We start from the raw sequence: 72,089 nt of genomic DNA on the forward strand, positions 1-72,089 counted from the left end.
GCTGCATGTAAAGAGCCAGTGCAAGGTTGCTAGGAGATTCCTCTGTCTGCAAGGAGCTGACAGTCACGGGAGGCACTGATGGGTGCAGGGTGCAGGGATAAGGTTCTCTCCTTCTGCATGTGTCACTTGGACATCTTCCTGCAGACTCCAGACTCTCAGGGCAAGAAGACTTTGGCTCAGTTTTGAAACTGATGGAGCTCAGGAACAGGGTGGGAAGGGGCTGCTGGCGAGGCCATGGAGCAGTGCCTGTAAGGAAAAGAAAGCAAACTGTGGGACAGCAGAGGCTTCAAAATCATATCCCACTCCAAAGTTAAAAAAAAATAAAATTAGCTCCCTGCTTTGATGTGAGGTGAATTGCTTTTATGGCAGGGAAAATGGCATTTCCTCCCCCAGGGCAGTATTATTTCAGCAAAATCTTTGTTCTGCATGACAGCAGATACTGCCCCTGACCCGAGGTGATGTCCCAAACAGCCAGGCCTGGTCCCAGAGCTGCACATCACAGCAGCAGGGCAGGATGGCCTCTGTCCCTGTCCCCCACGCTGCTGGCAGGCACTGGGATGTGGCACAGGTTAATTGCTCTTATTCATTAGGGCTGCTGCCACAGGCCTGGGGAACAGCAGGGAAATGAAAGCAGCTGCAGGAGTGTCAGGGTGGGAAGGGGAGAAAGCAAGGAGGGAATTCATCTGGGATTCAGGGAGCACTCCCTCCACTTCTACCTTTCACTAATAAAATTATGCTATACAAAAAGGATGGCAAAGGCTTGAGGCTTTGGCAAACCTGTTTGTTTTAATGAGGCTGGTTACACAAATTCTGTCCTTAAATGCAGCTGGTACCAGACACAGAAACCAAGGGAATGAGCAGGCTGTTAAAGCAAAGAAGGGGGTAAGGAACATTAAAATGAGCTCCTCAACAATCTGTGAGGCTCTGAAGCCTTGAGCACATGGTCACCCACAGCTCTCCCAGTTTCAGTGGCTCTTTTTGGGTTTCCTCAGGGACTGTGGAGATGTTGATTCAGCAGGCTCTTCCCAAGATGGGATGGGGTGCTGTGGTGCTCCAAGATCCTGCACTGACAGCTGTGGCAAAGGCAAACCAACTCCTAATTCATCACATCCTGCTGTACCAGGCACATCCAGCTTCCTCAGAGATCCCACCTGGGAGGGCAAAAAAAAATATATGTGCACACATCTATTTTTCAACGATGTCCCTCATTTCATGCACTATTTGGGTGGAGACATTTCAGCACTAATCCCAGGAGGAGGGGATGCAAAGCTCTGCCTTAACACCCTCTGGAAAGCTAAAACTGTTCCTTTGCCAGGAGAGCACAAGACCAAGCTGTTGAGAATCCCAGCAGCAGAGTAAGTGAGCCCAGGGGCCCTCAAGCATTTGGGGAGCTGTGCAGATCCCACTTTCTGCCCCAAACCTTTCTGCAAGGCAGAGGCTCCAGCTGCTGAGGAAGCAGGAATGTGCTGCTCACTGCCTTGCAGGATCTTGGCTCGTAAGAGCAATTGGCGCAGAGTCATCCTTATCAGCTAGCACATTAATCTTAATTAACAGATCGACAGCAACAGTTCCTCCCTGGAGCTCCCCTGAGCATTCCCAGCCTTTGCTGTGCTGCTGCTCCAGCATCACTGTCGTTCCCAACACGGGGAAAAAGACCAAATTCTGCACACAGATGGAGGGGCTCCACTGGCTCCAGCCCTCCTGGAGGTCCAGCTGAACCCAGCTGAGGGACCAGGAGCACATCCACCCACAGCTGGGACCAGGAGCATCCCCTCCACCCCACCCCACGGATCCTGGGCTGGGCTGTGATGGAGCACCCACAGTCCCTGGACTGTCCCACGTCCTTTGTCCAGGGACAGACCTGAGAGAGGAAGGGTTTCCCCATGTTTGCATGTCTCCTAAAAGGAGGATTTTTCACAAAGGAAAAAAAAAAAGCAAACCCAGACAGATTATCTATGAAAATGTGGCAAAATCAATCCAAACCCAACCCCAACAGCAGGGCCTCTCTCACCTTCTGCTCCCTGCTTCTGTCAGGGTTGGGAAATCAGCACTGACTGTCCCAGCATCAATTCCCACCCTGGTGCCTGGAGCTCATGTGCTCCTCATGCATGAGCAGCACTGGGACCCCACTGCTGGCATGGGAGCACAGCCCCCAGTCCTGTAACCCACGGGGGTCAGGGACACGTGTGCAGCCCACTGGGGTCATGGGAAGCACAGCTTCAAGTGAGCCTGAATCCAAAGAGGCAAAGGCTGTAACTGGGGGAAAAGGAGTGAAGAGAAGCAATGAAGTGGCTGAGGCTCCAGTGGAGAAGAGAGAAGTTACAACCCTGGGCTGCTGCAGTGTGAATTTAGGGCATGGTCATCCCCACCAGGTAATTAAAGGGCACAGGGGCAACATCCATCACACCTGGTCTAAGGACATCTCAGGTCAGATACAGAGCCAGGACAGCTCAGGCCTGGCAGAGATCAGAAAATAATGTCATTCTATTATAAAAAGAACCCAACAAACAAAACACAACAACAACACCACAAAAAAGCAATGCCTTTGTCCAGGTCAGCAAATCCCATTTTCTCTGCCCAGACTGGATCCTGGGGTGGAGCAGGCACTCATGGCACAGCAGCAGCCTTAGAGGACTGAAATGATGAGTGTAACAAGCAGCAGGCTGAGCACTCTGAATAAACCCTGGTGATTCACCGATGAAGGTGTCCCAGGATGGTGTGAGCCCCTCTATGCCCCTTGTCCCCCTCCCTTTGCAGATCTCCACACCCAACCAGTGGGTGCAGCACTGGCTGGGATTAGGGATTCCTGCTTCCCAAGGGCACCTGGGAGCCTGGAGCTCAGCTTCCCCACAGATGTTAGCAGCAGAGCAGCCTGGCTTGCAGAAGTTCCTTTCCAGGGGTGCTCAGCAATTGTGGGAGTCGGAGCACCACGTCAGGCAGAGAGGTCAGCTCCAGGCACTGACTGCTGAGCACACTAATCTAAGTGTTTTTCCAACAGAAGAGAGGGAAAAAATCCTCATCTCAGCTGAAATACCAAGGCTTTAAAAATTAGTTGCTGTTCATGTGCAGTAGCTCTTGTTATTGAAAACACCATAAAAGTTTTACTGTGCTGACTTAGGGTGCGCGTAAAGAACCTCGCTTGTCTTGACAGGCCATAAAGGAACTTTTATGACCTATTGGGTCAATGATTTGCAAAGAAGGATTTACACTGCTGTCCAGGGCTGGGATGAGCTGCTGGAGGAGGAACACACCAAAAATGGCACTGGGAGCTGAGGGGTGAACCTGCTGTGGGATAAACAGTGTGTCTATCCAGACTGGGAGTATCAGCATGCCTTGTTCTTACACAGACTGTGCTAACTCAGAAGGGCACAGGATTATGTGCTGAGTGTGTTTAACTGATTGACCTTTATTCTTTTGGGGTTATAAGCTGAGTTTTAGGAGGAAAAAACCTTACCCATGCATCAGTTCAGCTCTCCCCCGGGGATAAATCTTCAGAAGTCCAGGCTGAATCCCCAGTGTTGCAACCACTTTATCTTTTATCACAAAGTGTCAGCTCCACTGGTCCAAGGTTCCCTTTCAACACTCTCCTGGAGGAACTCAAGGGAGAAGAGGCCCTGGTTGAGTGAAATATCATCACCTTGGACTGATGTTGCCAGGTCTGCTCAGGACAGATGAAATGGTGTGAGGGAAAGCCCAGCAGTGCCAGCAGCCTCTCATCAGCGTCAGGGCTCCTTTACCTTCATAAAGCACTGGGCACACACAAGGGCACAGACTGCAGCGGCAAGCAAAGTTCCCAAAAATCCAAACACACCTCCTGCCTCAGGGGCTGGTGAGAGGGGCCCAGAACCATCTGCAAGTGATAAAAACTGCCCTGGAAAAGGGACTAAGCCCCCAGTGCCACTTTCCTCAGGCAGCACACCCACCTCACCGCCTCTGCTCTCCTTGGCTAGCACACCCTGTGTCACCCCTGTCCCTCCAGGCCAGGCTTGGCTGCCCAAATTCACTGCTGGTGTTGGAGCCATCCCCAGGGCTGGGCAGTGGTGGGGACCCAGAGCAGGCTCCTTTTTCTGGAGGGTGCCCAGGCTCCACAGGGGGAGCAGGATGGTGGAGCCAGGAAGGAGCAGGATGGTGGAGCCATGGGGAGCAGGATGGTGGAGCCATGGGGAGCAGGATGGTGGAGCCATGGGGAACAGGATGGTGGAGCCATGGGGAGCAGAATGGTGACAGCCATGGGGAGCAGGATGGTGGAGACATGGGGAGAGCAGGATGGTGGAGACATGGGGAGCAGGATGGTGGAGCCATGGGGAGCAGGATGGTGGAGCCATGGGGAGAGCAGGATGGTGGAGCCATGGGGAGCAGGATGGTGGAGCCATGGGGAGAGCAGGATGGTGCCAGCCATGGGGAGCAGGATGGTGGAGCCATGGGGAGCAGGATGGTGGAGCCAGGAAGGAGCAGGATGGTGGAGCCATGGGGAGCAGGATGGTGGAGCCATGGGGAGCAGGATGGTGGAGCCATGGGGAGAGCAGGATGGTGGAGCCATGGGGAGCAGGATGGTGGAGCCATGGGGAGAGCAGGATGGTGCCAGCCATGGGGAGCAGGATGGTGGAGCCATGGGGAGCAGAATGGTGGAGCCATGGGGAGCAGGATGGTGGAGCCATGGGGAGCAGGATGGTGGAGCCATGGGGAGAGCAGGATGGTGACAGCCAGGAAGGAGCAGGATGGTGCCTGGCAGACTCAGAACCCCAGGGAACTCTGCTCCCAAGCCCAGCGCCTGCAGGAGGGAAACAGCAGCCCAGAAAGATCAAACACTTCAAATGTTTCTCTCCTGAGTGCCAGTGTGAGCTGAAAGGAAAACCAGCGAAGTCTTAACGCCGGAGGGTGGAAGGATCTTCCAGCCAGGCACTCACAGCGGTGGAGCTGCGCCCTGGGGCGATGTCTGGAGGGTCTCTGGGGGGTGAGCCCTTCAGCCTCAGCTCACCCAGCTATCCCACACTCTGGGGATGCTCATGCAGGTCAAACCCTTGAAGTGGGACCCTTCCAGCCTCTCCAGGCAGCAGCACAACTCTGCCTCCTGCAGCTGCCAGCCCCATCCTCAGGGCCAGGGCCCATCACGGGTGGCTGGACTCTGCAGACTTCCCTCCCCAAAGCCCTTCTCCTTCATCCCTCGGCATCCAGATGGATTGAACCAGATTTGCTGCACACGTGGCAACCAAATGAAATGGTTTCTTTGGCAACAATAATGAAAGCTTAGAAAAAAATCTGCTTTCTGTCTCCTGCGACTCCAGCAGCCCAGGTAACACAGAGTGGGAAGCAGAGAACTGCAAGCATCTGCCTTGAATTACTGCCTCTGATAGGAATCAGACATGCACTCCAGCATGTCTGCTGCACGTTTATTTATTTATTTGGGGCCTGATTGATTTAAAGACTCCCTATTGCCTGAGCAGCAGCATGGCACAATAATTCACTTGATCTCTGATTTATATTTCATGTTCAAGTGAAGCAGGACTCTTCTGTCCAGCACAAGAGCTGTGTGTGCCAACATTGTGCACTGCAGCTTCAGAGAACCTGGGCATGTAGAGAAGCAAAAGCTGTGGCTGCAGAAATCAGAAGATAAAAGCCCTGTTACACATCCAGAACTGCGTGGCCAGGGTCACAAACTGAAATGGGGACTCACAAATCACTGTCCCTATTTGCCCCTTGCACAACACTCAGTCCCAGGCTGTGTTTTCCAGCCAGGATCCATCCTATCTTATCCCCTTCCCAAAGCCCTCCCCTCACCCCACAGCTCCAACAGCAATCCAGGGGTCAGTGATGGTCAGTCCTGAGCTCTCCAGCCTTTCCATGATGCTGGGAGACTTTGAGCCTTTTACAGCTCAGTGGGAGAGAGCACAAGGTCCAAGGTATCCCTCAAAACTCCTCCACTTTGGCTCTGGTGGGCCCTGGATTTCCTCTCGGACTTTGTGCCAAGGGCCTGGCTGCTCTGCAGTGGGTGAGGTAACTGCACCTAATTAAATCCCTCTGCTCTTCTGCCTCCCATATGGGAAAGGATCAAAGCTCTCCCACCACCCTCCAAAGGCGAGGGGGGCCCAGGAGGGGTGAGGCAGGAGAGGTGTCCTGGGCTGGGAGGAGGAGACATCCCCTTTTTCCCTGCCAGCATCACCCTCCCTGTGGCCCCTCCGAGACATCTCCAGGTACCTCTGGCTCCAAGAGAATCAGGAGCCTGTGAACCCCATGGGAGACAGGCCCAGCAGTGACCCCTTCACCCCATGTCCCACCACCCTCAGGGTGCCAAGGGCTGCAAACACCTCCAGGTGCTTTGCTACCACATTGGTGGTACCAAAAATAGATGCCAGCTATTTCAAACATCTCTCCCCGCTTTTTACAGAAATTGTTACACGGAGAAGAGTTAAGATCTGCTATTCTCTGCTCCTCTTCCCACTTGGAAATACCTTCTAGAAATTAAGGAGGATAAAAATAGTAGCATTCAATGGGAACAGGAGCGAGCTCTTCTCTTCAGAAGATGCTGCAATCACGCAGCGCCCGCGCCCGAGCCCAGAGCCACCGTGAATAGCGCTGCCAGTTCATCTCCTTCAAAGCATTGTTGAATGAGGTCTTAGCCTCATAATTTAAGGGGATGAAGTCCTTCCTAAAGCTGTGAAGATTTGGGCTTTCCAGATCTATTATTTTATATTAACTCCTCCTGGACAGCCTAATTAGACAAGGGAGAAAGGGCTGTTCCCTCTCCGCTCCGTTATCCAGGGCCCTTCCTCCTCCCGCAAGAGATTTTATTTGTGCTGCACAGAAGATTTATCAACCGTCTTTATAGCCCTCCCTACACTAAATCACACTCCTAATGGATAGCCTGAGGTAAGAGCACCACTGTTTATTTTATTATTTTTTTTTAATCCCAGGGATAGCAAGGATATATGCACACAGAGCTGCAGGCTGAGCTCTGCCTCCCCGGACAGCAGTTTTTAGACTCCTAAGTGGAATTACTTGCACTGGCCAAAATCCCAAGAGAGAGCTTGTGAAAGCCTCACAGGAGCATCTCAAGGTCCAAACACACATGACAAGCTAGGGATGACTGGAGCAGAGAGGCAGCTTTCCCTGCGCACCCTCTGCTTCTGTGTGTCACCAGATCTGTGACCAGATCCCCAGTCCCTGTTCCTGCAGGAACAGATTTGTTCCTTCAAAGTCCCTCCAGCTTTGCCAGCAATGTGGAAATAATCCAGATGCAGAGGCACGGTTAAAAAATCTCTATTTACCCTAGTCCAGATGCTGAGAGTTTTGTTAGTGCTAGATAAAGGTGAGGAAAGAGAAAGGCATCACTGGATTTCAGTGCTCTTTGAGATCCACTCCACCATCCCAGCTTTTGGGAATGCCAATGCCCTTCTGGTAAACCCAACATGAAGGAGAACTTGTTGAGCACCAGGAGAGTCATTAACCCACTACAAATAAACTGCTGATCCACTCTTGGGAAAAACATCTCCCAGTGTCCAGCAGGACGAGGCACAAAGTCCCTTCCTGCGTGGAGAGTCACTCCCAGCCATGTGTAAAATACAGCAACAGCTCAGCAGGAGTAACTGCAGTGGCTCAGGGCAGGCTCCTCCCCAGGAGCAGCCAGGATGGTGCTCTGCCTTCTGCTTTCAGCCAGGGCTTCTGAGAGCTTCACATCCTGCTCCATCCAGCTCCTGCTTCTCAGTGTATGGACATGGGGAGGAAAGGGACCACTCCAGTGGAATTCTTTAAGCAAAACCCTTTTCTCTGCTGGTTGAGCTCTCTGGCTGGCAGAGAGGGCAGAGTGAGCCCACAACTCCCAGCTCAGGGCAATCACCAGCTCTACAGGAGTGGTACTGGCTCATCACTGCTCTCAATGGACTCACCTCCCACTTGTTTTAACTCATTGCCTTTGACCTAATCTTTTGATTGATGAGGACTTTGGACATGTAAATCTGTGGGATTTATAACTTGGCACAGAAGGAAAATGACAATTGGCATCTCTGATACGACTTGCAGAGGATACAGGGGCTCGTGAGGACCCAAGAGCAGAGCTGGTCCTGTGTGGTAAAATAAACTGAGGCAGGGAGGGAGAGCAAGGGCTGCCAAAGCTGTGGGTGAGGGGTGTCCTGTGAGGCCATCCCCCCACGCCTGCTCCAGGATTGCTGGGGCAGCACAGCAGCGTGGAGAAACAGAATGCAACAGTTCTGCTGCAGTTCCTGCAGCCTGGCTCCTGCCAAGGCCAGGGGGTGGCAGGGGGGTGGCAGGGGGATGGCAGGGGGGTGGCAGGGGATGGCAGGGGGTGGCAGGGGGGTGGCAGGGGGTGGCAGGGGGGTGGCAGGGATGGCAGGGATGGCAGGGGATGGCAGGAGGTGGCAGGGGGTGGCAGGGGGTGGCAGGAGGTGGCAGGGGATGGCAGGGGATGGCAGGGGGTGGCAGGGGATGGCAGGGGATGGCAGGGGATGGCAGGGGATGGCAGGAGGTGGCAGGGGATGGCAGGGGGTGGCAGGGGATGGCAAGGTGTGGCAGGGGGTGGCAGGGGATGGCAGGGGGTGGCAGGGGGTGGCAGGGGATGGCAGGGGGTGGCAGGGTGGGTGGCAGGGGATGGCAGGAGGTGGCAGGGGATGGCAGGGGATGGCAGGGTGGGTGGCAGGGGATGGCAGGAGGTGGTAGGGGATGGCAGGGGGTGGCAGAGGGTGGCAGGAGGTGGCAGGGGGGGTGGCAGGGTGGGTGGCAGGGGGTGGCAGGGGGGGTGGCAGGGGATGGCAGGGGGGGTGGCAGGGTGGGTGGCAGACCTTCCTGGGGTGAGTGGGAAGGTGGAGGCAGCCAACACAGACAGCAGCCAGGGCTGAGTCAGAGACATCAGCCTGCACACAATTCCCCAAACCTGGCGCCCCTGTCAGGCTCTCCCGCCCCCCGGCAGGCTTTCTCCCGCTCTGAGTGTCATCACAATTCGGCAGCTCAGCAGTCAGGGGAGGTTCCCATCACTCATTCTCCCCGTGCCATTGTGGCACAGCCGCTCGCAGCTCGGTCCCTGGCGGAGGCTGTCACACCATCACATCCCGCAGCAATCCCGCCCCCAGCAATCCCCTATTCCTTTCCCAGGGAACGCTTCCTCATCTCCAGTCCACATTTTCCTTCCTTAACTTCACACCGACAGAACTTGGGTTGAATAAGGAGAACAATAGGAGTGGCTAAATCCATAATCCGAATTTCCATCCCCTGTCTGCTGGTGGCGAGCACAGGTCCTGGGCAGGCAGGGATGCTGCCAGGCTCCCGCAGGCTCTGCTGTCAACTCTGCTAAAGCCTGGATGCAGCCCGAGCTCTCAGCCAAAGCCTCAACCTCTCACAAAGGCTGAGCAGAGAGATTTTGAGATTCCAGAGGATTCTCCTTGCTGGGAATGAAGAAAAGGGACATGTGCATGTGAGAAAGGTTGAGAGGTACGAGTTGTTTGCTCCTGGGCAGAGGCACCCACAGGACTTCCCCTGGCTGTGGAGCAGCTTCTCCATCTGTGAAGCCTCTTCCAAAACCATTGGGAGGCTCAAGACTGATGGATGTCTCTTCAAACCTTTGAAAAAATCTGGATGTATAAATAAATTAACCCACCCAGAGAGTAGCATCAGCCTTGAGCCTAACCAGTTCATTCTGCTGCTCCATGATTTTGTCTTTCTTGGATCAGAAAGCAATTAATTTAATGGAAACCTACTTTTTTCCTGCCCTTTCTTCATCTTATTTTTACAAACCCCACAGGGAAGTAAAGCATATGAATAGGGACAGCCTACTTGCTGTGGAAGCCAATTTGCAGAGTAAGACTGTAACAACCACCCAGAAGGGGTGGGAGGGATTGTTGGCCCTATTTACTCTTGGCTTATGCTGGTGATTCCTCCAGAGAGTCAGAAAAAGAGTAAATCCCTGTCAGAGACAACTTTTGACAAGTTGTGCTTCTAAACTTCACTGCACCTTTAGCCTGTCCCGTAAAATATCTCTACAACCTATGTAAAAATACAACATCTATATTTAAGATTATAGCTTGTATGTATTATATAGGTATAAATACCTGGGTGAAGGCATAATTAAAATTTCAGTGGTTCAGCGGTTCGACTGTGAGCTTTAGTCCCTCCTAAAATACACACACAAACATGGAGAACTCCTGCTGCCAACTCCACACCACACCTCCTGGGCAACATGAATCAGACAGCACAGCATGAGAAGGAACAAAAATCAGCTTTATCCATTCCCATTCTACTTACCTGGGCCACTGTGTGCTCTTCCTACAGCATTCCAGCCTCCTCCTGCTCACAGGGATATTCTGTACCCAAATTCAGCTCCCAAACTTGTTTTTTTTTCTAACATTTGAGAGAAACTTAGCTTAAACACTTCAGATCCCCCCCTCAAACTGTCCAGCTCCAGTAGCTGTGGCAAATTAAAAAGCTTCCTAAAAACCTTTTGATGTGCTGTTATCAATGTGTATTACACTGGGAATTTCACAGTATTTAAGGGGATATCAGCTTTGGATGCCTCTGCCTCACCTGCGGGCAGGAGGAAGGGGAGGATTGCCAAGACAGGGATGTGGAGCAGCAGGGATTCTCACACTGGGACTCTCTAGTTGCCACTGTGCCATTTTCAGTCCTTCTCAGAATGGTTTTGGAGAAGGGGGGAAGTGGAACAGCCTCTTAAGGATGTCAGAACACTTTTGGCAACTAACGATGAAGGGAAAGAAGTTGGAAAAAATTAAGAATGTTAGAAAGCAATGAAATTCCAGTATCCTGGGAATAATAAATAGTCATGGTGGAGAGCAGTATCTCTCTATTTTCTTTTTCCTTTTTTTTTGTATGGAGACAGAGGAGAACAAGGGAGTATTTGTTTCTTGATTCCTCATCTAGGAAGCACAACTGGCTCGTGCCTTCCGTGCTTCCTGCTGGGGCTGCCAGATCAGTTCCTGCTGTGCAAAGAGTGATCCCTGTCTGAGCAGCAACAGGGGACTGCAGGCAATCCAGAGATGTGCAGCACTGGCTGCAGGAAAACAGCATTTTTACCTTTACTCTCAATACTAACTGCAGACCAGAGTCAGGCACAGAGTGCTCTTCACTGTCACAGCCTTCCGTGCTCTGCCATGGGGAAGTTCTGCAAGTGGGATAATTGCAGCGGTGTGAAGTGCTTTGATTAGGAAATTCTGAAACAGCTTTTGATGTTATTGGTGTTCTCTGCATGTAGGTTTTTCTCTGCTGAGAATAAGCAGTGAGAAAACAGGGCTGAAGTTTCCAGTGTCTTCCTATTAGATGGGTTCAGCTGGAATCAGCATCAGCCCCTGCCCTGTCTGGAAAAAGGCTCCATACAAATATCAAGCAATCCATCATTGTAAGGGAAAACAGCAAACAAGCCTCACTGTGTCTGCTGACAGCAGGAGCAACGGCAAGCAAGACTTGGGCACGTAAATATTCAAGGAACAGCAGAGAGAAAGGCAGGCAGAAAGATCCAACATTTTCCTCTCCTTGTTACAGCTACAAAAGCCATGAGGGCATCCAGGTGTTACAAAATGCAGCCAGTCTCCCTCTTCCTTCCAGATCCTGCTGGTTCTCCAGCTCACTTTGTTCTGGTTTTCTTTTAACCTGATCCGTTTGTGAATCACAAGCGAAGTTTCACAGCTCTGCTCTGTTTAAAGCAGTATAGACTCAGGTTTACCTTGAAAACAACCAAGTGGGGCTGTAGGAATCCATCCAGCTGCTGCCAGGCAAGCCACCAGCCTGGATCTGAACGTGTGCATCCTGGAGGAATCCACAAATCCCTGAGTGTGGCTCTGCATCATCTTCACCCAGTGACAGCCAGTGGTGGGGACAGCTGCAGCTCCAGCATTGCAGGTGGCCCTTGGCTCTCATGGCTCCAAGGCAAGGAATTTCCAGACCATGGAAATTCCTGAAATCCCAGCAGAGGGGTGGCTGGGCAGGTTCTGAGGGAGACAGCACTGCCATGATGTTTTTTGCTGGCTCCATTCAAGTATAAAGGTGATGAAGATGCCTCCTCCTCTCCCTGCAGCTCTTAGGCTTCTCCCCCATGGTGGCTCTGGTGCCTTTGGCCGGTCACAGGTTGAGGACAGGGACTGTAAACTCTTCAAGGCAAGGACTGTTCCTCTGCTCAGTCCTCAGCATGCCAAGCAAGCACTTTTCATGTCTGTAGAACAACCACTACCTTTCCTGTTTCTTCTCATTCTTGGCACAAAGGCACCTGAATCGCTTCCAACTGAGGTTAAAAGCATTCAAGCGTCTGTTTGCACATGGGGTTTTCTAAAGCGACCTCTATTTGTAACACACACTTCCCCCAGCATACCTAAAAGTATCCAAATGCTTTTTCATTTAGGAACTGCCCTCCTATTCCCAGGAAAAAGATTCTGTCCCCTTGGCATTTTATCCATTGCTTTGTTTTTGAATTTCAGCTTCATATTTGAACAGTTACATCACACATCTCCCATCTCGGGTGGTGGAGGGGAAACTCAAACTAGAAAGAGCACAGTAATTCACAGCACCTCGTTTCCTAGGCAGAGGACCAAAACACTGCTTGCAAAATATCAGTATTTTTATGCTACAAAAATACAATTAGACTCTCAATTACATTTTATTAAATTTACTCCTGGGACTTTGTTAACGAAGGAACTCCCAAGGGCTCTCACTAAATCCTCTGCACTAAGCTTTGTGCCTCCTGCAGCTACAGAAAGGGGAAAAATATTATTTCCAGGGACCAGAAACCCAAATTCTGCAGACACATCTGCCACAAAGCGTCCCCAAGTCCTGAGTCCCAGGGAACAAACTGGATTTACTCGCTTGCCTTAGGTTCTCAACCTGTGTTTGCAGAAGTGGGTGGTCGAGCAGTGGCTCAGGAACGAGCCGGACACACTGAGGAGCTGCTCCGACAACAGGACTCTCCACTTTTTCTGAATACTGGCATCTCCCAAAAAAGAGAGCTTTCAGATATAATTAAATTTTACTATTTTATTTGTGAAAAAACTACAAGCAGAATTCATAAATAGACATTTCTATTTAAAGCAGGAAAATGATAAAGTGGCTTCTAATAACAGTCGTGCACATGCCAGTAACAGGAATATATTAACATCTTTTATTTGCTAGACAAAGAGCAGTGTCCAATATAAATTTCCCAAAAACATTTAAGACCTGTGAATTTCTGACCAGTTCACAAAACCACCATTGACACTTTAGCATGAAGATTAAAACAAACCTAACAGGACTGTCAGCTCTAAAGACTTTACAGAGCGGAAAAACTTTCAGAAGCGTTATACAAGCTGTCTTTCTGGGCAAATGAAAAATAGAGCTCGTATAATACATTAACATAAAAATCCACAAGATAAGATTATGTTTTGACATACTTAAACAAGCATTCTATATTTGTCTCCAACAAACAAAGCTAAGGAAATAATGTAACCATCTTTACACAGTAAATTAAGGTTACAAGTCATACACAAGAACAGAACTGCTTGCGCATTAAAAACTGTTCAGCTCCATTGTCATACTCTAAATGTTGGCTCTTAAAACCATTCGGTTACATACAAGCAAAGGTTATTATATAGTCAGCAATTAATAAATTTTCAATAATTTAAGTTTATGGTAGAGCTTAAAAAAGTAGACTGAGAATGATCTTGGTAAGGCAGGTGAAAACATCTCAGTGGAAATAAACTCACAGAAGCTGCTGCCAAATTTTGGATCTGTCCAATTTGAAGCAAAGTTCCAATTGAAATAAATAGCCTGGTGGTGTAAAACGCTGTCACCTTTCCTTTGCAGAACTACGTCAACTGAGCGAGTCAGGCAAGCTGTGTCGGTGTCTGTGTGTGTGTCTGTGTAAGAGTCGAAACTTCGCCATCGTAACACTGTGCTTCACTTACCTGCGTTCTGTGCCACTGAACACCGTGAATCTGGTCCTTCCCTACCCTAGTGTTTGCTTGGTTTGCTTCTGGAACACTTTCCCCACCAAGGGCGGGCTGGCCCACGGCCACGGCGCGGAGGGAACCCCGCCTGCGGTGCCGCAGGAACATCAGCTTCCGAAATCGAGTGTGAAAGCAAACGCTGTCCTTCAAAGCCACAACACAACAGCTACGGGTGAGGCTGGGGGTTCAATGCTTAGCTAGCACTTCCTAACTGATTGCAGAGTTACAGGTCACTCGTTCCAAAGAAATTTTCCCATCTGTTTATAGCAAGCTACTTCATCAAGGAGGCACGCCAAAGGGACAGATGTTACCGACTTTACCATGAGTAGCTGGGTACGGCGTTAAAGCTTTTTAACTGATCTACAGGTCTAGTTTCACTTGAAAAAGAAGCAATTTCCTGGTACACACAATGCTATTTTTTTTTTTCCTTTTTTTTTTTTTTGCACAAATTCCCAGATCCAACGAAGAAGGTGAGCACGTGGTTTGACTTGAAGCACCAGAACGAGCCCTGCTGAGGCCAGCGGGACCTGCCACTCGCTCACGCTCTTGGCTGGATCGCGGCCGAGATGCACGCAAGCCTAATTGATAATGGATCATTTATAAAGCAGTGCAAAATATACAAGTTCAGGGGCATCTTCAAAAATTCTCTCTTAAAAAATTATTCCAATACATTTCAGTAAAATAAATAAATATGGCTGACCAGTTTACCCTCCCTGAGACCCTTAAAGGAATAGTAAAAACTGGAAAAGGAATGTCTTTGCAATATCCCACTAATGTTAAAATGTGGATTGAGATATTCATAGTATTTAAAACTATGTATAATAAATTGTCGTGATGCTCATAGGAAGCATCTGTTTTCCTTTGGTTCTTTAATACTTTTAAAAATGCTTACAAAAGACAGCCTATACTGTGAATATAAGCAGAATCAAGTTGGGGTGCCCGTGTTAACATATTCAGAACAAAACCACTGCTGCCAAGGCACTGCCACTGCACATGCCTTCAAGCAGGGGCTCTACCAGATCCCTTACTCACACATTTCTGTCGCCAGTGTGAAAGGAACCTACGTCTGCTACTCAAAACCACACAGATTTTAAAAGAAATCTTAAATCGGTTGCCTCCACAAAGAGAAATTTCTCTTGCCAAGCAAATAATTCACAATATAACAAGCAGGCACAAAGTTGTCAAAATGTGGCCCTCTTTCATCATGCCCAAAAGTTCTGCATTTGATGTCAGATGAAGCCACAGCCTCTGCGCCTGAAATTACTGCAAAGCACCCTGGGGCCACTAAATAAAGATGAAAAGCCAAAGAGGACTGGGGTATGTTTTGCTTTTCAAAAAAAAAGTTTGTTTCACCTCTTCAGCCGAGTGTTTTAGCAGGATAATGCATGGAAGGTAAACTGTAAAGCAACACTAACAGGCCAGGAAAAGAAATTATAGTCTGAATAGCTTTAGAGTAAGAAAGAAGGAGATGCTGGTCATGAGCATGAGCCACACGTCGCTCACTTGCCAGCATGAAAACTTTTCCCTATTTTTGCTCCCACAGCAGGAGACTCCAAAGTGTCCAAACGCTGACAAGCCCATCACCGGACAAAATACTGTTCAGAGACCACTCTAGGGATACAGATGGACTACAAGGACAAGAGCCACCCCAACAGCATGGATAGGACTGATGGAACAGGGCTGACAAGCACCGACCCACACGCAGCCAGAGCGAGCACCAGCTCGGTTCCTGAACTCGGGATTGCTCCCAGGCTCCCTGCTGCAACCCACAGCACCACTCCAGCTCTCGTTACCTCAGGCACTGAGGCTGCTGGAATTCATCAACAACACCAAGACGCGTGGGACTGGCTGTGCATGGCGCAGCCGTGCTCGCGGTACCAAGCGCACGGACCCGTGGGGTAACACCAGCAGTGTGGCTGGGAATGCTTCTGCTCCAGCTGGGCATGGACCTGCACATCAGCAACCTGAGCCACCCTAGGGAAACACCAGCTACCTGGAGCAACCCTCTCTATCTCAGATCCCAAGCTGTAACGATCAAACCCGTGTCCAGTACACTTTAGCCATTGCTTAGGGAAGAAACGGGGAAGGAACAATAGAGAGAACAGGTCCCATCCAGGTTTAAACCTTCAGGAACACTTTTCACCTAAGACCAGTTCCATTTCAGTTTCAGTACTTTCACAGAAGGGGACTGTCCCAGATCTTGAACTGTTCAATTATTTTGTTTTATCACTTCACAGTGTTTCAAGCACCAGCGTTTCCATGTATTGGTTTCAAATAACCCTTTATATATATTTATTTATATATATATTTATATATAATTTATATCAAAACTGATAGTACACAGTATAACTGGAAGAAGAACTGAACTTAAAAAGGATATGTTGAAAGAGGATGGAGTTTGTGAATGCAATAAATAAAGCCCCCTTCCCACCCCACCCGCTCCCTACCCCAAAACAAAAAGTTGTCATGTTCATGGAAAATTGTGCACAGCAGATATTATAAAAAAGTAGATTCAGGAGCACATCCAATTATAAATGATTGTTAGGAAAATCATATAAAACAATGGAATACATAAAAGTGTCAAGAGTAATCGCTAGGGTGAGAAATTCCTTGGTGGCCAGATGCCCACGGCAAGCAGAAATTATCCTGGTTGCATCAGTAAGAGGTCGATGTCCGAGAAAGTGTGTTCAAGCACAGAAGAGGCTCTCCAGGATTTGAACAGCGTGGGCAGGTGGAGTGTTTGAATTTCATACCCTGATTCATAGTTTCCACAACTCCATGTGCAATTTTTCAGAAAGATTCGTCGTTGACTGCCGACATGTCTCCCTTGGGTGTGGAGGAACGGGACGAGCCCTTGTCTGTGCTCTCAGAGCCCGAGCTGCTCTGATTCTGTTGTTCTGATCCTGCACTGGAGGTCACTGTAGAAGATGATGTGGATGAAGAGCGAGTCTTTTCTTTAAAGTCTGTGATAATTACTGTGACATTTCCCACTGTGACTGCCAGCTGCTGTGCGGTACTTCTGTCCACATTTTTCAGTCTGGGTCTAAAATGAATGAGAAGATATTTATTAAAAGGATAAAAATAAGGGAGAAAGGGAAAGTTCATTAGGAAAAGCATTTGAAAACAAACTCGGTGTGACTCGCATTCCCTCGCCTGTGCAGATGGCAGTGGCTGGGAGGAGAACCTGGGCAGGCAGAGCTGCAGAGCACAGGATGAAGGTGTGACCTGCTGCCTGTGCCAGGCAGGCTCCCTGTGCCTCTGAGGGCTGTGGAGCACACTCAGCCCCAGAGAACAGCCTGTCTCACAGAGCTCTGCACAGGGAGTCCCTTGCAGGCTTCTCCCTATCCAACCCTGCCAGAAAGGAGGACGGCACAGCAGAGCCAAGCGGACAGGAGCCAGACAGAGCGAAGGATCTACTCCCCAAGGGGCAGATGAAAGAGTTCTCTTATCTAAATTCACCATCTCATCATGTGCCCTGATGTTATGAGACAAGGCTGTGACTCTGCAATACAAAACCACATGAAAGCATTCGGCCACGGCTCTTTCATTCCCATGTTGGAACTCTGCAGCTGCAAACAACACAGGCACTGGGACAACTTGGCTTCTCTTTCAGCTGCTTTCAGCTTATACAAATCAGATGCCCAATCAACCTATGGATAAAATAGCTCAAAATGTTCCCTCTGGAATCAAAGCTATTGTAAATAAAATCCAGAATGTACAACGGTATTTTTTGCAGCCAGAGCTTTTGGTTAGGGGAAAAAGAAAAAGGGGGGGGAAAAAAAAAAAAATACAAACCACCTGAAAAGAACCCACTGGTATTTATTGCTCAGGATTATCTTGGTAATTTGCATGCTGTGCTATCATTCAATTAGTAATGTAGCTAATAAGGGTCGAAGCTCTAGGAAGCTGACATTCAAGCACATTTCATGGGCTGGTCCAAAGCTCTGCTTCAACAAGCCTTGGACACTCCTCCAGCTACCAGCAAATTTCAAGTCAGCTGCAGTGACTGCTGTAATTTACAGCTTTTGCTCCTAATTAAGGGTCAGGCTTAAGCAGCAGAATATTCCCAATAGGGAAATTAAAAAGGAGGGTCTTTATACATCAGTGAAAAGCAGCTTGCTGAGAGCTGCCTTATTGAGAGGGATGGAAAGAAGGTTGGTTTACTTTGGGATCAAGCTCCAGCTTTTAAACCACTCTGCCTTTTCTCCTCCTCACTTGCAGCACACAAGGCTAGTGCAGTAAAACAGAAAAAGAGGGAATTAAGCTCATTTTCTACCCGCCATGAATACTCAATGGCTTGCAGTGGTAAGCTAGCAAGGAGAAAGTCCTTAAGCAGCAGTTATCTAAGTGGTATTCCAGAATCAGACAGAACAGAAAAATGCATTGGGGATGGATGTACAGCTTCCAAAATAGAACAATTGTATTTCTGCAAACTTCCTCACCAAAAATGAAGTTACTGCACCAAAAATAGTATTTTCTTATCTAACTTAGGAGGCTGCTGCAAATTTTAACAAGTACCATAGGAAAAGCATTTTTAATAGACAGAAAATACAAACAAAAACAAAAAAAAACCAAAACCAAAAAACATTGCTGCACTGGGCTAACACTCAGTAAAACTCCTACTTGCAGCAGCCCCTTCTCTCTCCAGGAGCAGCCTTTCCAAGCCCGGAGCCGCGCTCTGGATTCCCGGGGCATCTCCAGGGCAGGGAGAGGCACCCACACTGCACACACTGGCAGGAGCTGCCAAGCTGCACACATAACCACAGGGAGATGAAATGATGCCACCTCGTTTGTGGCTTACAAGAAAGGCCAGCTGGCTCAGCAGGTTTGGAGGTTTCTGCCGGCGCTCCGGTACCGTCCCGGCAGATCCCCCGCACGGCCGCCGGCGTTCCCGGAAGCGTAGTACGAGGACGTATTTTCCTCCCCGAGCCCCGAGTTCCTCTAGGAAACCCAGCTCTTCCTGTAATTTGCCTCAGTCATTTGTTCCCTCTTGTACTCAGAAAGAGCCAAAATGCTGTCCCAGATACTGGAACAGAGCTTGCTGCCTCCTCCTTGCTACAAGGTTGGACATGAACTCCGGCTATTGCTCGTTAAAAGGCAGCTCTGAGAGTTGTAATTAGTTTGAAAAAAAAGAAAAAAATGGAAGCGCCCATGCATCTTTAAATGCCATGACAAAGTAACACAGAAAGGCTGAGGTGCAGGATTTCCCCACAGTCCCACTCACAAACATTCACATTATCACTTTTAGAACTGAGCCTCCCAACCATTGCTCTGCGAGGTCTTCAGGGTTTCCCCCGTACAAAGAGCTGATTAAGCACAGATGGAAACCACCAATCTCCTCAGCACATGCCTACAATTTTTACTTCTTATAGAAGAAAGCAATCGGCCCACTCATGTTATTTTGCAAAATTAAACACCCCAATGCTTCATGTTTATAGCAAGGAAGTTATATGGCCAAATAAGTGAGGTGTTTCAAAACATTCAATCTGAAAGTACACAGGAAGGCATGGTATAAACTGAGATATTTCATCAGAAACAGCCATGGTGTCCAAGAAGCTTAAACAGGATTTCTTAAAAATCCAGAGCCCCAAAAAACAATTTACAAAAAACCCCAAAACAACTGTTAAGAATTTGGGCATGAAAATAACCTTATAATTCTGTAAAAATCAGAAAAAGACTTTTGACAGCACTCCTGAGAACAGTGAATTGCCAGGAAAGTTCCACTAAACAAAACACTTAAAAAGACAGTTTAAGTAGCAAAGGAGATGAGGTATCTTTTTAAAATACCCACCTAGACCTGGTACTATTAAGACTTAATTAGACCTGGCAAAAGCTTGCCAAAAAACATGAACTAAAAGACTTTGCAGTAGACAGAGTGACTCCTTTAATGAGTAAAAACAATTATTTGATGTAATCTCTCAATTTAATATTATGTCATTAGTCAAGTGCATCAAGTCTCCTGCATCCTAAGGCTCAAAATAAGTACCATTTAAAAAAGAACAGGACAAGAAAAGAGTCATTGCAATAAAGCTGCCTGTCTGTAATCAAATCGAGAACGAACGCTTCACTCTCTGGGGGTTTCTGGTTAAGAGAAGTCCCTGCAAACAGCTCAGCCTTGTAGCACAGCAGATTCCACACTGCCCTCATTACATTCCAGTGGGTTACTGGGCAAAAGGATATTCCCTCTTTTCAAAGATTTTCATGCTATTATTTAAAACTTCCGAGCCAAGATTTTTCTGCAGTCATACCTTGCCAACTTGAATGCCAACAGCAGTGCCAACCATATTTCCCATGTGCTTTACAAGTGTTTGCAGCTAATACTGCCTCAGTTCACGTGGCTTCACTATAAAACACCTATTACAGCACATTTTAAAGAGAGGTGCAATTCTTATACAGCCCACACAGGCAAAACACCCAGTTCAGTTCTTCCTCTTGGAGCTCTCAGGTTCAATAATACAAAAACTGTTCTGTGGTGCTGAATTTTTGATTTAAAAAATGGAAGAACAGTACAGGGAAGACTAGGAATAAACCTCTCTCTGTAGGCCCATTTCAAACTCAGGCAAATGTCAAACCAGTCATTTGTGCTTTTTGTTGATAGCAAGATCCCAGCAAATCTGTTCATGTATACTTAGTTCCTGTATACTTGGAAAATTATCTTGACAATTACAGTGACTGAATTACAGATAAGGAAGTAAAAAAGTAACCTTTGTTACTCCTATCAAGCGATGATAAGAATTTGATACGATTCTTTGCTGGTTAATGTTTTTCCTCCACTTTGTCTACAGCCAAAAGCATTACTACCCAACTGACAATACAATCGTTTTAGCAGAGAAATGAAAACAGAATGGACAACAGAATTAATATTTCCAAAGCCTAAATCTGTCCTCACCAGCAGTGTTCAAGTGCTTGTGCATCAAAAAAAGAAGTGTTTGCTTTTTAACACAGTTCTCAGATACCATAGGCTCAACTTTAGTCTAGAGTTACCTTGAAGTGTGATTTGAGTCGCTGGTCTTTGTTGTAGTATTCCCAGACTGTATGCTGTTTGCTTCACTAGGAGGATCTTTCACAATATCCGACTTTGGTCTGTGAGAATTGGAGGGAAGAGGGAAATTACAACGTTGGTTTAACTGCACAATTAACCAATGCACAGTGCTACTGAAATCACATCACACTTAACACTGCATCCTTCAAACTTACTTAGTCTTCTTGTTAGTGTTCTTCTTTGTAACACTTGGACTAATTTCCTTCTCTTTGTCAGGTTTTTCTTTGTCTTGTTTTTCCACTTTCTCCTTCTTCTCCTTCTTAGGTGGTGGTGGTGTTGCATATTGCTGGGCAACTTGTTGTGCCACCAACTGAGAGTTTATTCTAGGTTTTCTATAATGACAATGAAAAGAGAGAGAACTATAGTCAGTCTTACACAGTAAAAATAACTACACTGAGAGCAGTATGAAGATTTATTTCGGCAACCAGAGAAAGAACACTCCACTTAAAGAACCAAATGGATGTCCTTATTTGATGTGAAGCACTACTGCTGTAACCAAAGAAGACAGAAACCTTAAAAGAAAGAAATACTCTAAACTGCTGTTTCATCAGGTTTTAGCATCTAAGATTATTAAGTATAATGCTCCCTTCCTTCATCTATGTCATGAAATCACAGCCAATTTTAGGGGGGAGAACAATAGTGAAAAAGCAGCTTTCAAGAAGCTGCCAGCCATACACCGTGGCTGCACTTTAAGAAAAGGAACAGAATGTGACAAAAAAGTTTCCTGATAAACATCAGCCTCCTTCATATCCTTCAGTTCAATTTCTCAAATCAGCTTCTGGTTCAGCAGCAGCAAACGCTGCACAAATAACAAAGAACAAGAGAAGGTAACTGAGATGACTTTGTCCCAAGGGCCAGGCTGGCAGGAGCACAGGAGACAAGTGGGCATTCACACTTGTACTGGGAAGGGCCGTGCCAGCCTCGGACACACCGTCCTCACACCATTGTCCCCAGTCCCCAGTGTGCTCACACAAAAAACAGACCCAAACTGCCTTTCAAACGCTGCTTCCACTGCAAATCATGGCTAATGCAGAGAGGAGATTTGCATGTAACCAATATTTTGGTTATTGATCCTCACATCCCACAGGAATTGGTACCTCTGTCTCTCCTGCATTCCTCACCCAAACTCTAATGTCCTCTCTTGACAACTCAAAAACTTTCTCCCCTGGCATATCACAGAGCAATTTATACTCTGAATATTTTGGTTATTCATGATTGATTCAATCCCTTCAACACTCCAGAAAGATCTATGCTTCCTGTGACCACACACTCGGGGGAGAGGAACTAAATCAGGTAATCAACTCCCTTAGTCATCTATAATAATCCAAATACTAATTGCAACAGTTGCCCAGGCTTGTCCAGGGTTGCTAAATTGTTCATAAATACAATTCAAGTTTCGCATATAGATCAGACTACAGCAAATTGTCAGTGAAAGCTGCACCCAAGTACCATCAGCTCTACAGCTGGCACACAGAACCCCAGGGGTTTGTGCTGCAGAGCTCTGTACCTGCACCCAGCTTTTACTACAAACATCTAGAGAGCCTTCAAGTACCTACTTAGTGGTGTGATGTGTTGAAAAAAAGTATAAAACATTAATTGCTCACACATAACATTTGCACTGAGAGTTGATAAACACAAGGGAACACCCAGAGAATTTCTACTCCCTGTCATGGGAAAATACAAGTATCTGCTCAGTCTCTCTTGGTACTGGTTTCCTGTATAATGGCACCAAGATGTTCCTACTAAAGCCAGATACACCCAAGTATTTCATTTCTCCAACACAGATTATTATAAAGTCTATGCACCAGGTTGTAATCAGGCCCCTGATCCATCTCACACCTCTGGCATTTGGATTTTTCACCCCACATGGAAACTGTAACTCAGTTGATGCTACGATCTGCATACACATCTGAGTGAACAATGATCTGGTCTTCAGCCTTAAATAACTGTGATGCTGAAACGTTTTGTAGGTCAGATCAAGCAGTTACCTGCTCCACAGAACAGTAAAGATATTTAGCATCCTTGAAATCCAGTACACAGCAATTTCTGTCTGTGTGACTGAGAATAAACACGTAAAAAGAAGCGGTTTGGTTACATGGAAAAGATTTTCAGATTGATTCAACCACGCTAAAAGCTGACAACAGTAACTTGTGTCAAGCAACCTGCTCACCTGCCTACTGAAAAAGAGATAAAATGTCAAGAAATCTTCAAAGAGAGGGCAGATACCATCTCCCTGCATGATTATACATGATTAACCTCACTGCTTGAAGCTGCCACTTCTGCCCAGACTTAGAGTCATTTGCTGTTTACACAATCAGCTAAGTCAGAAACCTGAGCCACTCACGGGAAATCCCAATTCATGAATCTGAGAGTTTTTCCCACTTTGCACAACTCTGATGTGCTCCTTGTGATGTGATTTCCAAGCCTTGCACCCAACCTGTGCAGCTGCCCAACTGCCCTTCCTGTTGCAGGAGTGCACTCCTTGAACAGAGATACAAATTTTAAAATGCAAACTAAACTAAAAACCAAACCCACATAAATAAGTCCCACTGTATTTTCGTAGAGGCTGGAATGGCAAAAGGACCAGCCTTAAAGCACTGCTGTGGAGACACTGCCCCATGCTCTTCTGCTCCTTATCTGTGCCTGTGACAGCACACTGCATTTAACTTTAATCATTTTCTGGCCAGTCACTGACCTAATCAGCACAACTTCTCCAAAATCCATGTTTACATATTCCTCTTACCCACCAGGATGGTTTGCTAGTGAGGGCAAAGCCAGAACTGGAAGGGAAAACAGTGGAATCAACCAGGGACCTGTGGGAAGGAGAACCAGCCCTGCCACAAGGGAGGGAGCACAAAGCTGCTGAGCCTTTGGTCAACACTGAGCATCTTTCAAGATCTGCTGCACTACCAGGAAAGATTTTTTAAGAAATAATGCAAATAACCCTACAACTTTCCAGTTCCTAATCTGACTGTTTCACCCATGCCAGCAACAAGCTTAGGAAAAGGGTCAAAACCAGGAATTTAAGTAACTGGCATAGTAATAGTAATAATAATAGGAGTAATAAAATCCTTCAAGTAAGGCCCACACTGCCACTACAGCCAGGACACACTGGTTAAAAGCCCTTTACTAAAAAGCCAAGCAAAGCAAGTTGAACAGCACATTTTTAACCACAGCAAACTATAACCATAGGAACCACAATTGAGTAAAGCAGTTGCAACTTCCAAAACTTACTCCAAGTTTCCCTGCCTACCAAAAATGATTTATTTGGCCACCTCCAAAATGAATGCCTCAACACAAATACATGACTATTATATTAAAGTAGTTATCACTTCAGTAGAACAATCTGAACAGAAAGTTGCAACTACTTCTAAACTTTATATGTAAGAATAAACAACTACAGAAACAATGTTAACCATTTTTCATCTCAAAACCTTCTCACTGGTTTACTTTCTGCAACATTGACATGTTCAGATACACAGAGAATTTATGCGACAAAAATCAAACCCTAGTTCAGCCTCTTCAGCCTTTCTAACCAGCACTCATGCTTAAGGAACAACTATGTTGTAACCTACTAGAAGGCTGAAGTACCAACACCACTCACAGCTAAAAGACCTCAAGTTCCCAAAAATCAAAGAGATGCAATACTTAGTTTTAGACTTAGTTCTTGAATTTTCAATGCAAGTATCTGAAATAGGTGTGTTTTCTCCTACCTGAATTTCTTTATGATAGTAAAAGTATGCTTTGCTTAGGCAATTTTGCCCTAATTTAGGTGACAATCTGAGTAAAGACTAAATAAAGATCCAACACTGCTGTGACAAACAAATGCACATCATTTTTCTTTTTACAACAAAAGAGGACTGTCTTCTTCCCCTCTAAAACTAAGAGCAATTAAACAAAATTAAACTGTGCTTTCAAAGTTATGTACAGACAATTAAATTGTTTCACATTAATTGAACTGTAGTTTACATCCCAGGAGCAGACATTTTGCACAACAACAGATGACCTCTGCAACAAGGACAACTCCTGCATAAAAAAGCTGAAATATATTTGTCTGCTCTAAGAATGGCTGTGGCACCTGGGTCTCTTCACCATCAACTCCTGTAAATGATGCACAGGAATAATCCTTACTACCTTTTAGTAACAGACTTCACAGAAACACAGTGCCTGCAAATATATACTATATGCAAATATATTATATATATATATGTAAATATCATACCCTCAGATTGCCATGAAGTGACACTGGGATGTTTCACTCATGGGAAGTGGAATAAATGCAAGACTTTTCTGAAGTGCTCACTGCATACAATGCTGGGCTATTTTAATAAATTAAAAAGCAAAGTGTAACTTTAAGGTTCTGGCTAGTAGTGTTTCACTACTTGCATTTCCTTCTGTATCTCAAAGCTTCTCTTTAAAGCATGCCTCAGAACCAAATCCAGAGCATGGACACCCAGGAATTCTGCTGCTCCACTCATAACCCCTCTGCAAGCAAGCTCAGGAGTGCAGCAGCACAAGTCACCACACATCCAACACGGGAGTTACTCAGACCTGGGTTTCAAGAGGGATATAGGAGGATAAGTTGCACCTCATCTTTCATGTGACTTAAATTTCTCTGTCTGTTTGGTATTTCTCTGGCCCCTCTGCCTTGAGAAAAGGGAAGGCACCTGTCTCCTGCAGACACCAGGGAACGACTGGGCTTTATCCCTAAGGAAACACAGACCTGGAGGGACCCCAGCAATCCCCAGGAACATGGATCTAATTACAACTGCTCTGACTTCCCTAAAACTATGTTATCAGGAGAATGAAAGTGGCATCGAGTGGGATTTCAGAGTCAAAAGCCTCATGTAACATGAAGTAGAGAGGATTTGGATAATTTCATGCTGTTCTGGCTTTGATGCGCGCGGTGATACCAGCCGACCTCTCCGCGGCTCCGCGGTGCTTTGAGAAAATGTGTTTCATGCACTGTGCAGTGTGAAGTACATGATTATTTTAATAACCCCAGTCACACATGAATATATCTTTGCTCAAAGAAAAACAAGAAAACAAGACTAAAAGTATTTACAGTGTTTATAAAACAGTGCCAAAACACTTATACAACAAGCATCCTTCTGAGCATGAAGCAGGATTAGAAACTAACCCATGAGCACAAACTAAATTAACATCTCCTCAAAAGAATTTTACATCCAGAAGAACCAAAGCTTTGGAGAAATTAAGCTATAAACATGATGGGATGAGCCCCCATTCCTACATGAATATTTTCCAGCTCATTTGTGATGACCACATGGTCCTTTTTAGCAACAAGAACAAGGATGAATGGACACATTGTCCTTAGAGTAGAACTGCAAAGCAGTATGGCAGCAGTATACATTTATCTCAGGTTCTCCACATGGCCAAGCAAACAAAACAACAGGAAAAGAAGACTAGAAGGACTAACTGCAAGAAATATGTGACTGAGCAATATTTTGGTGGAAGAGCAGATTTTTCTTTTAACACTGATGTGCTAGAACTGTGTTTTTATTTAGAAGACAGATGTTTAAAAATACAAAAGACCATCTAAGGAACACCCACTTGTGGGCCCCAGGTGTTGGGCACAGCAACAAGTCTGAAAGACTCTGAGTGCAAGTCTGAATATTTTAGAAAAAACAACGAAACAATAGCTTCACCCAAAGAAAGCAACTATTTGCCACAAAATAAACTAAGTACATTTAAAAGTGTACAGCCACCTCCAAACACTGCTCAGCTGTTTAATCCTTCTTGACCATCCAGTTCCTGTCTTGCACCTCCTTGGACGAGTCAAGAACAGGCAACAGAGATAAAGAAGCCTCAGCTTTGCTGATAACTATTCCCAGCCATGACAACAAACCTTGAGTTGTTCACATTTCTGAAGAGTGTTTTAAACTTTTTGTTTGTCCACCAGAAGTTTTTAGACTTCAGGTCACTTCTCACAGATTGAACAATCTTCCCCCACCCCCACACCGTCCCATACTTAAGTTTATAAACTTTATAAAGTTCAAAATTATTTGCAGCAGTTAGTATTTACTGGGCTCACATAAAGCTGCCAGTTCTTTGTCTTTCTGGATGTAAACATACTTTTCTTCTATTTTGTCTCACTCTTCTTTTGGATCAAATAAGAGTGAGAACATTATTAAATTAAATGCAAGCTGTCACCTCCATCTACAGAACAGGACAGGCATTCCTGGTTGCTGGGAAGCGTCTGGTCAGTGCCACCAGAGGAGAGTTGAGACTCTGAATGAGGCTTGTAAAAAGAATACCCCATTCTTGCTTGTTACAGGAGCCTCAGCATTACTTTTTTAAAAATATCTGGGCATGTTTACAAATCAAAGCATATAAATAAAAGAGATTTATTCCCAGTGTTGTCACTGCACAGATTCTGCAGCTCATGCTTCTGATTTCTTTTCAGTGAAAACATGCAAAAACAGTTCTAAGAGAATCCCAGAACTGCTCTATAAACTATTTCACTATGACTTCTCAACAGCACAATGTTAAAGGTTTTTCAGTACCTTCGCAGTTCTTTTTTTAATGTACATTGTTCCATGTAATCCTATTACAAAACTCTGAAGTCAGAGCCGTAAGATGTTTTTGGAAGCAATTTGACCAGAATTTTGCCACCCCAAAATGAAGAAGTCACAGAATTCCTCAAAACACCCATTCTAATACAGTACAAAACTAGAAACTGCAAATGAAATGCAGTCATGAAAGTGAATCTGGACCATTCACTTCCTATCAAATTAAGAAACATCTTATATGGTGCTTCTTGCACAGCTGGACTTCGGACACGGTAGGGGGCTGCCAGCAAGAAAGGAGCCCCGAGCCAGAAAATGGGGCTATTTGGGATTTTCTTGGAAAATTTTCAGTAAAGAAGCATCACTGTTTGCATTTTTGCAAGCACTTGGCCTCTCTTTTGGTTTGTTTTGGGTTTTTTTCTCCCCACAGGGAAACTGTTAAATCACATAGCAGGTTTTCTGGTTAAAAAGAGCTGAACCTGAGTGACCACAAACCTGGGTCTGTTCTGCCAAGTCCCATGGGCTCTGCTCCTTGTGCACACAACACTAAAATCATTCAAAAAGAGATAGCTAACACTGTATAGTGCATGTGTTTTGGACCACGGGTTTATTCTGATGTGACTCTGTGGAGAGTTCCTGATACTGAGCGGTTTCAAAACAGCAGCGAACAGCAGCTCCTGTACACTCTGGAGAAAAGAGAGCCAAAAGCAAGAGTTAAACAGAAGTTGTTCTTCAGGCTTCTTTGCTACCAGAGTGAGGATTGAAAATAGCAGTGATGATGAGTAACAACACTGAGTATCAGTTATTGGAACAGAGCCTGACGTTTACTTAAGCGCTAATACCATGAAATTTAACTTACTGTGTCTGCAGGAGGCAAAACAAAAGTCACGCTGAAGTTCTGGAAGAAAGGCTGCTGTTCCTCCTTTCAGAGGAAAAGCCTGCCTGGAAGCACAGTTGGTGCTGGCAGCCTCACCTGCCTGCTCACCTGTAGCACCCATCTAAGCAGATCATTTCATATCTAATCTGTACTAATGAGTGCCAGTGAAAGCCCCGAGGCTGCCCCCAGATGCTCATCCCACAACTGCTGTCTCTGACTAGCCCAAATCCCTGGAAAACACTTGCTTGGATGCTCCCAGCCTGTCCCAGCTCTGTCCCTGGAGCTGCAGCCCCCCAGCTCCCTGTCAGTAGGAGCTCTGGGTGTGTATAAATAAATATATTTACACACCACACCCAGCAGGGCAGTGCTGAAGAGCTGTGTACTCTAACTAAGGATTGTTCTGCGTTCATCTGCTGGGATTAACTTCCAATAGGAACATCTTTTAAGGACTAGAGTGGGGAAATGTGTGAAATAGCTTTTTCTGCTTTCATTAAAAAAGCAACGTTTCCTTAAATAAGGGGTTCAACACGCTTAATTAACTGAGTGTAAAATTAGTAAAGAATTGGCAAAACACCAATTTTACCATGTTTTAAGACCATTTTTGTCTCATTTGATGGGGAAGCAGAACTGTCCAAGTGATCACAACTTCATTACGCTTACAAATACTATAAGATTACTACTTCTGATTCACGACTATATACAAACTATTCTCTCACTGGGAGTGCTCAAGGCCAAGTTGGATGATGCTTTAAGCAACCTGGTCTAGTGAAAGGTGTCCCTGCCCATGGCAGGGGGGTGGAACAAGATGACTTTTAAAGTACATCCCCACCCAAACTATTCCAGGATTCTGTGACTCCCTAAGACTAAAGTATAGCCAGAAAAACAGATTTTCAGATGATTTCTTCCTCCATTATTTTACTTAAAAAAAAAAAAAAAAGGGTTTCTATTAAGATTTTTTAATGGCCCACTTTACAAAAATCATAAATTAAGAAAATACAGCACAATACATCTCTTCTGCTTAAAACAAAACTTGCAATATGTAATAGATTAAAATGGCATCAACTCCCAGTTGCAACATCACCCTTAATTCCAGCTGAACAAAAACAACTTTACAACTCCCCTTCTTGCCCTCTACCACCAGCAGTAGTTAGGTCCAGGCTATGAATTCCAGAAAGAGCATTGCTTCCTATTCATTTACTGCATTTATAGGGAAGAAGTTCTACAGCAACAGAAAAATTGTGTGAGTATACACAAAAACCACAACTGAAATGAGATGCAAGTGGAAATGTAAAGATCATCCTGAGCCCAAACTTAAAAAGATGGCCTTGAGATTCCAAAATCATTCCGCTTAGGTATGCCAATTTCCTTGGTCACCAATAATTTTAGTTCTATGTTGCAAGTGCTGCACAAGCTTAATTTCTGGAAACTTACTGCAACTGCCCTGCTTGTGCTATTGACCCATCACAGATCCACTTGGAGCTTCAGTTTAATCCATCACTAAAAATTCCAATCACTACTTCGTACTCTCAAAGAGGAAAATTTATCATGCAGCTGCTTCTGGTGTTTTCATCTATGGCCATACCTTACTGCAAAATACCAAATGTTCCATGATTTACAGGGACTTACAAAGTTGTTATGGAAAATCACTGATCTCAGCACAAAATTTACTTGCCTACAAGCACCAGAATGATGATAAAACTAAGGCCATTTTACTTGCTTGACAAAAATAAGCTGCTCTCACTAGCAAAAATTTGAAAACAGTTCATAAAGCTGGCAGCAAGCAAGATGTGTATAATAAAATACACGGATTTACAACAAAAACCATTACTTAAAATACTTCTTATTTCACTGTTTATTAAGTTATGTGTAATCCTGAGAAAAGCACACTGGCTCAAAACTTCCTGGAAACAGAGTGCAGTTGGGCAGCATGAGGGGATAAATTATTCTGATAAAAATTTAACATGCAGATTCCCCAAAGCAACTGCTTATGGTTATTGTATTATAAATTCAAATAACAAAAATATGAAGAAAATAATAGTTTTTAGTGCTAAAGCTAGGAATACCAGGCTTGGTGTTATAAAAATACCTTATTACTGCAGCCAATATATGCATTTCTGTTTCAGACACTGAAATCCTGACCAATAATGGAAATTGTCACATATAATCCAGCTTGACATGTCCCATCTGTGAGCATCTGCCTGCAGGTTTTGGGATACTCGAGTCTCACGCTTCAAAATCACAGCAGGAGAGAGACCAAACTTGGAAAACAAGGAAGAAAAAGGAGAGATGCAGAGAAAATATGCTCCCTACCAAAAAAGTCTGTTAAAATTCTCAAGCTGACCCCCTATCACCAGTCCAGAACTTAGAGAATAGTGCTTAAATACACATCATATTTACTGTTTCAGAAATGCAAATCACTTGAATACCCAACCAGTGGATAGAAAGGCACAATGGCTTTCTTTAAAAACAATGGAAGAATTTCTTCTAAGCAACTCATGCAAAGTGCCCTCAAAATATATGGCCTAGTTCATCAGAGCAAAATTCTGCTACGCCCGCATGACACTGGAATACTGTACACTTAAAAATTAAGACTTCTCTATCATTTACCTAGCAGAATAAGTCCAGAGAGAAGCAAAATGACAAACTACCATTTCTACAACAGATTCTGAATAGACATTATAGACCCTAAATCTCTAGGGATGCCATAAAAAAAGAAAAAAAAACCCAAAAAACCACCAATTGAGCAAGGTAGTAATTTTAATTCAGCTACATCAGACACCGGAGGCTTTACCTAAAAGAGCAAGAACTGAGCTTTTCCAGCAAGCTAAACCTCCTTTTTATTAAAAGAACATCAATGATAGGATTTCCTTTCATATGAAAGCAGCATTTCAAGAGCCCTTGAACAGCCAGGAATGCAGCTCCATGACAAAGCCCCAGCCTGCAGCAGCCTGCACTCAGAGAGACATCAGGGCTGCTCCAAGGTGGAGCAGACACTGCCCAGGAAGCAGCTCAGGGAGCTGGTCCCACTGGTACCAGTTAGTGGTACCCTACCTACCCCTTCACACCACTGTCCCTGCCCCATCAGCAGTGAAAAGGTCACTGCCAGAGGTTTAGAGAAAACCCCACTGTTCAATAACCCAGCTTGCTTTTCTAAACACGCCAAGAAATAAAAGCTGCTCTGAAGGACGGGGCAGGCAGACATGCGTTTTCAAAAGGCCACCATGTGCTCAGAGGAGCTCTTTTTCTCCATTGTGTTCTCTGAACACAATGTGATAAGTGAACACAGATGTACCAGTGACATTTGGGGGTGTCCAGCTCCAGCAATCCTGCACACGCTGCTGCTGCCCGGGAAAGCCACAGGGAGACTCAGGCTGCTGTCGATAGCTGCTGTGCAGGCACCGTGGGAACAACACAGCCCCAGAGCACTGAAACTTTTGCTTTCAGAATTATTACTCCTGGGCGTGAGGAACTGACCCAGATGGTTTCAAAATTTGCCAGGAAACAATATTACAATACTCAGTTTGAAAGCTCTTCCTCCCACTAGCTAGAAAGCCTTAGGAGAAGCTACTTAGTAAACTTCAGCTCCTGCTTGGAGTACCAGTGTGAGTTACCTGTGTGTACCTAGCATGATGTAGGACAGGGCAACACAGCTACTTCTGTAAAGAAAACTGCAGAGAGTGCTCTCCTACACAACAAAAAGCCAGGAACAACTAATTACAACAACAGAAACATTTCCGAGTTCTCCGCAAGCCAACTTCTGATCTGCGGATAACAATGATAACTACTTGTCCAGACAAACTATGATTTTTCAAGAAAGTTCTCAGAGAAGATAGTCTTGAGCCTAAATTCTGATTTTATTGTCCTACCAGTTTTCATCCTGGTGACTTCTACTTTGCAGCTTTGCATATATTCTCATGACTTGTGTTTATTTGTACGTACACGAACACACCCAACCAAAATCCTGAACTGCCATCAGTCTGGTACAAGTCCCAAGGAGGGAAAGCAAGTAAATTCAGTGAAGAGTTGTCTTCCCCCCTGCTTCTTAATTCTTCAAACAACTCTGGTGTTCCACCCCGGAGAAGTGGTTAGTCTCACTGAAAGCTACCAGTTACACTGTGATCCTGCGCCAGCGGCAAATCACTCCAACTGCCCTGGCACCATCATTTAAAGTCATTTTCCATTTAAAGACTCTCACATCAGTGCCAGCACAGCCTTTCATTACCCATCCCACTTAATACCCACAATCTCTCCACAGCTCGCTCGCTCGGTCTCCACTGACCAGGCAGCACACAGAGACTGATGTGAGGATTATTTGGATTCCTAATGCTTCTCTCCCCGCTGGCCGAGCGCGGAGCTCTTGGCAGCCTGCCTGACCCGCAACACGTGTGGGTTTGTCAGCCTAATGCACTCTGTCATCTGCACAGGCTCGGGGCAAAACGGGCCCCCACAGCTCCCAACACTTCCAGCTACTTCACTTCCCAGCCCTGGTGGAAAAGGAGGTACAGAAGTGAGTGTCTGGATGTTTGTTTGTCTGATTTCCAAGAGACAAATACATGAGGTAAGAGCAGCATCCAGCACAATCCTTCAACCAAAGGCTGGAGAGTCAACTCGAAGCTTTCTCGTACAAAACATCTGTCCTCACTTGACTGTTGTCTTGCAATGACTCAAAATCTGTACATCAAGAATGCGTAGATTCTGAGTAATTTCTTTTTAGATAACCTACCTTCTGTTAAACTAATTAATGACAGTGAAAATGCAGAGATATGGGCTCAAAAATTATTTGTGACCAAGTCAGTTGTCACTCATGGATTTAAGAGGTTGTTGTTAAACTGTCTCTATGCCTGGCAATTAGTCAGGGCAGAAAGAAATGAGGCTTGGGTATTTTTCTGTATAAAAGATATACTGAGGTATTTTTAGGTATGAGACAATGCATCAGCCCTGTAAATCCCACTGTAAATTCTGACAGGATGAATATACAGCAGGAAATACCACACAGTGTGCAAATAGCAAATAAATGCAAATTTACCATCATGTGTAACTAACAAGTGTCACAAAAGTGAAACTGGTTTGTAGATGAATGAAATACAGAAGCTGGCAGAGATCTTACTTGGAAATTGAAGAAAAGAATACTCAGAATACAGCTGAAGTTTCACTTCCTCTGTACAACAAAAGAGAACAGAAAGCTCAAGAACAGCACATGGCACATCCTCTACAACCTCCTCAGACAACATACACTGCCCTGACACACCAAGATTTTCTACTTTATATCTGATGTCATGTAAGAGAGATTTTGTGAATTATATGAGCAGAGAAAGATAAAACTACCAATTATCTAACTATATACAGTTATTTTTCAGACAACATATTACAACTTTTTGGTGCTAATAAACACACACCAATTATTTTAGATTAGTAAACATGGTAACTAAACAACTTAAGGAAAGACACTACTAAGCTACATTGGGTTGGGTTCTGGTTTAAGAGAATCATCCAGCTCCCAGCATCACAATACCCAGGCACTTCAATCTCGGGTGTATTTATTAAGATACTCCTTGGTTAGGGTTTATTTCCATTTAACTACAGGGGAAGTTTTTTTTTGAGCTCTGGGACTACACCCCACTGGTGATACACATCTACCAGTTTAGAGAAATTACTTGCTTCTGGAGATTTACAAAAATGACTCAGTGGGATTCTACTATGTTATGCTGCTTCTTCCTCTAATTTGTTACTGGATTTGTGCAGCTAAATGCTTATCACTAGAATTTCCAAGTTAAAGCAAGCTAAAAACAGAACCTTGTTTTTACTCGAACGCATTGCGGAAAAAGGAGTTGAGCAACCACTTCCTAAGGAGCTTCTACCCGCACTCTGCACCAAAACCAGGGAGTAAAAGAGCACAAGCTTTGGGGTTAGCATAACTTTGTGAGCAATTACACACACATGAACTGTCTAGAGGAAAAACAAGAAAATATTTTTCATCACCATCTCTTTTCGTAATCTCCAGCATCACTTTAGAGCAGCAGCAAGTGCCAGGATTCAAACCAAACAAACCTCCCCCATCTGTCTGCACTGCCTACATGAGACAGCCCTGCCTGTTCCTGCCATTCCTGCTTCCCAAACCCACCTATTCCCCCTTGATTAACCCACAAAGACAGAGAGGTTGGCACCAGTGCATTGGCAGCTTTGTCATTCACAATAAACACTGAGGAAGATTCTGAGTACTGAAGTCCCAGAATGAGTATTTACAGCCTGACCTGGAATCCAAAACGCCTAATAACATCTTTAAAAGCTGGGGAGTAACTTGGAAAAACATGCAGGCTTAAGCTGACTACCTGAAATGGATCATTTCTACTAAAAACACTGGGGTATGTGTGGCAGGAAAGGTTGAAACAACCCCTTCATCTGCAGTAACACAAACTTTTTCTTTTCCACTAACTTTCCTCGGAAGAAATTGAAAGCAATCAAATACCACAGAAAAACACATGGAAATTATCATTATGGCAAAAAAAAAAAACAAAAGCAGAAAAGCTTTTATGTGCCTCCTTTTAACAAAAGAAAGTCCACTTGACTGACTTGAGCCCACACCCCGAGGCAGGGGCTTGGTTTGCTTTTGTTTCTGTTTATTTCACAGTTTCCCTGTTTATTCAGCTTCTTCCCTCTCCCGGTGGCAGCACGGGCAGCACGGGCAGGAAGCTCCATCCAAAACCAACAAGCAGCCCTTGATCCTGACAGCCACTCCATGCTGCTCTTTGAAACACAGATAGCCGTGTCCTTGTGAACCTGGAAAAAGCTTCAAGTCTTCTCCAAAGGAAAAGGTAACAAATCACCTCAGAGCCTCCTTGAAAAGAATTCCTGGTTTTGACCCCAAGTGTCACATTAAGCTCAGAGAAGGTGGTGGAGGTGAAGAGGGAAAAGCCAACAAGTTACACAGTCAAAGCTTGATGTAGCTTAAATGCTACTTACACAGTGGTTAAAAAACTCCCAGCGTGAGTCAGAAGAGAATCCTTTGCTCCTTCCCTGGAGGCTGCAGGCATTTCCCAGAGATGCTGCTGCGGATACCAAATGCTTGGGAAGCATCTGGCTTCTCTGCTCACAGACAAATGCACTTCGCTGGTGTTTCAGACAATACATCCTACAATGAAGTTTAACCTCAGTGACACCAATTCCACCAGGTTCATGAAAACTTCTTTGCCTTAGACAGGTTGTGGACTGACTGAGGGATCAGGGCTGAAGGAAGAGTAACATGAACCTTTTAAATACATTTTTTAGCAGAAAACCTGGATACTAAATATCTTCTGCTCATTTTGACATCTGCAGCAGTGCTCTTCTCTGCTCTACTTCCTTTGGGAGCGGTGTGCTTGCATTAAGGTATAAATCCAGGACTCTCATTCTCCTAATCTCAGGTACACCCAGCCAGCAAAAAGGCATTGTGCTTTTCCATCACTGTTCTACCCCAACAGTCCCCTTTTCTTTGCAGTAGGAGCTGAAACACGGGTTTCACCAAAGCAGACAGACTCCCATCAAAGTACTTGGCAAAAGAAGTCTCAAAGAAAAGGTTTTTCTCAGGAAAGTTGATTTTTAATCTAAGCAGATGTGGTTTCAAAGGCTACCATCTCAATGACTGACATAAAATACCTGATAAGCTTATAAAAGAACCTTAAATGATAAAGTCTAAAGGTGCTGATCTGTTAATGGGCAGCACCTACAATGCCCACTGCAAAACCAGGACATAAAGCCTTCGACAAGCTATTTTTTCACTGCTTAAAAAACAAAAAATCACCACAACAGCTTCAGACTCACCTTCTTTTATAACATAGGTTTCAGCAACAAAATCTTCTGTATTTCTTTTTCCATAACAGCAAAAACATCAGATCATATATTCCCCTTTGGTCCACTCCCAGGAGAGTGTAATTCCCGTAACACAGGGTCTAAGTATTCTGTCAAGAGTTTTACAGACCACAAAGCTCTCTGTGCAGATAAACTATGCTAAACCTACAGGCACATACCCTCCACACCACACACAGGTGCACAACAAACCTGTCTGGGTTACAAGTGATGAGAAACCTTTTGGATCCTGCAATACTTTATAACAAGCATTTTATAGAAAGCAGCGTTAAACAGTAGTACTGAGGTTGTGATTACCTGCTGGTTTAAGTTCAATAATATCTACAGGAAGACATAAGCTTAGTCTAAATCAACCTCATGAGATTGAAAAATAGGCCCTCAGACTTGCAAGCCTCCTTTCATGGGAACCACAGAAAACTTATTTTTATTTAGAAGTTATTCTAAATACTTCATTCATTATTGAAATCACAGCATCTCTCAAATTCTTTCAACCTAGGTAAGACATTCTTATATCAGCTGGACTGATTTTTGTACTGGTGTAAACTTCCCCCTCTTCACAACTGTTAGGAACAGCCCATCCACTACCCAGGTCTTGGCAGGTAAGGTTCACCCAGATGCCTCAGGGCAGAGAAGGAAGACTGGGGGTAAGCAAACACTCCTGGAAAAGCAGGAGACAGTGAAAGAGGCTGTGAATAACTAATACCTGCCTACCCACTGAAGCACACTAATTATAGAGAATAATTGAACAACTGCTTTCCTTACTCAGGGAGGTGCAGATAAGAGGCATGGGCCTTCCCATACCTCAGATGGGAGCTTTAAGTGCTCTCAGCTGGCAGCAATGCACAGAAAAAGTCACCGGCTGTGACAATTAACAGCTTCATTTTAAGTCTCTTTTGTTCAAGTAACTCTTCCACTCAGACATATTACATGAAACAACCCTTCCCCAACTAAACAGATTTATTCAAGGCACACAGCTACAACCTGAATGTAAAACCCATAAGGACTTGATGTTGGGAAGCAGCCACACTGTGTTTTAATGCTGTGGAGTTAAAGGTGCAAAGTGGACCAGGGGTCTGGTGTCCTCCTACAACCCCAGCAATACTTTACTGTATCAGCTCATTCTGTTTCAAACCAGATTTTCAGGGAAACTCAAAAACAAAGCCAGCCTGCAGAGGAAAGGGAGAGATGTCCAGAAAATGAGTTACTTCAGGACATGCACAGACATGTGAAAAATGACCTAGAACTTAGGGTAAGCAGCAAATCCTTAAATGAGATGTAAAGTAAGATTGGATGGATAGATTTCATTTAAGAAGTTGTTTACTAGCAACATTCCAGGAAAAATGTATTGCAATTAACAGACCTACGTTGATTTTATCCAGTCTGTCCACTCAACCACTGTTCCTTGGAACTGGATGCGTGGTGGGAATTGAATCTCTTGGTGGGAACAGGTGTGAGCATTTGCTGGAGCTGTGGGCAGTTCTGCTTTACCTCTGCTCCAAACACAACACAACCTTCATTAAAACCTCTTAGCTGTAAGATTTTTGTGCCACTTGCTGCCTGAATTTGAAAAAAAAAAAAGTAACACTTTTTTCTATAATACACTTTACACAGAGGCTAAAAAGAGACAGCTTGCATAACAAGCCTTATGCAATTTCCCAAACAAATTTCTACCTTTGTAGCAGGGGGAAGATTATGATGACTTGAAGATTTTCAGGCTGCAGATTTGGCTTCAAAAGCTAAGTATCCACATGCCATTCAAAATCTTATTGATAATTATTGCCACTACATCAGCACCCAAAAATCCCATCAGGAACAGTTCCCCACTGTGTAATAACAAAAGACAACCTGACAAAATACACAATTTACCAACAAAGTATATTCTCTAAAGAAAAGGCTAACACCAGCTAAAGAAAAACAAAACCAGAAAAGATCACTAAAATGCAACTTTAACTTTATGAACCATCTTCAGCCTGGAGTACTTTGCCAGAGCAAATACAGTAGTACGTGTCTCATGTGGAAAACCTAGACTAAGAAAAAAGCCCACTAAAATACCATGCAACTGCCTGATCATCATGAAGATGTTTAAAAAACAAACAGCCCTCACACTGTAAACAAGCAGGTATTTTAAGCCACAAACAATCCAAGTAACTCAGAGAGCAGAAACAGAAGTAAAAAATGAAGCCCAAGCAGCAGCATAGAGAAAAATAAGGAGAGCAAGGGACTTGTCCAACAGATGAATTTTGACAAGTATTTTCACAGGTCTGAAAAAATTTTTCTTCTGACTGGTTTTTTAGTTGTTTTTGTGACTTGGCCTTTCCTCTCCACTGGTGTTTCTCTGGTCTCCACCCAGCCCCTGTGCACAGGACTGGCAGTGACATCAGCCCTGCTGTGGAACAGCAACAGCCTCGTGTACCAACCCCTGCTCCAAGCAGGAATCTCAAACCCACACCTGGAGCACAACTGCAGCCTTGTAGCTGCACTGGGAATATGCTGAAAGTGTCAGTGACTCAGAAAGGAAAAGAAGCCTTCAGTTCATTTTCTTTGGAAATTGAAGAGGTCCACTGCAAGTTTTAGATCTTGGAAGCCCAGGGGATTTTCAGCAACAGCTTCAGCTGGGTATCAGGGAGCAGAAGAGGGACATCAAGCCTGGCAGAGGCAGGATCCATCCCGCCAGAAACTACAGACATTAAATTACACTTTCACAACTCAGCTAATCAGCCTCATTCCAAACAGAAGCTGCATTTATCTTCTCAGAACAGCAGACTTTTTTCTTAATTATCCAAGGTCAGTGGCAGTGAATACTGAGCAAACTGACTTGGGGAAGCAATATAGATAGAAACCAGGAGGGCAGGCAGCCTTACATTTGCTTAGCAGTAGCATCCCATTTTAAAATAAAGTAGCTCCTTTTAGAGATGAGAATTACTTTCTAATCAATCACCAACCAACCAATCACATTTTATAACCTATGCCTTTTTAGAAACAGAAATACTAAGTTCTGTAGCAGCAAAATTCTCCCTTTTTCACAGAATCACATAGGTTGGAATACACCTTTAAGACCCAGTCCAACCCTGCACTGCCAGGTCCACCATTAAACCATGTCTCCAAACACCCCACCTACACATCAGCTGAGAGAAAAAAACCTTTTTAGACATTGGAGTGCAAAGGTTTTAAGACAACTGAAGTGTTCAGCAGTCAGCTAAAGGAAGAAAATTACATTAATTTTTTATCAAACTCACCCAGAATTAGATAGAACAACAACTCAGAATTTTGATCACCATCTCTGTGTGCATAAGATATTCACAGATATTAATATAAAAAACTTGAAAGTGTTACACCTCCAATCCAATCCCTACAAGACAGGAGGTCTGAGATGCCACAGACTCACCTGCTGCCTTGCTGAAAAACACAGCTTTGCCTGACAGGCTCGAGCTTGTCACAAAGCAGAAACTACTCTGGAAGGCTCAATAGCCATTTCAGCTCCTCTAAAAACACAAGTGGTTAAGGGCTGACAGGTACTGCACAGCAGAAAGGTATTGCATAATTGCCCTGAAATGTCTATTCAAAAACTCCACAACAGAGTGTGTGTATTAATGCGTATTATTCTCAGGAGCTGGGGAGTTTTTTCATGTAGCATCCACAATTACACAGCAGCTGAAGATTTCTGCAAACACAGAAGCAAAGAATAGTTCCAACCAATTCCAGCAATGCTCTTGGTTTGAGCAGGGCCTGATGAGAAAGACATCAGGGGAAAGGTGCAGAAAGATGCCTCCATAAGTCTCGTGATGGAACTGACACATCAGCAACAAACCTGCCCTGACCATAATGGCCTTGGGACAAAAAACATCATCCTTTAAATGCACAGTGGTCCTCAGGCAATGCAGGGATTGCACAGGGCTGTGTTTCTTTCCAAGTTACATCCTGGCTTCCTAAGCTTGTTGGGTACATTATATAACTATTAATTACACCGCTGTTCGGCGTGCTTTTAACTGCAATGATTCAAACTGCTTCCAGGAGCTCACTAATCCAAAGTACAATCCTCTTGACAGCAACTGACAGATTCAGAATATTCAGTTCTAGCTGAAAGGAAGACAAATCAAACCCCTCATCTGCTGCAAAAAGAGCCAATATTCCTGCTGACCAGAGCCACAGCTCCATCAGGGGCTGGGACACGCTGTCCATGGGACAGCTCTGGGAAGCAGCAGGAGCCAAGTTGTTCTAACACAGCAAAGGAAGACTTCAAATTTTAGGGAAAAGAGAAAATTTGGTCTGGTTTGCATTTCCTCACAGGAAAGGTTTCCGCCACCAGCTCCTGGACCCAGCAGACACCCTCCTCCTCAGCCACATGCTCTTCCCAGCCACCCTGCCAGCCAGGACCTTCTCTGCAAGCTCCAACACAATTCTACATGCATTATTTATCCCTCCTGCTAAGTCATGCAGTGGGCTAATTACTTAACTATTGTAATGATATTTTGAAATGGCTGTACTCTGTTATACTGATTTTCATGAGCTTGCTTGTTTTGAGAAAAGAGCATATTTTTCTGGAATGTAAGAAAACCCAAGTTTGACATTCATTTCAAGCCTAAGAACTGAATGTCAAAAGGGAATTTTTAGAATTATCAATATATTCTTAATCAAAAAAATGTTAGTATATTATTTGATTTCTACTGTATGTGCTAACAACCACAGAAGACATGTTTCTTCATTAATCTAATGAAATATGAAAATAGTTATTAACAATTTGTACGTGTTAATGACAAAGTTTTTCCTTCCAAAAGAATGACATTTTCCTTTTAAAACTCTTCAAGACTTTGGTTAGCATAATTACCAAACATCTGAAAGCTGAGAGACTGATTTTTATTAACAAACTCAAACTCAAGTCAAGACACATTTGCATGCCGTGCTTACCACCACATTAAACTTTACTGGGATAAATGCTCATCCTCAGACTCAGAGAATTGTTACTGAAAAACACTGTTTAGAATCAGCTTTTTCTATATACTCAACATGATGTAAGCTACACAGCAGAGCAATTAAACAATTATTTATGTCTCCCTACCCCCAGGATGCTCTTCAGGCTATGCATGATTCAAGGTGTACTCGCAGCAGTTTTGTGGAGCGATGAACAGCATTTCAAAAAATTCAACAGTCCCAGTAGTTCAGAACTGGTTGGAAAACTTTTTCTGCCTGGAGCCAGCAATTCTTCCAGGAGGAACTTTACTTTAAAAGCTGTTAAGGATAATACCCTGAACTGGCCCAAGCAGGGAAAGCAGTAAGTCACGATAATCGACCTGTCTTACCTACTAATAATCTGCTGGCTATACAAGCAAAGACTTGGATACAACTCCAGGGAAAAGGAATGTAATCTTTTTGATACAAGTGAGCACGTAGACGAGGCTCATTGAAAATTGCAGCTCTGCAAAATATGGTGAATCTCTTGGGTTTTTCTGGATATTTTGTTTCATTCTGCTTGAAAACAAGAAAATGTTTGGTCACCAAGGTGCTCTCCTTAAAAAAAAACAACAAACAGAAAAGACCAGATGTAGCAGTCTCAGGCCCTGTTCAGACTTTAGAGGATCTAGGAAGACCAAGAGCAAAGAGCAGTCTGAGGAGTCCTCTGCTTACACAGACAGACCACGCTATTCCCTGACGTCTTTGTTTAGGGCTTTATTCAACACATTTCTCAAATCTTTTTTATCTATTAAAAACATCTACTTGAACAAACAGTCTTGGGAAAAAAAAGCAAGATCACAAAAGACAACCATGTTAAGTTTCATGTCAACTTATTCCCTTTCTTCTCAGTGCATCAATCCCAGGGGCCTGATCCAGCCCTTGCAGCTGACAGCAAAGTGCTGTGCTGAATTCTGCAGCCTCTGGACATGACTCAAAAAATCAATGCAAGGAGCAAAAGGTCACATTCTCCCCAAGCATCAACTACCTGTTGAACCAAGACAGACATCCAGATGCTAGCACACTCAGAAATAAAGCAACCAACAGTTATCAAACTCATTTCTAAGCACAATGTCTGTATTCCCACACCTGTGACTAAGTAAACCTGCTCCTCACACTACACCTTTGTTGGAAAAAAAAAAACCAAAAAATAAACTACTCATGCTTGTGACAGCTTTTATAAACAAGTAAGTGCAGTACACAGCTGTACAACTTAAGAGTTTCAAATTCAGAGTGCCAGTGGGAAAGTCAGTCTGGCTTCACACTCAAAAATTGCAAGAGAGGAAAAACTAGAGAGATGGAAATAAAACCAAACTACTGCTCAGTGCTATTCTTCACTGTCCCTGCACATTAGGGAAAACCCTGAGAACTATAATAGGTACATTATTACGGATCTTTTTCCATTACTTGCTTGACATGCTGGGCCATTGGCAGCATGAGTGCCTCTTTCAGGCACAAGAAGTGAGACTGTCCTGATGTTCTACATCCTTGTAAGTGCACAGGCTGAACATGAAGGTGTGATCTCCCATGCATTCATGGAGCAGCCATGCAGCACATGGGCATGATACTCTATTTGTCATTGATTTTTCTACCAATTTGTTAATTTGTAATTGGAAAAAAAATCATCCCCTTCATAGATGGGATAGCTTTTCCTTACAAGTTTCACTGTTGCTTTCTTGAATGCTGATTCAGTGTGTCTCAGCCCAGCAGTGTAAATTCCTGGCATGCACTTGTATGTTCCCAGCTGATGCAACCCAGGAGCCTCAAGGAATCCTTCACAGGTCTACAGGACTGAATGCAAATATGTGGTCCCAGCTGGCAGAGGTGCTGCCAAACTGTCACTGTCAATAAGTCATCTAATGAAGCTCAAAATTTCAGTTTGAGCTCTTCTATTCCAGCCCGTCCCTGTGGACAGCCCCACAGTCCCATGGCTGCTAACAAAGCATGTCTCAGATGCATCAGATCTTCTTGACCTCGGAAGTTAAGCAACTTACAACTAACTTGACTCACATCTGGCAATAAGTTCTCCTAATTAATGAGTCTTAATTGCTGCCAGAGCCCTGTATTCCCACACCCATGACAAAGCATGTTCCTCGCTCTGCTAACCCCTGTGTAAAACTGCACAGCTCTGACAGCCCCGTGCCTGTAGTACCACACAGCTGAGCCATTCCTCCCGTACTTCAGGAGCAAAGACATTGCTGTATAAGAGAGAAAAGTGTACAAAAAGTACCCCCCAGACCATTCCAGCAGCTCAACATCACTTGCTTTCTGGCTGCCCTTGCTCTTTTTTTTTTATCTATACAGCTCAGACAAAGGAAGTTAAACATTGTTTGTTAATTCTGACTTCACATGCAGTTTTGACAAGACATTTCAGAACCTAAAGTGTCTCCCTACAAGCTGTATGTGGACTTCACAGTGCATTTACTTTACAGATAGGTAAAAGCATGCAGGTGAGTTACCTAAATGGCCAGATTCACAGCAAGTTAAAGTTCTCCCCAAACCCCCAAGAAGTCATGTCAGAGCTGCCAGCCCCCTACTCACAGTGCTGGAGGGTACAGAAACACCCACCAGCCACACAGAGCAGCCCTTTCCTCCCAACATGTACAGCTTCCATGTGTGCCGTGTTGGAACTGACCATCTTTGGACACAGATTCTGCTTACACAAGGTTTGCAGCCCTGTATCCCAAAACTCCTGCCCACCTTGAGGGAAGTCCATGCTTGCTCCTGATGGGATCACTGCTGTGGCTCCCAAGAGCCCAGAAGGGAGCAAAGCAGCCACGGAGGAGCAGCAGTTTGCAGGTTAACTCACCCTCCTTGGGCAAAGCTGGACGATGCCCTGCACACCAAGCTGCCTTGAATCCAGCCCAGTGCTGCTGCCACACACCAGCACAGCCCCAGACAAGCCATCGTCCCTCACTGCCTCTTGCTTTGCCTTCTGCTCTGACAGAAACCCAGCGCCACCAGACTCTGCTGCAGTAACTTCTGCAACCCAAGGGCTTCCCTTTCAACACTTCTCCTCCAATTAAGACCCACCGCCCTTCAAATCAGCCAGCTGCCTGTCTTCTCTCCACCAGTCAAGCTACTTGTGTGTAAAACCAATAAGACACACAATTCCCCCAGAATAATTCACCATTTTTATGGGCAGCATTTTTACAGGGTGCAGGTTTCTGAATTGCTAATAGTATGCTGAATTGCAAACATTTCCTAAAGCTTGTTAAATATTTCTGTTAAATTGATCCACACCCATATGTAACAAATGAAAACAGTTTTATTTCTCTTCAAGGCACCTGTAATAACGGAGCAATGGTAGCAAACAGGCAGCAACCAGCTCCCTGGCCCTATTAGCATTACAGAGGAAAGCCTCCCCTTCTGCTGCTAATGATGTGCTCTACCCTGTATCCCCAGGAGACAAATGACTGCACTGGCTGATTGACTCCATCACAGGGCCATCATCCATCAATGTATTGCCTCTCTTATTGAAATCTCATCTCAGGAAGAGAAAGTGCTCTGTGCCACTTCCGAAAAAAACAGTGAAAGCACTTTCAGAATAAGAGCTCCAAGATATATAATGAGAGCCAAATATTTCAGCAGAGACACACATTCCCAGCAACCTGAACAGATCACCATGCTTTGTCCACCCAGGACAAGTAAGATTTACATCCTTCTGCGAAACTAGATCTTTTTTCTTTTTAATTAAACAAAGGAATGAAACACGTACTGCAGACATAAATTTCTTGATCAAATTATAACACAGACAGTGAATATAATAATACAGATTGAAAATGGCATCCTGAGGATATTTAGTTAGCTGACTTGCTAAAGGGTGAATTCCAGCATCTCTTACACAGACTGAAATCACATTAATACCATACAAGCCCCACTGTCATCTTCAAACAGAAGAAAATAGAAATCCTTCCATGTATTTATTTACTACATAGGTAACAAAAAGAAAAAAAAAAGAGAGCAATCCTATTCCATTAATAAATACCCCTATAATTTATAAAATGTTGCACATATGGGACCGGGGTGCAGGGAGTAATCCACACTCACCACTCATCAAGCAGTTTTCTGATCAACTTTACATCACTGAAGCCACCAAATCCCAGCAGTTCTGCATCCTCTGTCCACCTCCCCAAATCGACCACATGAAGCTGCACACAAATTACCCAGACATGGCTCCAAGTGCACAAAAATAATTTAGTTCAGATAAAACATTTTAGATTATGATCAGTCTCACTTCTGTCTACTCAAAAGTATAAATCTGAAGAAGGCAACTTTATCTCAGGAAAGATATTTTGTCTCACTTAGCACCTCTGCATGTTACAAACAATTCATTATAACTCAGAAATCCCCATGAACAATCTGCTCAAGAAAACATGTCTAAACATTTATTCCTTGTTTAGCCCTAAACAAAATCCAAAACTGATTTGTTTTGCTTCCATTTTATTTAAAGACAACCAATCTGGTAAGACCCTAAAACTAAAGTTTTTGGAACTTCTGAACAGTGAATCATAGAATGGCCTGGGTTTGAATGGATTCTAAAGATCATCTTGTTCCAACGACTTTGCCACGGGCAGGGACACCTTCCACTATCCCAGGGTGCTCCAAGCCCTGTCCAACCTGGTCTGGAACAGCTCCAGGGATGGGGCAGCCACAGCTTCTCTGGGCAACCTGTGCCAGGGCCTCACCACTCTCACAATGAAGAATTTCTTCCTAATACCTCATCTAACCCTGCCTCCTGCCCAGTTTGAAGCCATTCCCCTTGTCCAGTCCCTTCATGCCCCTGTAAAAATTCCCTCTCAAAATTTCTAGTCTCTTGATCCTTGTGGCATAAGGGTGTGCTCCACAATCCCAGGCCAGTGTCTCAGGAAAGACCACATACAGTTCAAATCAGGTCTCCTGGTTTCGTGATCCATATTTTAGATCCCTACAAGCCCTTTTCCTTGTGGATTTCCAGTATTACTTAACAGCAGATAGGCTGTGGGTGCACTTTGAACTTTCAGAAACACAGAAAGAACTTTAGGAATAAAATATTATCAAAGCAACACCCAGTTTTAAGCAATTAATTTTGGGTTTTGTAGGGAGAACTTGAGATTGACATTATTTGGAATACAATGAGTTACTGAACAGTCAAACAAAATCCAGTGGGTCAGCAAAGAGAAGTGATGCTTTTCTCTCTCACTTACATTTGAGCCAGTCAGAATTACTATCTTTCCCATGTTTAACAGGCAGTGATTTTGTTGGTGTACCAATTAGCATTCTGCTACAAAGAACATGCTCCTAATTAATAGCTGGGTTATGGGAAGAGCAATGTTAAGGATCTGGTTGTACCTCCAGATGTACCAAAAGAGTGCAAAAGGAGCTCGGCTTGATGTAAAGGAAATCTGTCTGCACAAAGAGACAATCAATGTATTTAGCATATGTCAGCTCTAAAAGGAACTCAGAGAAACGTAATGAAGGCATTTCCACATTATTTCTGTTGTATCCTGTAATCCTGGACATCTGCTTAGGGTAGCCTGGATGGGCTACTCAGTGTTCCTGGTCTGCTTTTTTTGCTGTGCCCTTAACATAAAATGGCCATAAGGGAAGTTTGCCCTTACCTGTCTGATACAACTTTAAATAACTCATAAACTTCCCTTCCCTCTGGAAATGGTCAAATTTCTCCTTTTCTCCTTGTGAAGAAATAGCCCAGTGCAAAGAGACAAAGTACAGCTAGAAGACACAGCCACAGAGAGTTTGTATGAATCTTATTTCAGGTCAGAGCTATGCATTACGAAACTCCAGCGCACCTTGCGAGTGACCTACATTGCAGGACTGGAACCCACTAACCTACAGAACCACCTGAAATCCCACAAAATAGGTCAGTGGGTTTCCTCCTAAGAAGAATTCCCCAGACAAGAAGAGATGCACATGAAATAAAGGACAAGCAGGGCACATGCTCTGCCTGATGCAGGAGCCATGTGTCTCACTCTGCTGCCATATTCCTGCAGACCAGCAGGACTCCCCAGAAGTGCTGTGAACTTCTGTGCTCCTCACTGAGGGACCCTGGAAGGACCTGTTTGTTCAAGCCCAATGGAGCAGGAAGAAAAGGAGCAGTTCCACAGCAAGGAACAGTAAGCCTACCAATAATTCAAACCAGCTGGAGTACGAGTGACACCCAATTCAAGATCACCAGTGAACTCATCTGGAATTATGGCAGGGGTGTCTAAGTTACAGCACAAAAACAGGTGTAGCCAGCCAAAACAATCCATCCAGCCCACAGCACATTTCTTGACTCCTTTCACCTCTCATGAGGGTCTTGGGTCTCATGCATTTTCTTCAGGGACCTAAAAATTCAGCCAAAACAGAGTCCCAGAGTGCTGCACCCTGCTGGGGAACACCAACACTGAGCACAGGACACTCAGCCAGGGTGCCACAGGAGCAGAGGACAGCCACAGGGAACCACACTTTGCACCCATCACTTCCCTCCTCTCAACTATCACTCCAGGCAACACTGCACACTGTCTTATTTCCAGTGCAGCCAATTCCTCTTACCAGACAAACCCTACATCAGGGTGCAAACACACCCACCAGCCGTGCAAAGGCAGCAGCCCCTCCACAGCAGCAGCTGATGGGAACATGAAACAATCAGGGCAATTAAGAAAGGCACGCAGAGAAAGTTGCTCTGCATTCCTCTGCCTACCAGTTCCCCACAAGGACCTGTTGGGAGCCAGGGGTCAGCATCCCAGTGGACGCAACGTCTGTTCACAGCAATAAAAGAGAGTTGCATGCCCTCTCCTCCTACACACACACACACACACACTTTGATTTAGATTCCCATCTCCCAGAAAAGCAGCCTATGGAGGAAGAGAAAAATGAATAATATCCACACTGAATGTTATCAGTGATGTATTAACACGCTCAGTGTCGCAGTTTATCCATTAGATCTTCAGAGAGTCTCCACGAGAAATCAGAGATTGACATTAAACTCTACCACCCACAATTAACCCAAATGAGGAATCCACATAAATATTATCAACACCCCTTATGCATGCTGAAGATTTTATTACTTATTTTAGCCAAAAGATCTTTTTATCCTAATGAAAAAAAGGAAAACAACAGGTATAGCTACTATTCCTTAGTAGGACATTCAGAAAAAAAAATGTGGTAGAAGCAAAGTGAGTCACAGGAACCACCATACTCCCAAACTGAATTTGCCACCCACAGCTTCTCAGGTACCCAAATTTGACAACCATAGCACAGGGGTACTGCCTTGGTGCTGCACGTCAACACTGAGGATTCTCCCTGCTGAGAATGATTTCCCAGAGGTGCTGAGATCTAAGAGAAATCCTGGGGTGATGGTAATGAGATCATTAATGCCAGAGCCAAACACCGCAAAGAGCAAATCAGGACACAATTCTCACTTCTTTCAAACAGCCAAAGTACAAGACACAGATCTTATGCCAGGGTTATGCTTGCACCAGGCTGACAGATAATAGCTGATCTGAAGCTGAACAGCTTCATCTGCTCAGTTGAAGCCACACAGACCAACTTCATGCTAGTCTAAAAAGTAAGTGCAGCGTGAATCTGTACCAGAAGTCAGTTCATAACGGATCAATACTCCAAGCCATGTGGCTGAGACACATGTGGTTCTGCAAGACAAGTCACAGATTCAAACTTGGTGTGTTGTCAAACCACAGCCCCAGAATTCAGGGCTTGCTGCGAACCATCAGCATTGTCTGCTTGTCAGATGGTGTTTGCTCCTGCCCTTGGCTCCTCCGCCCTGGTGGGTTTGCCAGACCCAGCAGAAGCACTCCCCAAATCCACAAAGTAACAGCCACTTACTCTTAGGCAGTGCTGGCAAATAAGGGATGAGACAACAGAGATCTCAAGAACTCCTGGCACGTGGGCAAACATTTTGCACATAGGATTGTGCAGTGCAGCACTCAGCAGTACCCAGGCAGGGTTACACTGCACCCTCCAGCACCAGAACAGCAGTCCCTGAGGGGATACACCCTCAGGATGTGAATGGTCCAGTGGAACACTGCCACAACTCCAGCCTGGTACAGCCCCGTGCTTCATTCCTCTCCTAATCCAACAGCCATTTAAATTCAGCAATCAACAGGAAAAACAGGGATGATTTGACAATAGATTTAAAGAGCCAAATAGTAAAACAAATATTCCAGAATAAAAGCACCAACATTGCTTCCATAGCAGCTTTCTTTTAAGACAAGTTATATATTCCATTTTTATAGACATTAAGCCACTTAAAAGCCAGCTATGATGCTAAATAAAACCCACCTTAATGCAAGTGAAAGCTAACTAACTTGAGAGAACCAAATTAAACCACTTGGCTTCCAACCTACACCACAGCCACACATCACTGCAAGAGTTTTCAGAACAGTCCTGCAAACACATGGCAAATAAGCAGGGCACATATTATTTGTATGAAGGTCAGGATCATAAGCCTGATTCTTCATTCCAGGAATAGCAGGACTATCTGCTGCCTATTCTGGTCAGCCCAGCCTGGATGCAGAAGAGAATACTTTTCCATGGTGACATGGACAGTAGTTTGCATCCTTCAAGGTGGTAATTCAGACCCTGCAAGCGTGAGAATTTTCTGCAGAACTAAAGAGAAACAAAGGCCAGTATCTGAGACATCTGTTCCATAGAAGAGAATTCAGTTTCTAAAATATGAACAGTTTTAGCTCTGTCTCCCCTCAAAAATAAAGATGGCAAGAAGGTGAAGCACTACTGTCATCACTCCTTGAGCACTCCACAATTAAGTGTACATTCACATCACTTGGTACGAACTCCAAACCCTGCTTCAACTTCAGGCATACAGGTATTAGCAACAAATAAAACAGAAATTCTTGCTCAATTTATACCTTGCAGAGGACACACACATTTCAACCCAGTTTTATCCTAAAAGCTCCCATTGTTTTGTTAATTTGCATATCAGACATCCATTTGTTGCCTTCACATTTTCCACTGACTTTAAGTGAATTTCTCTGTATTCAAGGCACAATCATGATAAGAGGATGTGGAGCTTGGACAAGAAAAGCATTCATCCCAAATTTAGAGAAAAAAATAACATCAGAGAAACTCCACCACATTGCACCACTTGCCTATTCATCCAAAATGAAAGTTTTAAAAAACAGTTTCCCTAAAATCATAAGGAAGGGAGCAAATATTCTCCTTCACAATGAAGTCTAAAAACAATCCCATGTAGAAACACTTCACATCCCTGCCTGGGAGGAGAGAGGAAGTTACAAGAGGTGTACGGGAACACAATATATGTAAATGATCAGAGAACCAAAGGAGCAAGAAGAGGAGCAAGAATGCCATTAGGAAAAACAAACAGGAGCAGAGAGCCATCACCTACCCCCAAATAGGAACTCACAGGAAATATGAGGCCAAATCCTGCCCTCACATTCTTAGGAAATCCAAAGTAAACTTTCCTTCCGTGTTTGAAGAAGTAATGGATATTGGAAAGGAACATGAGTCTGTGGAGCAAACTTCCTGGCAGAAGTTTCAATTCCAGTCTTCTGAGTGCAGGAGCTGGTGTTGCTACACCAGAGCAAACCTCCAGAAGAGACAGAGGACACAAGTTAAGTGGTGACCAGCACCAGTTCCCTGTGCTGTGACACCAATAAAAATCTCCAGGAAAGGAATAAGGCTCTGTAAACCCCAGCAAACAGCTCCCCACTGCTCACTCTGCAGCCCTAAATCATCATCTCACCCAGCTGAGCTCTGTGTTGAACAGAGATGGTGTCTTTGCCATCATCCTCACAGAGGGAAAACAGTAAAAAAAAACTCATCATACTTGCCTGAATAGAAAGTAATAAAAGTTTAACCATAAAATAGCAAGAATCCAGGTGAGGAAAGGAAGTTAGTGACATACTGTAACAAATCCAGTATACAAGTGCTACAGGTTTAATATAATCTTTGCACAACAATTCTTCAGAGATGGATTTGACCTAATTTTTATTTAAAAGTGCACCTGAAATATTTATAAACAGCTCCTTGAAAAAGCAGTGCAATTTAACTGTTCAGCCTCTACAATGATTTTGACTTGGCAGGTCAACTCTAAAACTCACTGTTGTTTGAAGCTCCTTTTATGAGATCCTAGGGAAAGGGGATAGTTGGATCTGAGAAGATAAAACTTCTAACTGCTGCCAGCCACCCCTCCCACACACCAACAGATTATATTGACTCTGAAAAAATATACACACGGTGAGAACTAGCTAAGGGCCTCACCAGTTCTTAAATAAGAGAATATTTATCAGCCAAAGTAAATTCCACAACAAATAACTGGCTTCACAGTACAGGGAGGGGGGAAGTAGGTCATACCAGATCTTAAAAAAATCCCTGGGCATGCTGTGACTGCATACAACAATTTGATGAAAAACAGTTGCCTCACCATGTCTTTCACTACTTGGTTGTGTTTTTTTTAAAAGTGAGTTTGATAAATTTCTGTAAGTGTTACTGAAGTAAGTCACAAGGAAGCAAGGCAGTTTTAACTGTAGAAAAGTGTCATCAACTTGTCAAATTGCAACTTAAAAGTCAAGCTCATCAGACACCTTATATTTCAAGTAATAAATTATCAATCATAACTCATTAAGTATCTTTACATCAGTCATTTATTTAAAAAAATCTGAATAATTTCCCAGCACTGATTCGTACACCACATAGTATAAAATTCAAAGTAACACCACAAATAGCTCTGACCTCCCAGAACTTCCCAACACACAATGCTCTCTCACAACACTCAATCACTCCTGCTTTCTGTTATATTTATTCATAAATTATACAAATATGCAAGAAGACATGATGGGCCATTGAATATTTTAAATACTTTCTCAAATTCTACAAACAAAAGCAATTTTAAAAGCAGCAAAAAATGAATAGAAAGCTGATGAATTAAATGAATTAAAATTAGAAGCCATTCATAAGGGTCCATTAAAAGCTAAACAGAATTACAATGTTCTAGACCCGAGGATCACATCTGCAAGTAAGGCTACAGCTCTTAACCTGAAATCATCGACTGCTTTCACTCTTAATGGCCCTTTAAAAGACAAACCATCCTACTACTGCAACAAACAGTTTGAAAGTTATCTTTAAAAAAAAATAAAAACGCAAGGGCATGTGAGAGCAGGCTGCTGCTCTCCAAATGAACAGCAGCATGGTGGCCAATGAAAATAACAGTGTCTGATACAGGACAGATCCCATCTGGGCTCCTTCATTTCCTTGGGGCTCTGCTCCCACTGACACCCAGGCACTGGTGACACTGGGAGCGTGTGGGGATTGCAGGGCCACACTCCGGAGGAGCAACATGCTCCACCTGAGCCAACGGGGAAGCCAAGGAAGCAGAAACCCACAGGAATGAAACGTGCTGGGAAAGTTCAGCTGCACAACTAAGACTGAACGAGTCAAGAATCAACTCCAGGTGCACACGGAACACTGCTGTCCCAAAGCTGGACATTACTCAATGCTCTAACCATGCTATTTACAACTGGTTTGAGTTCAACACCTCTGTACATTTTGTAAAAAGCACAGATACTTGTAGCTGACGTGCATCACAAAACACAGAGTGAAGCACTTCAGTGCTCTGTTACTGTAACTCAGAGTTTCAATGGCCCGAAAACATGCTCCCCATTAAAAATGTAGGCACTTCACATTGTCTAAAGCACAGTGCGAACAATAACAATCCAACACGCTTTCACCTCCTTTGTCAATCAAGCTAAGACAGCCAAGTCATGCAAACAGCCTGCTGATGAGAGCACCTCAATACACAGCTGCACTCAAGGAAAACGACGCCTTTCACAATGGAAACCTCACAGACTATTTCTTTGGCAAAGCACAGCAATGGGAACCCAAATTTGGAAGGCACAATATGAACAAAATCTGAAATCAACATGGTAGAACAAATCACAAAAAAAAGGGAAAGCAGAGCACCACATGCCTGCTTTAGCATCAACTGATACCTCCAGGACAAACTTTCCAAACCCTCCAACTGAGAAACAGCAACTTTGGGGGCTTTTTTGAGATTAAATTAACTACTGCATGTCAGACTCACCACCTCACAAAGACCTCCACAGTTTCTCAGAGCAAGGCAATCAGAGAGACCTGACAGCTAAAGCTTTCAAAATCCCGCACCATTCCCACACTGAACACAAAGCCGATTCCTTTCTGATGACAACAGTCACCGAGAGATCAACATCTCAGGGAGGGAGTTGTTCTTACAGCATCTTTAGTTTCAGCCGTTTCCTTTCTCGCTCCCTAATCCTAAATCATTTCTACTCCTGCAGAGAACACAGGTAAACCTCCACCCAAACCACAGAAAACCATCTGCCCCAAACCACAGTCAGCACGTTTCTGGCTGGCTGTGCATCTCCAAAAGGTTCTCTGAACACCAGCAACACAAAAACGCACAGAACAACAAAAAGATTCGGGATGCTGCCACATCCACGAAACATGTCTTCCAGCTCCAATTAAACGCTTGAAAGAGAATTTTTAAAATCCACAAGCTTTTGAAAGGGGACAGAAGGGACGGCATCGGGGGAGAGAAGGGATGCAACCAGCCGATATCCAGGCAACAGCAAAAAAAATCAACAAGTCGGCGCAGCCCAGCGCGGAGCACGAGCCGCGTTGAAAGGTGCGGACGTACCTTGTGGAGGTGCCTTTCCTGACATCGCAGATGCTGCATTTGAAGGCTTCCGCGCTGTTCCTGAAGGTGCACACGCTACAATCCCAAAAGCCTTCGTCGGCTGCAGGTTTGGCTTGCCTTTTCGGCCTTGAGGAGGGGGAGGGAGAGGGAAAGCGTGTGTGTGTACGTGTGTGTTTGGGGAGGAGGAGAGAGGCGGCGGGAGGAGGAGAGAGAGAGGAGGAGGAGGAGGAGAGAAAGAAAACACACACATGAGAAACCATGTTACAGAGCCCCGAAACCCAGCGCCTGCTCGCACCGCCGCTCTCCCGCGGGGCCGGGAGCAGCCGACAAACCCCGACCGGGGCCGGGCCCGGAGAGGTGCGGGGGGCGCCGAGCTCCGCCCCGGCCCCGCCGGGCCGAACCCGCCGGGCCGGGCCGCCCGCGTCCCCCCGCCCGCGGCGGGAGGGTGGGAGGGTGGGAGGGTGGGTGGGCGAGTTTGCGGGCTGGGAGGCGCGTTCCCTCCTCCACCTTGTTAAACCTCCCTTTGTCTGGGAGCGGCGAGTGCGCGGAGCGGGGAGTGCGAGCGAGCGGAGCCGCCATGGCTGCGCTCGCACCGCACCAGCCCTGGCACCGGCGGCAGGCTGGGAGACACCGGCACTCCTCCTCCTCCTGCTGCCCTTCCACACTCCCTCCATCTTAGGAGCCTCCCTCACTCCCTCCCCGCCCGCGGCCCCCCCCGCCCCGGCCCCCCGCGTACCTGGCGGGGCGGCGCGGGCTCGCCGCCCCCTCCCCGTTCGCTCCCTCCATCTTAGGCGCCCCTCGCCGCCTCCCCCCGCCGGGGCCGAGCACACGCCGGCGGCTGCCAGCCAGGGCCTACCCGCCGCCATCCCCTCGGCCGGGGCCGGGGCAGAGGCGGCCGCGCCGCGCTCCCTCCATCTTACCGCCTCTCCCAGCCCGCCCCCGCGCCCCCGCTCACCTGGTCGGGCTCTTCTTGTCGCCCATGACCATGGATCGGGGCCGCCCCTGCCCTGCGCACAAAGAAAGAGGCGAGGGGAGGGAGGGCGGGGGGACGGGGCTGCCTCCGTCCAGCAGGCTCCGGCTGCTGCGCACCCCGCGCCGCCGCTCCTGCCGCTGCCAGGCTCCGCTCCGGACTAGCAGCGCAGCGCAGCCCGGCGCCCTCCCTCCTCCTCCTCCTCCTCCCTCTCTCCCTCCCCGCGCCGCGCCGCTCCGGCGGGCGGAGCTGCTGCCGCGCCGCGGCCAATGGGGGCGGCCCCGCCGCCGGCCCTGCCGGGGAGGGAGCGGGGGGGAGCCGGGAGCGCCCCCTGCGCCGCCCCGCCGGGTCCCACCCCCGGCCGCACGGAGCCCCCGCGGGCCGCCCCTCCGCGCCGGCTCTCCTCCGCGCCGGGAGGGCTCGGGCTCCGCGCTGCCCGCGGCTGGCCCCTTCCCGTCCCTGGCCCCTCGGAGGGTTCGTCGCCTGCCTGTCCCCCGGGGAGCGGGGCTGCCGCGGGCGGGACGGCGGCGCTCGGGGGACGGCAGGCCCGCTCCGTGAGGGGAAGGGCGGCCAGAGCCGGCCCGCCCGCCCGGTGGCTGCGCTGGGAGCACCGGAGGGGCTGGGCAGCGGGAGGCAACTCCTGCTGTGTGTCCTGACCTCGGGGACGGGCTCCCGGTGCCCTCAGGGATGCCTCCGCTGCCACCTCCGGGAGTTGGCTTCAGGCTCGGGGTCAGGGCAGCGGCCCGCCCAGAGGCCAAGGTGTTTCGACAGCGCTGCTGTAGTGCTGCTTCCAGAAATGCTCCCATCAATCGCTCAGTGATCTATCGGCTCCAGCAAGCACGAGCTGTCGTTCTGCAAAACTCCTGAGGTACCAGAACGTGGCGTTCCCAAAAAGTGGCATTCTCGAAAAGCAGCAGTCCTGCCCTGAGATTCCCCGCGGCCCCCTGGGGCCTGTGGAAGTGCTGGCAGGGCGGGCTGGGATGGGGACACGCCAAGGATGAGCTGTCCCTGCCATTGCTGAGCCCCTTTCACACGGGGCTGTTCCCTCTGCAGCAGCCACAGGGGATGGGGGCCATGAGCAGCTGAGGAGGGATGGCGCGAGGGGTGATGAGTGAAGGCAAAAAGTTGGTACAGTCACACGTCTTGCAGTGTAGACATTCTTTCGCTGTGCTCTTCTACTGTGCTTTCCCACTTTCTCAGTGGTGACTAAGCCAAGCAAACATCTCCCATCAGGGAGATCTTCATCCCCAGGCAAGGCGCAGGGCCGACAGGAGGGACGTGGGCTGCACAGGGCTGTACCTGAGAGAGTGGTGAGTGGGGTTGCAGGGAGAGTGCAGAGACTGCCTGAGCAAAGTTAATCTATGGCTGAGTACAAGGGGGAAAAAAAATAAAATTATTACTTAAAAGCAAACCATTGTAAGTGGCTTAAAGCAGGATAGGCACCTACATGGCAGGAGGCAACATAACCGTGTCCTGTGCATTACAGCCTTAGAAATCTGGACTCATGAGCCACAGAGGGTTTTTCCCTCCACCAATGCCCATTTTAACAGTCAAATCATGCTGGCAGAGTCACCTCCTGTATTTAAGAGCTGTGTGTAATCCACTTACCCTACCTAACCTCCCCCCATCCCCACCCAGGTATTTTAACCCTTGCTGGCACCTCCACCAACCACTTTAATTTCCAGAGAGACTTCCAATGGCTTTTTTCCTCACCACACATGTTCCTGAACAATACAGCAAGACGCAGACATACTCCAAGGGCAGAGTTAAGGTTGCACAATTATCACATGTAGGAAGTGTCATTTTCCCATTGCATCTGCTGTTTTCCAAACATTTTTGCTCTTTTAGATTATAGCTGTAACGTTTGCTTTGGGAATGTGTGTGGGAACAGGAGCTCAGCAATGCTCATGGGGTCTGGTAAGCAGAGACCTGATGTGCAATCGCTACCAGACCTTTGTGGCAATGGAGAGTGTGGGGACAAGAACAGCACCATTCTCGGGGACAAGGTCAGTGGAGAACCTGAGAAGCACAGAAAGGCAGAAAGCACTGAAATTTTGACTTAGCAAGAGACTTAGGCATGGCCTGACTCCCATTTTCTGCCACAGGTGTTTCCCTTAGCTTTACGTTGTGTTAAGCAGTGACAGCCACCACAGGCATACAGTAATTTTTTGTGGAAACAGCAGGGAGCTGTGGCCCATTTTTAGAATGCAGTTTATCTCCTCAAAAAACTTTCAGGGTTGCTGTTTTCACAGCAAAAGTTGTTTTCTCTCCAAAACCATCCTTCGTTATCAATTCCCCTGGAAACCTTCCTTCCTCTACAAATAATGCTTTCAACATCACGTGTTAAAAACTTGGCAAGCCAAACACAGCATGACTTCATTCCATCCCATACATCCATGAGGAGGTGATCATTCCCAGTTTGTTAAACACCCTTCAGACCACAGTTTGGGATCTCTTCCTTCATGGAGTGTCCTGGAAGAGTGCCATGGCCACTGGAGGGCTGGTCCAGCCAGAGCTTTTGGGATGCTGTGTCCTGCAGTTCCCTGTTGACCTCTCCAGGCACCAACACACGAACCACTGGCAGAAGTCAGGGCTGAAAATACAGTCAAACTAAAGGGCAGGTGCCTTGGTGTGGGTATTTCTTTCACACTGTGGTATTAGCACAATGAGTTATCCTGCCAGCCTCAAAATTCACTGAGGTGGCACAGGTAGTGCACCCCTCTGAGCATTTGAGGATTTTTTTATGGAGTTTGGGCTCTCATGTCTTCACAAGGCAGCCTTGGGCAAGTTATTTAACACTTCTTAACTCCAGTATTCTGGATTTCAAAACTGTAAGGAGCAAATTTTCTAGGCTCCCACATGGCACAAGTTTTCAAACCAAATTCATTCCAGCTAAATGGTTTGAACTTCACAGTGATGCTCAGCAACTGCTAAATCCACTGGAAGGAATTCCCACCCTTGCCTCCAGAAGATGCCACTTTCTCATTGATGCCAAATGTGTGCTTGTTCAAGTACTCTCCTCTGCAAGAGGGTCCTGTTAACCCACATCTTCCCACCCTTCCTTCACCACATGGATTTTTAATGACAAAAACCTTGTATAAAGACACTGGCTGCGGGTATTTCCAGGGCACGAGAGACATGGCAGTGGGGAAGGCAAGTTCACAGCACGCCACAAACCTCTTGGGCCAACCTGGCAGCCACAGCCTGTGCTGGGAGGTCCAGAGCAAATTACTTCAGTACATCCTTGTATCAGTACAGAGATACTGGGATGAGACAGAAGGAGCATCATTCCCCCTCTGCAGCTCAGCATCCCCCTCACCCCAATGGCATTGCAACCACTCCCGCTTCTCTGCTTCAGCCCTGAAAACAGGCAACAGTCCAAACCCACAGTGTGACAGTCCCCACCCTCCTGGAGCAGCTGTCCAGAGATGCTCCAGGATGCACTCCCGAGATAAACACCCTGTTAGCAGCTTCTTCAACACAGTGAGACCTCCAAAACCTGGGGTGCCAAGATCACAGGGGTAATTCCCTGCACCTGGACCATTGGTATAAAAGGATTTAAAAATAAACGTGGACGCTGCACGCAGCCAAAGTCATTATTTGTGCATAGGGTTCAATGCCAAATATAAATATTAACTTGAGCTTCTCAGCCCCCTTGGTCACTGTGGTAAACACACATTTTTGTAATTTTGCATCAGACATGCGTAACTTCTCAGAAGTGACTGCTGCCCTGAACAGCCCAAAGTCTAACCACTAGTAAATGACTTTTCTGTGGATTTAATAAGGAATTTGTTATATAGGAGCTGGAATCAGGCTCAGGACACAGATCTCTCTATTAGTTTAGCCAGACCTAAAAGGATCAGAAGTGATGCTGCCACTCTCCGCTCTCCGGGGCAGGGAAGTTGCGTATCACCACACAATTAACACCTTTTAGTGGAAGTGGGTAGAAAGGGAAATTTGTAATTGAGGGTAGAAATGGTGAACCAGCTACACAAGAGCACCTTAACAGCCAGAATTCGTTTAGCTGTGTCATCCTGAAGAGGGTTAAATGTGTTTAGCCTCCACAGGTTTCCAGCATGAGGAGAAACTGTCCAGGGGTGGAAGAAAGAGGCTGTGTGAAAGCCAGCAGACTTCACACAAAGCAGCATAATGTTTGCTATACATAGGAGTATCCTTGGCAAGGCAGGCAGGAGCCTGTGCTCAGAATCCTGGAAGTCTTCACCACAAAATAAAATACCAAACCAGAAAACAAGCATTGCCCAGAGGCACTGGTGGCCAGCAAACTGCACCCTCTCTTGCTTTCTCAGCACAGCGTTAACTGCCATCAGCTTGGGGTGCCAATGCCAGAGAGGAGGCAGGAGGAAACTACTCTTGGAAATATCACTTAGCACTTGACCACATCTTTGAATATGTGTCCCAGACTGAGTTCATAAGCTTCTTGGGAAAAGCTAGGGATTGTATAAACACAGAGCTGGCTGATGGATGGCCCTGGTGCAACACAGAGATGTATGCACTCTCCAGCAAAAACTTACTGAATTAACAACCATTTGGATTAATACAGGGACACTCAGAGACTTTACTGATAATTGAGAGGGGGGGAAATGATAAGCAGAAGTTACCACACAGTGTTCCATTTTCCAGACTTCAGGAATGAGCTGGATGCAAGGTCAGATGGGATATTTTTAGTTGTGCTAGAGTACGAGCATAGCAAAGTGGGCAAGGGATGAAGCTGGAGAGGTAATTGATAGAGGTCCTCATAAAACTGCCTGGGGATGAACATTACTTGATATTTCCTTTAGTGACTCCACTAGGAAAAGGAAGGATTGTGCTTATACCCTGAGAATGAGAAGCAGAATGTCACACTGGAAGAAGAGAGCAACTTCGAGAGAGCAAAATGGAAATGGGGTGAATTAGGCTGTTACTGACTTTGACAGCTGTCTGCTTGTAATCAGCCTTTCTCACCCAGAGCAGAAGCTCACTGGCGTGGCACGCAGGAGGGAGAAGACCTGTCTCGGGTATTTGAGTGCCACTGGTGTGACTTAACTCCTGGAAAGGCCAATGTGAAGCAGGAGTGTCAGAAATACCAATGAATAGAGACAGGGAAGCATTTAATGCCACTGAACAGTGCACAGGTAAGATCTTGTTGGAATTCTTCAGACAATTCTCCAGCATAAGACAAAAATGCATTGAAGTAGGGAGAAGCATGGAGAAGAGTTTCTAGGATGGTCAGGAGAATGGAAAACCTGTTTTATGAAAGGAGTCTCTACAAACTCATCTTGCACAGCCTGGGGAAACAAAGGCGTTATGACCTCTGTGAAATACGCCGGGGAAGGAGGCAGCACATTGCAGCAATGAAAGAGCTCCTAGACAAGAATGAAGAGCACATCTGATCCATGCTGGACATGTGGGATGGAAACAAGACATCTGTTTCTAACCTTCAGAGGAACACAGAACAGAAACAGCTTTGCAGTAGGAGGAGCAGAGGCAGTCAATGCAAAGATGGACCTTGATCACTTGCAGAAGGAATCACCCGGTGGGGCAGCTCCCAATCCCTCTGCCCCTGTGATCCCGCTGAGGTCAGACCCCGATGCTGTCACTGGAGTCCTGTCTCTCCCTTCTCACCCACCCACACCAAAGAATCTCATCTGGCTTGTTCCCAGCCAACAGATTTCAGTAGATGTTCTCTCAAGGGAAGGGAAGACATACAGGGAGAAGAAAACTTCATCCAGCTTTTGTGCATAGAGATGAATTTCTCAAATATCCTGGGATCTCTGATTTGCTTCTAAATTTGGTATGTGGGTTTTTTCCTCCCAGAAAACTTAAAACTTCCTGTATTCAGCAAAATAAGGGTATTTTTAAAGTATTCTTTTTCTATTTTTAAATCTATTTTTAGACAGTCTTTCATAGTTTCTTTGGAAAAAAGTTGTAGAACTGAATTAGCAAGTGATCAAATGCCGACTATCAGGAACTTCAAACAGCAAGCCAAAAACTTTCTATCAGAAACAGCCTGCCGAAGAGGAACGTAGTAGAAAAAGGATCTGAAAGATGAGGAGCAATATGCAAGCAACAGCCAGTGCCAGGAATCTCCAGGGTCTGTAAACCCTTAAAATGCCAGACAGACTGGAGTGGAAAACAGCCTGAAAGGTAGAGAGACATAAAACACTCTGCATGCAACAGCGTTAAATATAAAACTCAGCTGAGTAGTAAAGAAACCAAACAAAAACTAGAGGCTCTAGCTAAGCATCCTGCATGCTGTACTCTACAGATAGCAAAGGCTGTGCAATTTAAATCTGTAATCCCTTCCCAAGCAAAGAGGCTTTTGCAATAGCGCAATCTGGATGTCACCAGCATATGAATAGGCATCTTGGGACTGATCTGGAGAGCAGAGGTCAAAGTTTAGTGATGTATGTACTTGTCTCCCTAATGGGTCTTATTGATTATTAGCCATAGAAACAAGCAACATCTCCAAATCTGCTTCTCCCTTTGGGCTAGATGGTGGAAACCAGGAAAAAGCACCTTGATCTCCTAGGTCCAGGTTGTTTGTAGAACACTGAAGCCTGTGATAAGGAAACACACAAAGTTGCTGGACAGACTGGTGAAACCCAGCAAGTGGAAAATGGTTGGTAGATCTGTGTAACATCTGCATAGCAATGATATGTGGGAGCACAGTGTCAAAAAAAAACTCCTAATAAAATATATTAAAAAATATTAGGATAACATAAGTGAGTGAAGAGGAAGTCAGCATTGCAATTCAATCACCTAAGTGAATTATGTGTTGTGGAAGGAGCTGAAAAGCCCCAGTACAGATAAAGTCAAATTCAGAGTTTTCCAAGCACAGGTATTCCAGCCAGGCCTCTTAAATACTGCAGTGAAATCATCTATCTGTGACACAAAGTGGTGGCAGTCCATCGCTATCTCCACAACACAAACACCATTTTGTTGAAGCATCTTCAACAGGAGAGCAAAAATGGGAAAAGCACAGGAGGATAGGACCAAGAGTACCAATGCTGTGTGTCCCTCCCACAGTGAGCACTGCAGTGGCAGCCAGCCAGCACAGTGGTGTGAGCAAAGCCAGCTCAGGTAGGGCACTGGGAACACCCTCGGGTGGAGACTAAGCAGATAAATAAGCAAGGTAAGGGTGATTATCAGACCTCCTCAAACTTCCTGAGTTTGCAAGGTAGAGCCAGAGAAATCAGGCTCACTCTGGAGACTTTTTGGTACTCCTGCTTCTTGCTCCTGCCAGAAACTGGAAGTGGGGAAAAACCCCAATCAGCTCTGTCTACAGTATTTCAGAATCTCAGAAGCCATCCCACTTGGGTTCAAGTTCAGGAACCAGCTCAGGCAGCAGAGAGGTCCTGGCTCTCTATGGAGATGTTTGTCCACCTCCATTAGCAAATACAAGGTCACTAAGGCTGGTCCTGCTGATGTGAAGCCTGAGATCTGGCTACCTGCTCTAGCCATCCTCATCCTCCCCCATCTCCCAGCTTGCAGGCTGAAAAGGGGCAGAGGAGTTTGGCTGGGCTCCCCAGACAGCAACAGCCATTTCCCACCAGTGACCCCTGCTCCTGGCTCTGTGGGTTGTGCAGTTTGCAAGCAGGGGTTGCATAAACCTGGTTATCTACCTGCATACTTTGGAAACAGTGGGTCTGCACACCTGAAAAAGCAGAGAAGCTTGAGACTATAAAGCAAAGCATGGCCTGTCATCAATATTGAGGCCATAGCGCAAACCAGAGCAGCAATAGCTGTGTTACTCCAGTGGAAATGTAACAACAGGATCCCAGCCCCTGTCAGGAATGTTGTTGTTCAATACACATCTAAGTCACACAACAGCAACAAGCCTGCTGCACGCTCAGTTTTCTCCCAGGTACAGCAGATCTGGCTTGCTCTGGGGCATGTGAAGGCACCAGCTCCAGGCAGGCAGAGATGCTGTGCTCTGTGCAGCTGGCATTGGGATCACCAGCATCTGGGGGAGTGCAGCTACTCAGGACTCACCAAAACAACAAAAAAGCCTCTTTTCTCGTAGAGTACAGCTGATTTCCCTTCCTCCCATTCTCTTAACAGATGTCAGAAAAAAGCATGAATGGCTGCAGCTCTGTGCTCAACTCACAGCTTTCACACTTGCTGCAGAGCTGGCCTTCTGCTTCTCAACCCAGTTCTGGTAGGTGTTGCTTTTTCAAAAGAGAAATAGAAAGGAAAGAAAAAAAACCCTTAAACACTCAATAGTAAACTCCTTCAAAAGAAAACTTGCTTCAAGCCAAAAAACATTTGCCAAGTTTCAACTACATGTGGATTTTCATGACTCTGTAATAAACACCTCAATATGGGGGTTTCAAAATGAGAATGATGAGACAACTTTGCTCCAAGCAGCTCAAATATATATATATATATAAATATATATATATAATACATAACTTGTTTTTTTTAAAAGAAAAATCCAACTACCCCAAGGAAACATTTTATGGTGTTTCAGTTACATATACATATAGAAAAAAATCCCCAACCAAACAGAGAAAAAAACAAAATGAAAAGCTGTGGATCTGTGAGTTGCCCATCATTCCAGTCAGGCAGGAGCAGGACTCTCCCCAGAACCAGACCACAGATGTGGAAGCTATTGCAGCAGATTAACCTGAGAGTACTACAGGAAAAGAAGCATTTCCAGGTGAGAGAAGGGGTTCACTGCAGAAATGCTCTTGCAGAACCTACCCAGACCTTTTATCTCATCCAGACTCCAGCCAGGGTTCCTGTGGTCTCTGTGACTCTCAGCCCAAGCAGAGCGGTGCTCCAAGTTGTACCCACTGAGCCTGTAGGTGTCAGAGGGGATCCAGCAGTGCTTTCCAGTGACAGGTAGGGATAGAATGAACCATTAAACATTCCTGGGGCTGCAAGAGTCTCAATTCCTGAGCACTCAAAGGTTGAACAGCTTTTCCTGGTGCATAAGGTGGGATCCCAGGGAAGCAGAGCTCTGGGTGTGAGGGGTGAGCACATCCATCTCTTCTCAGGGCCAAGCCTGCCTGCTTTGCAGACAGATGTGGATTTGTTTTGGAACGTACAAAAATGCTCTTAAATCCAATTTAGGCATTAAAGGGAAAAAGCCCCACGAGTGCTGTATGGCAGCTTTGCAGCCCCAAAAGCACCTACAGCTCATGAAGGGACAGAGGTGCTGATCCAAAGCAAGCATGGTGGTGCTGCCAGCCACAGCATCCCTGCAGAGAGGAGCAGTGGGACTCTGCTGCCAGGGGACCAACGGCCTTAGGCTGGTTTTAATTCTTGCCAGCTCCCCCGTGCTGTCACACAGAGGACAGATTGGGAAAGCTGCAGCGGGAGCACAATCCGCATTTCCGCAGGGAAGATACTGTAGTTAGGACTGCAGCCATGAGTTAGCTAAACTTGTCCAAATAAAGGGGGGGAAAATGCTACTTATGTTGTTTCCCCAGCCTCAGAGAAATATACTTCCCTAGGATCAATTCATAACAGGTTGTTGTGTTCAGAGCTAAAATTAATCTTACACCAGGAGAATGAATTAAAACAATAAAAAGCTTCCTGCATTCATTGCTAAAAAAATTAATCTTCTGAGAGCTTCCTTTTCTACTTTCCAACTGGCCACCTTGCTTTCATTCAAGGAAAGCCTGAGTAAAAAATGTAAAACTGCTTCCAGGTGGTTTTGGTTAAAGCAAACAAAGAGCTGTGAATTGTGTCAGAGCCTGGTTTCAAGGCATGGCAGAAGGTGGAGGGTTAGCCAGAAAGAGAGAACCACCACTGCTGAGATACAGCCACTGGCCTAATTAGGTGGAATAGCTATTAGTGATTCCACCTAATTAGATAATTAGATTAATTATCTAATTAACTGAGATTGTTGTTAGACAAAGGCAGGTAGAGCTTCAGAGGTGATAAGGAAGACATCAGGGCAAGGTTACTCTGATTTATATTGATTTCTTTAACAGTTCAAGAACTCCCCTGGTTCCCACATTTATTTACCCAAGTCTTGCTCCTCTAGGGTTGTTTTAAAGTGATTAAAACAAGGAAGGGGGAGGATGTTCTTTTTAAAACAGAGAAAGAAAAAAAGGATATTTCACTGCAACTTTCCCCCATACAACTGAAAATCTGGGATTTGGCAGAGCGGGGAAACCAAATCAGGCAGGGGAATGAGAACTGCCTGTGCTCCCCCTATTCTTGTGCTTGGATCTTGCTGTGCATCCTCCCCACAGACCTTTTTGGCTGCACAGTGTGTTTGTCTTCGGGGAGAGAGACAACATGTGAGCTAATGATGCACCAACACCGAGCAGGAGCTGTGGCTGGCAGCTTTTCCTCCATCGCTCGCTCTGTGCTGGCAGTGCTGGTGGGAACCACAAGCCAATTAAGGAGGCCTCGTTGCGGTAGACGTGGCATAAAAGGAGCATTAGAACATCCTGCCCCAGAGACCCGGCAGTCCTGGATACCCAAGGGCGAGAGCAAGGCAGGTTTGCAAGTTTAATAAGCCAAGTCCTCCTTGCTCAGGCGTGAAGATAATATTATGCCAGGCAGGCCCGGGTGGAGGAGGCAGAGCCGGAGCCTCTGGCTTCCACAATTTCAGCCACCTGCTTTGAATTTCATCACCACGGGCTCAGGCCCACAGTGCAGCCCAAATTTTAGGAGGCACAGGAGGGCACGCAACTGAATCCACCCTGTCCTTCCCGTCCTACATCTATTGTTAGATGCATCAAGGAATTTGACCCACTTTGGGAGTGTCTGGTGGTTTTCCACATTCCATTTGTCCTTTCTGACTAACGTTTTGCACTCGTGTGTCACAGCCCTGGCTCTGCTCCCTGTGGTGGATGCTCAGATTGTTGGAAAAAGATCCAGCTGCTGTATCCCACTGTGTTTAGAGCTTCTAAGCTCCGAGTGGATCCAGGACACAACCCACACTGGGTTTTGAGGCATCCTCCCTTCTCACTGAGCTTCCCTGCTCCAGCTGGCTGCTTGAATTCAGACCTTACAGGCTTTGCACACTTGCTCACACCAAAAACACAAGCTTTGCACGTTATGACACAATCCTTGCAGAGGCCCATAACAAATGCAATCCAAGGTGGGCTTTCCCCTGGGTTTTGGAGCTCAGCTGGTCCCTGCTCATGCTGCAGAGCACAACAGCATTTAGTGACCTGGTAAGTAGGATGTCCTCAGCACAAGGGCTCTTTGGCTCAGCTCCCTGCAGGACTCCTCACAAATCAGCCATATGGCAGAAGAAAATGGTTTACACACCTTGTCAAGAGCTCAGAGGTGACTTACGGTTTATCTACTCTGGCTCTGGTTGATCCCACAGACACACCAGCCCCTTCCCACAACAAATGCCTCCTCATCTCTTTCCCTAACTTCTGCTGCATACTTCTGAGGTTTCTGTTTTGTATGCCCTCCTATCACTTAACTTCTTCATTCAGCCTTAATACCTGTGTATAATAATAGCTTAATAACTTTATAATAGCTTCAGCATCTCTCCTGGGAGGTTCAGAAATAAGCCTGTCTTTCCTAGTTGCACACACCACGTTAACAGATCCATCATTGGTCACACCAGGACCATTGGAAGTCTCAGCACCCATTGTCCCTGCTCCAGCGCACATTCCTTGGTATCCTTTTTGGCAAGATGCTCTTCCAGGCCACAGCAGCATCCCATGGAAAAGCTGCAGGGTGTCACTGCCACAGCAGCACCTTAGATATCTCATGGGGCTGTGCAGGCTCTGCCCTGCCAGGTGTGGGATGTGGGATTCCCACTCTCTCTTCCTGCATCCCCAAAAAAGCTGCAGAGGCCACAGCCACGATCTCAGGCAGAACTTGCTATTTCCTGACAAAACAGCCACATCTCCACGGGAGCTAAAGGGTTGCAAGCACAGACCAGCCACATCCCTGTGAGCCGGCGGCCATCTGGTAAGAGTATTGGAGCAAGGGACTTTCAAAGCCAACAGACACTTATTTTGCAGAGTTTTTCCACTGTAGAGAAAATCACAAAAATTTCTATTTTGTTGTGTCATAATCCTGGTAGCTAAGAGAGATTTTTATCAGTTTCAACAAACTCTGAAACCCATTGCAGGCTTTGGGGAAGGAACACTCTTCAGCCAGCTGTGGGATGTGCTGCTCAGGGAAAAGACAGGTCCCCAGGAATCCCAGAGAGTCATTTCCCCTCTGGAAAAACTTTCCCCAATGGTTTGAGTCCTCTTGGAAATCTGTCACCAGTGTGCCAAGGCTGTCCCCCATTATCCAGCAGGACAGAGGGAGACCACAGACTGAGAGAAATTAATTTAAAGCAGATTTTCAATCCCTATCACAAAATCTGGCTGTTCTGCTACTGTTTTCATCCAGTTCAACAAGATGCAGGAACCAGGCTGCAAGAAGTCAGGCAATAAAGCTGGAGGCTGATCATCCACAGAATCCAGCAGCATTAATGTGCTGATCACATTTGGTGCTGAAAGGCCCAGGTGGGTAGTTATTTCATTTTTGGGGGCTTGGACATGGACCAGTACATCTCACTGGCATCCCCAGAGCTCACACCCCCAGAGGACAGTAAATCAGGCAACGGTGCACAGGCAGTGCATTGACACTCCTCAGCATAAATATCAATTTTCACACTGTGGTCAGGTTCTGTAAGTGTGGGGAATTGGTGTGGCAACGGGATTTTAACGAGGTCTGGCTGCGATTCATCCCTTTCTAGGCAGTTCCACTAAAGACTCGATTCCTTGCTTGGGAATTACGAGACTAAAGTGAATTGTAAGGGACCACAGTGAGCACACAGATGAAACCATCCAAGGATGGAAAACAAAGGTTCTTGCTGGAAATTATTAAAACAGCACAAAAACATAGAACTTACCCCAAATGGAAGGTACATTGGAATGAGTGAGAAATATGATATTGCAATTAATATGGTACAGGACATGAGAGCAAGACAGAGCCTACCTATGAAAGAGCTTTCCAGGACTGGAGCAAAACCTGTGGCCAAGCCTGGCAAGTGTGCTGGGGACACCCATCCTGGGCTGGGACAGATAGGAAGCAGCAGCAACCCCGACAGGCTGAGATAAAGCAGTACTCTGCAAATAAACTGAAATCAGTCACTCAGGTTCCGGCTCTTACATCATCCACCCTCCTGCTTTTACCCCTGCGGCACAGAAGATTCCCTGCCCAGAAGGCAGCCTGGCTGCTGCCAGAGTACGCTGGGAAAAGGGAGAGCGAGTTTGCTTTGCAGGGGAAGCAAACGCCTTCCTCCAGCCGATCTCCATCGCTCTTTATCTGCCCGCAGCTGCTCGCAATCTGGCCCCGCAGATAAGGAAGGCAGCGCTCCCCATCCTTCCCGTTCCTCCAGCCGGTGGGGTCTGGCAGCTCCGCGTTCTCTGGAGCTGGGGACGGCAGCTCCACGTGGCAGGGAGAGCGTGGCCAAGCGCCTCGGCTTTGGCTGGAGGATTCTGCCGTGTGGCAGCTGTCCATGGGCATGGCACAGCGGGCATGCGGGCTCCACGCACATCTGCTCCGGCACACAGCCCTCCTGTGCTTCAGGAGGGTGCTGAGGGCAGGGGCTGCTCTGGATCCCTGCCAGACCCATCCCTCCTCTCCATCCTTTTTGCCATCCCTCTTCCCAGCTGCAGTAGGAACTCGGTACCCTTCTTTCTTCCAGCTCTGTCAAGTGCATGCACTGTAAAAGGGCCAAATTCATCCCAGGTGTCCACACAGAGGCTTAACTGGAGGGACGCTTGGGATGGATTTAGCCCATTACACAGCGTGTTAATCATATTATTGCAGAAATCTGACGCAGTTCCCAAAGCACAAGCCGATGAATCCTCCTGGAGCCCAACAGGCCTCAGAGCCTCGTTCCAGCATGCCAGAGGTTCTTTTATTCATTAATCATATTTGCTTAATAACCTTGTATCTCTCCAGTGGAGGGAACTGCCAGGCTCACATAAGGTAATTGTGGGATGGCTCTTCTGGAGAGCTGGAAGTACTGGCATTTTCAGCTGGTGTGTGTGGCACAGTCCTGGAGTAATTTCCCTCCTCATCCTCAGCCACAAGGGCACGGGGAGGGATGTGAAGCCCTGCAGATGCTTGATACCCTTCTGTCAGTGCTTCTCCCTCAGTATGGCAGCAAAGTTTATGACAGCAAATTTATGATGTTCTGGGTCTGAGCTGCCTCTTGATTGACAAGCCCCCACCAAGCAGCAGCAGCACGTTTAGTGCAGGTAATTACTGATGATGTCAAGGAAAAAATTGCAGAGAAGATCCTGTTCGCAGCCTGTTAATTGTAACTGTTCCTCTCGCTAAAAGTTTTGATAGGTGTAATCCATCAAATATGCTTTATGCAACTTTGCAGTGCTTGACTAAAGGCCGATTTTATTGCTTTAGCAATCAGTGGGGGCCGCACTGCTGGAAGCAGAAGATCCCATTGGTGTTTCCACATCTCCTGTATCAGCACCCGGTGGAAGAGAGGAAGGTGCTGATTCCAGAGCCTGTTTCTCTCTGCTGCTCACTGCTCCATGAGGTGTCTGCTGCTGTCGTCCCAGGAGCATTTTTTAGCTCTTGTAGTCTATTAAAGCCTGAGATTAGTGCTCATGTTGTTCCAGCATGTGGTCTCGCTTTGTAGCTGAGGTTCAGGAACTGCCCTTTTATTAGGCTTGCTGAGAATCAAGCTTTTTAAATATCCTGTGATTATATCACTGGAAATCTTTAACTGGCACATTTTCCAAAGTGTGTGCCGTTTGTATGTGGTTTGTTTATCAACCATCCCAGGGTTCTCCATCCCTCAACACACTTGTTTCCATACAACATTTCCCGGGTGTCAGTCCCACAGCAAGATAAGAATGACACCCCATTACAATCCCCAGTCCCCAATGCATTTTTTCCCTACTGTTGCTCAGGGAAAGGATTCCCAGCTGGCAAATTCTGGGGCTGGAGCATGGAAGGAGTGCTATATTGGATTGCTCATTCCAGTTCAGTGTTGTTCACCTCACCCACAACTCAGTTGCACCCCAGCAATGATGCACCATCCCTCGAAGGGCCAGGGGCTTGTAGGGGACAGGCAGTGCCCATCTGGCAGCTGCTGCTTCCTCCTCTTCCTCTTCCCAGATGAGGAGCAGTTTCACATCACCAGTCTCATAGATGCTGTTAAACTACAGCCTGGGCCAGTTTTAAATCAAGCCCAGATGAGCCCTCTCCTTCTCCCAAGGGGTGGTAAATCCCCTTCAAATCCCACTGACCTCGGAGGTGTTGGGGAAGGCCCTCAGCCTGGCAAGATGCAGCTTTTACCTGGCTCTCCCTGTGCTGCCAGCCCTGCCAGCTGCTGCTTAACCCCTCCTGCCATGGACTGCCTTCATTCCCAGTTTGCAGCAGGAAAAACACGAGAGGACAGACACCCACACGTGAGGGGTGCTGCTCGGGCCACAGCAAAACATTCCTCTGCTCCTCCTCCTCCTCCTCCTTGGCTCATCCCAGCGGAGCAGCACGTCCCGCTCCAGCGCAAAGCAGAAGTGACGCTGACGGAGTACGACGGGAATGTCAATGCTCTTCCCATCAACAGCACGGGGAAAACAGGGAAAGCATATGTGTGTGGCACTGTGTCACTCTTCTTCCTAAAATGCACCACCCCAGTCCCCATTCTGGAAACAGAAAATCAGGGACCTGCTGGCACATACGTATGGTGGGAAAGAACTTGGAAAATTCAATTTAAATGCTTTTAAAAAGCGAAAGCCAACACCCTTCCAAGACAAGGAGACTAAAAAGCGTTTCAGCTACTGGGAACAGCCACAAATACAGGCTGGCTCTGGCAGTCATTTTATTGTTTAATCACATTGCTGGAAAGCTGATTGCATCATTTAAAAGCAACTTTAATAAGAAGTAACTATGAAAATGTTAGTTTTGAAGTTACAGGATTAGGAGAAAGCAGATTATTCTATGCTGTATGTTAATGGCTGAATCAATGTATTAGAGCAGGAATCTGCACTTGGTCTCACAGTATAAACCTGCTCAATATTTCAGCAGAGAGATATTTTTGCCTTGGTTCTCACAGAGAAAAATACACTCATTTATTTCCCCGAAATACCATATTATGATGGATGCAACTGCCAAGTTATAGCTAATGGATGTTACATGATGGAAAACATCATTATTTAGGTGTGGGAAATTGTTCTTTAGGAATCTGGTGTCTGTAGCAAACCCGTACTCCTTGAACCTCAATTCCACAATGCATTTCAGATGTGGATTTTAAGTGACTGTTTCTAATTAGTGTATCACAGAGCCCTGTCAAAATACCTCCTGGTGAATGGCAATAACGTGTGCACAGGATTTTAAATCACATCTAGAGAGCGGCTGGAGCTCGATGCTTGGCTGAGCAGCAAGAGCACAGACGTGGTGACCATCCCCAGCACTCGTGGGTGATGCTGCTCCTGTGGCACTCATCCCCCCCACATCCTCTTACAGGGAAGGTGCCTGGGGACACGACAGCTGGCAGTGCAGATCAGGCTGGTATCATGACATCTGCAAGATGCTTCTTCCAAGAGCCCTGAAGCTCCCAGGGGCCCTGCAGCTCCTGTCTCCCACAGCACGGGTACCCAAGGGCCACGCTGTGGGGGTGAGATCCCTGGCACTGCTAAGAGACGTTCCCAGCTGCACAGGGAAATTGGGAACTCCCCAGTGGCACATGGCACAGGAGGAAGGCGTTTTCTACAATTTCCCACAGGAAAATGAAAAGGAGCGATAAAGGAATGTGAGTGCAAGCATTCCAGCTGCTGTGGTGAAAATTCTTCCCTGGGTTGGGATTTCCCCTTGCTGCTGGGGGTGATGGAGTCAGCCTGGTGTAACACCTGAGGAGAGCTGCTCTCTGCCCTGTGGGGCTCCAGAACCAGCCTGCACTCAGCTTTCTTTGCCCATTTGTTCAGTCCAGCACTGACTCTCTGTAACATCCCATCACACTGCCCAGCCCAAGAGCCACAGATCACAGATCAGTGAGCCCAGCAGCCCCAGCCCAAACACACTCACTCACAGTTTTGACACCATTTCCTTGCAGCAGAAGAGAAACCCCTCGTTGCTCCCTGGCAAGGGCACACATAGAAACATTTGCAGCTGGCTCCCATCAGCCACACAGAGGCGAATGCTTCAGGTGTTTGATAAATGCTCCTTCCTTCCTATTAATGCTTCTGCTGTGTATCACAAGAGGCATTAAACCTGCCTCTGCAGCCCTAGCAGGGGCACTCCTGATGGTTTCTGCTCTGCTGGAATAACACGCTTTGCTACTTCAGTGCTCGTTTGTGCTCCCGGAGCTGTGCAGGCAACTCCCACTGAATCCAGGCTGTTCAAGGGATGAGT

The 72,089-nt window shown here is 46.0% G+C and overlaps 1 protein-coding gene across 2 annotated transcripts; it reads right to left on the reverse strand.

Moving 5' to 3' along the window:
- Positions 1 to 16,352: 16,352 nt before the first annotated feature.
- Positions 16,353 to 55,003, reverse strand: RYBP (RING1 and YY1 binding protein). Of its 2 annotated transcripts, XM_058845291.1 has the most exons (5): positions 54,768 to 55,003; positions 53,813 to 53,938; positions 21,126 to 21,302; positions 20,913 to 21,011; positions 16,354 to 16,971 (listed from the first exon to the last, which is right to left on the reverse strand). In XM_058845291.1, exons 1-5 carry the CDS (start codon positions 54,797 to 54,799, stop codon positions 16,719 to 16,721), a joined length of 687 nt encoding a protein of 228 aa, XP_058701274.1. In that variant the 5' UTR covers positions 54,800 to 55,003; the 3' UTR covers positions 16,354 to 16,718. The 2 variants fall into 2 exon arrangements, with proteins under 2 accessions (XP_058701273.1, XP_058701274.1); XM_058845290.1 differs by lacking the exon at positions 54,768 to 55,003 and having other exon boundaries at positions 16,353 to 16,971; positions 53,813 to 54,087.
- Positions 55,004 to 72,089: the final 17,086 nt, after the last annotated feature.

Source organism: Poecile atricapillus, chromosome 9, assembly GCF_030490865.1.
Source record: "Poecile atricapillus isolate bPoeAtr1 chromosome 9, bPoeAtr1.hap1, whole genome shotgun sequence".
Classification (NCBI taxonomy): Eukaryota; Metazoa; Chordata; class Aves; order Passeriformes; family Paridae; genus Poecile; species Poecile atricapillus.

Bases quoted from the DNA above. Each gene is read 5' to 3' on its own strand.
- RYBP (XM_058845290.1), bottom strand. From the start codon at position 54,072: ATGGTTTCTCATGTGTGTGTTTTCTTTCTCTCCTCCTCCTCCTCCTCT. The intron at 21,303-53,812 runs GTACGTCCGCAC...TTGTCATTATAG, and splicing joins AGGAAAGGCACCTCCACAAG to AAAACCTAGAATAAACTCTC. The intron at 21,012-21,125 runs GTAAGTTTGAAG...CAATTCTCACAG, and splicing joins AACACTAACAAGAAGACTAA to ACCAAAGTCGGATATTGTGA.